Source organism: Trichomycterus rosablanca, chromosome 1 (assembly GCF_030014385.1).
Source record: "Trichomycterus rosablanca isolate fTriRos1 chromosome 1, fTriRos1.hap1, whole genome shotgun sequence".
NCBI lineage: Eukaryota > Metazoa > Chordata > Actinopteri > Siluriformes > Trichomycteridae > Trichomycterus > Trichomycterus rosablanca.
In genome coordinates, this window is record NC_085988.1 from 47,136,355 (window position 1) to 47,208,443 (window position 72,089).

At 40.3% G+C, this 72,089-nt stretch overlaps 1 protein-coding gene across 1 annotated transcript; it reads right to left on the bottom strand.

Moving 5' to 3' along the window:
• Positions 1 to 14,687: 14,687 nt before the first annotated feature.
• Positions 14,688 to 51,387, bottom strand: cspg4 (chondroitin sulfate proteoglycan 4). The gene is made up of 10 exons (XM_063004370.1): positions 51,384 to 51,387; positions 49,315 to 49,478; positions 40,771 to 44,325; positions 38,904 to 39,374; positions 30,478 to 30,654; positions 25,646 to 25,844; positions 19,892 to 20,023; positions 18,957 to 19,117; positions 16,674 to 16,857; positions 14,688 to 16,533 (listed from the first exon to the last, which is right to left on the bottom strand). The coding sequence occupies exons 1-10, from the start codon at positions 51,385 to 51,387 to the stop codon at positions 14,693 to 14,695; spliced, it is 6,888 nt and encodes a 2,295-aa protein (XP_062860440.1). The 3' UTR covers positions 14,688 to 14,692.
• Between the last annotated feature and the right edge of the window lie 20,702 nt (positions 51,388 to 72,089).

Sequence of the window (72,089 nt, forward strand, 5' to 3'; positions counted from 1 at the left end):
TTGGTGCCAGATACCACAGCACACCTTCAGGGGTCTAGTGCAGTCCATGCATTGACGGGTCAGGGCTGTTTTGGCAGCAGAAGTGGAGCCAACACAATAGTGTGCCAACCCAGTGGAATATTTGTATGTCAACAAGGCTGGCTTCAACCTCTCCAACAGGCATCACAGAGGAAGGAACTTCATTAGACAGAGAGAAATAGTGGAGGTCCATGGCCAAAGCGGGGGAACATAACTGTCTGTGCTGCCATCAGTCCTCAAGAAGCCAAGTGACCATTGACCCATACACTACGCACTTCTAGAATTCCCCCACAGGCTGTATGACATTTTCAACCAACCTCTGGAAAGACAGCATAGTGGTGCACACAACACCTCATAGAACGAGATTGCAAAAGTTATTATTATTTAATGGTGAATAAACATACTAAAACACAAAAGCAAGTTTAAACAGCATCTATAAACAGAGATGAGGTGGCCTGTTTACATTTCTACTTCTATTCATGTTACAGACATGCCCATTTGTGCCCTTTATTTGACCCCTACTTTACTGCTTATAGATAAAAGCATGCCAGACTTCTTCACTTCTTCAGTATCTTGGTACCTGACCATGAGCTTGCTGGACACCCCATACCAAAAGCATGGGTATTAATATGTAGGAGCTTCCACCCTGTCTGACCCTTGGCAGTTACAACACTCATTGTTCTTTTTTTCTTTTTTATATTTTTGTTTATGCATTTTCTCCCCCTTTTCTCATGACTTTTAGCGTATCCAATTACCCAATTGCATCATGCTTCCTCTCTACTGATGCCGATCCCCACCCTGATTGAGGAGAGCGAGACTGACACATGCCTCCTCCGACACATGTGCAGTAGCCGACACCCTGATTAGCATTATTCCCTGACTCAATCAATCAGCCAGCAGAGGTCGTAATTGCCTCAGTTATGAGGAGTCCCTATCAGGCTCCCACCCTGTATGAACAACAGCCAGTTGTTGTTCATGTAGGTTCCCAGCCCAGCCGGGTGGCAGAGTCGAGTTTCGAACCGACGAGTTCAAAATGTCAGCTCTGGTACTCTAGCGTGTTTTACCGCTGTGCCACCTGAGCGCCAACACTCACTGTTCTGAGAAGGCTTTTTACAAGATTTTGGACTGTGTTTGTGGGAAATCGTGCCCATTTAGACAAAAGAACATCTGTGAAGTGAGGCATTGATGATGGATAACAGTCCAAATCAGCCCAGAAATGTTTAATGGGATTAAGGTCAGGACTCTGTGCAGGCCAGTGGAGTTCCTCCACACCAAACCTTGCATTTAAGGATCTGTGCCTTAATGCAGTTCATGTATCAACATGACTTCAAACTGTTAAACTCTCAGCACAAGTCACAGTTTTGCAAATCTCTGAGCATATATTGCATCATTTAACACACTTTGGTGACCTAGACACACTGGCCTTCAAATTGCAACACCCTGATTACCAATTAGTCTCACCCATGTTGCACTGAGTTGCTCACTTGGAGGAACACTTCAATTATTTGTCAGAGAATAAGAACACTGGTGTAGTTGCTCCTTCACTTGGTCTGAGTTGCACTCAAATGGAACACGATAAACCAGTTTCAACCTCATCAGCTGTTGATTCAAGACACGATATACCTGTCGTTCTGGTGCGTGATTGATTTGCCAACAACTTACATTTTGTAGTGCGGTACCTTCCACCATGTTACCTATTCCTCAATCAAGTAGAGTAATTCTTTTCAGAGAGGGGGTGGAAAGTGTACAGCACAGACCCCACAGGCATATGGCAGTACACCAGGCAATGAAGAAAGCAGATGAATGCCAGGGGTGAATCCACCATGCCAGGCATTTTCCCCCACTGCTTGGCCAAGGTGAACATTACAGCCGATGTGGATGAGGTCCTCTGGCCTGACCAGTTTTCTCCCACTTTAGCTCATCCAATTTCTGCCCGTCAATCACCCTCTCACTAATGCTGGTCCCTGCTCCTAAATGGGGAGGACGAGGCTGCTCCACGCCCCCTCCGACACGTGCACAGCAATCGAACATCTTATCACCTACACTTGACGAGTGCAGTGCAGTACATCGCTGTGCACGGAGAGCCACACCCTCTACCGCACTCCTTTCCCATCTCCGTGCAGGCGCCACCAACCAGCCAGCAGAGGTTGTAATCGCACTAGTCTGAGAGAGAGTCCCCATCCGGCTTAGTCCTGCCCCTTATCTGAACAACAGGCCAATCGTTGTTCATGTGGTCGCTCAGCCGGCAAGGCAGAGCCGAGATTCGATATGATGTATTTGAGATCTCAGCTCTGGTGAACAGCGTGTGTTTTTACCGCTGCGACACCTGAGCGGCTATAAATGTTTTTAGTTGAGTGTGTAGCCACTGATGCACCGCTGCTTTCACATCATCATCACATGAAAATATTCTTACCCTTAAAGCTTTTTTGAGGGTCCAAAAAGGTGGAAATCAGATGGTGCTGAATCCGAACAATAAGCTTTCACTCAGTCTCTCAGACATGGCCAATTACTACTCCTCCCACCCTCACAGTTTCCAACCAAAATATAAAAGTGCGGAAACTTTTTGGAGATCCCTCAGAAAATAGGTAACATTTGGCATTCCATGGGACCCCTGGTACATCTACAAACATCTCTGACAGGTAAATACTTAAAAAGGAGTTTGGGGGTTTGCCATCCCCACCAGATGTCATTGAACACATCTTGGATGCCATGCAATACACTGTAGAACACAACAATCCTTTACCTCAGAATACAACAGAATTGTGTTCCTGCGTTTTGGCAGGAAGTATGCTGTTTTGTGCATACAGAATATTTCCACAAGCCTGTGGAGTCCATGTTCCATTGTATTTGTATTTCTGCAGTTCTATGCTTCCTTGGGGAGCCTCCAAGTATTAGACTGGCACTTCAGTGTAGTCTGCTGCATTAGTTTACCTTGTAACTACTAGAGAATACATTTTACTGCATGCAACTTTGGATTTATTAAAACTTGGGTAACCTGAGTGACACTTCTTCTGAATAAAGAAGAAAAAACAGTATATTTGTGGCATTTGGTTTAGAAGATTCTACAAATCTAGACTAAACAATATATATTTATGTGGAGTGGTTTACCATCAGACTCTCATCACTATTTTCTTTAAATGAGTACAAGATGGTCTTAGTGATGTTAGAGGTGACGCTGGTGAAAACTGGGACATTTTTGCATCACAATGCGTCACAGAGACCAATGGCCACCAACACTCACATTCGCAGTGGTTTGTCCACATATCGGGTCACAAAGCAGCTGATGCTGTCAGTTTAAGAATAACAGTGCATATCTTTGTGCCCAGTGAACGCCTGTGGGTTATTTGCTGTTTGTCATGGTAAGAGAAAGAACAAGCCATTATTCATTTCATGAAAGAACACAGACTCAGTGTTTGACCCTGATGCTCCCTGATCCTCTCCTGCTCACTGTAGCTGCATGTCTCCACAAGCCATATTGTGAAGGGTGGGCAATGCTCAGCAGCTGTACTGCGGTGGAGTGTCACATGTTCTAGTTCTACTAAACCGTACAAATATTTAACAGATGCTTTTGCTGGCAAGTGTTTTTGGAATGTCCTAATACACTTAAATTCTTTAATACTTTATTAGGGGTATACATGAGACTGCACCTGACATCTGACCAAGAGTTTCAAACTTTTTATACTTCACCATGTCTTACTGATTTAGGTGTGACATTTAAACTTTAGGTTATAGAAACAAATGTTTGCAGATTAGATATCTAAGAATATAAGAGAAGATTTTCATCAAGTAAAAGTGTATTAGAGCTATACACTGATCAGCCATAACATTAAAACCACCTCCTTATTTCTACACTTACTGTCCATTTTATCAGCTCCACTTACCATATAGAAGCACTTTGTAGTTCTACAATTACTGACTGTAGTCTATCTGTTTCTCTACATACTTTTTTAGTCTGCTTTCACCCTGTTCTTCAATGGTCAGAACCCACACAGGACCACCACAGAGTAGGTATAATTTAGGTGGTGAATCATTCTCAGCACTGCAATGACACTGACATGGTGGTGGTGTGTTAGTGTGTGTTGTGCTGGTATGAGTGGATCAGACCCAGCAGTGCTGCTGGAGTTTTTAAATACGGTGTCCACTCACGGTCCACTCTATTAGACACTCCTACCTAGTTGGTTCACCTTGTAGACATAAAGTCAGAGACGATCGCTCATCTATTGCTGCTGTTTGAGTTGGTCATCTTCTAGACCTTCATCAGTGGTCACAGGACGCTGCCCACGGGGTGCTGTTGGCTGGATATTTTTGGTTGGTGGACTATTCTCAGTCCAGCAGTGACAGCAACTCCAGCAGCGCTGCTGTGTCTGATCCACTCATATCAGCACAACACACACTAACACACCACCACCATGTCATTGTCACTGCAGTGCTGAGAATCATCCACCACCCAAATAATACCTGCTCTGTGGTGGTCCTGGGAGAGTCCTGACCATTGAAGAACAACATGAAAGTGGGCTAATAAAGCATGCAGAGAAACAGATGGACTACAGTCAGTAATTGTAGAACTACAAAGTGCTTCAATATGGTAAGTGGAGCTGATAAAACGGACAGTGAGTGTAGAAACAAGGAGGTGGTTTTAATGTTATGGCTGATCAGTGTATATCATTGCACTTTTGTGTTCATGAACTTTGGACCCATATAGTGGCAGACTAAATATTACTGGGCCACCTAGGTTCAAGGTATTATAATAAAACAATTATGTACCAAATGCAGCAAATGCTTGCCAAAATTGGTGCCATTTTTATGTTGTCTGCTTAAAACAGTTATTATTATTAAATGCTGAATATTTCCACATTCTAAAAAAATCACATTGCAATCCCATTACATGATACATTTAAAAAGCTGTGGGCACAGTGAAAATAAAGATTTAAAAGACTTAGGTGAGGCCTAAGTAAAACAAAAAGACAATTAAAAATCACATCACAATTGCACGCATAGCACAGATGTGTAACATGATCCAGCATTGTTTTGTTGTTCTTGAGTCAGTGTACCATGCTATTATGCTGTAAACGAGTAAAACCTTTTGATTATTTCAAACAAAGACATACAAAAGGAAACAGACAAATGAAAATGTAGCTAAGTGTATGCCTATGGCTAGTATAACTACAGAATAACTAATATGTTTACATATTTTGGGCAAATTATGCTTAGCTTTCTTATTATTTATGCATTTTCTCTCATTTTCCCCAATTAAGCATAGTCGACTTGTCTTCTGCTGGTGGGGGATCCCTGAGTATATTGCTGCTCACGCCTCTTTTTCACCTATGCATTCTGCACAGGCGCCTCTCTATCTGCCAATCAGGGTCCTAACACAGCGTTTGAAGACCCCACCCACATAGTCTGGTCATCCCGCCCAGCAGAGACGTGTCTGCTGCAGGCACTGCCAATTATGCACACTAGATGGCGCCTAGCCGATCGGTGGCAACACCAAGTTTCAAACCGAGGAGTTCAGAATCTCTGCACTGGTGTGCTAGTGGAATATCCTGCTGTGCCACCCGGGTGCTATGCTTAGCTTATTTTTAGATTTTATATATATATATATATATATATATATATATTTATTTATTTATTTTTATTTTTTTTCTGGCTGAGTAAGAAAACAAGGAACAAGTAAATTAGTTAGTTTTTGTGTTGGTGAATAGTCAATTATACATGTTTGGTATTTTTATGGTTTTTTTTGCTACTGAGTTTTTTTTAAATAAGAAGCTAATCAAAAAAATAAAACTAAGGGTGCACACCAAACCATACACTATGTGCTAAAAAAAGATGTTAAAAAACATAATAGTATTCATTTTTGGTACAGACCTTAAAGCAGTTCAAGTTTTGTGTACTGTATTGCCTTTTAACAATGCTTTATCTGTCATTCATTACTTAATGGAGTATAAATATGATGTAACATAGATGCCACATTCCCTTTAATAATGTATTCCCCAACATAGAACCAATTAGAAAATCTTGTGAAAGGTGTGTTGACTTTTTTTAATCAAGCAGTGGCTAGTAAAATTTGCTATACAACTGATGTCCATTGTTAGGACAGTAATTAAGAACTTTAAAACAACTGGAGCAGTGTACAGAAATGTTTAAAATACAGAAAAAGCATTTTAGAATTAGGTTATTAAAATTTTTCTGAATGGTGGCACAGTTTATAGAAGTGGCACTGCACAGCCAAATACTGTAGGTCCTGGTTTTGATTTTCACATTTGGTAGTAAATAGTCTGTAAGGTCTGTCTGTGAGGGTTTTCACATATCAGTCTGGCTTCCTTCCAACCAGGAAATTTGGGGAGGACCAAATTTGGGGGTTGAATTGGGTGGTTGGGATTTCTGCTGTTGGAAACAGTGTTGTAACATTACACAAAGGTAGCAGTGGAATATGTTTATTTATAATTTTTACATCAGTAAATCGGGAGGGGACATTTGACCAGTTATACCAATCAGGCATAACATTATGACCACCTTTCAAATATTGTGTTGGTCCCTGTTTTGCCGCCCCATATGCAACAAACTGTGATGCACTGTGTATTTTGACACCTGTCTATCAGAACCAGCATTAACTTCTTCAGCTGTTGGATCAGATCACATGGGCCAGCATTCGCTCCCCATGTGCATCCATAAGCCTTGGTCGGCCACAAACCTGTTCCTTCCTTGGACCTCTTTTGATAGATACTGACCACTGCAGACCGATAACACCCCACAAGAGCTGCAGTTTTGGAGATGCTCTGACCCAGTCGTCTAGCCATCACAATTTGGCCCTTGTCAAACTCACTCAAATCCTTACGCTTGCCCATTTTTCCTGCTTCTAACACATCAACTTTGAGGATAAAATGTTCACTTGCTGCCTAATATATCCCACCCACTAACAGGTGCCATGATGTCAGTGGTCATAATGTTATGCTTGGTCGGTGTATATTGTGATTATGGTCTTGCTTTCAACACCAAAAAAAAACATTAAAATAAAGTGAGGTATTCGGGCTGCTCTAAACTGTCCCTTCTATTTCCACATGACTTAACAACCTGCCCGAGGATTTTCTGCCTTTAGACCAGTGTAAAGACAGACCCATGATGACCAAAAATAACAAAATTATATTTCAGGAACATATGGCAGTGATCTAACAATGACAAATATACATCAATCAATATTATTTATACTTTAAATAAGGGATTATAACCCTTGCTTCTGCTTTCATGAAAGGATGTTGGCTTTACTCCATGACAGGAAGTGAAGTAAGGTTCTTGTCTAAATTGTAAGTCATGTGGAAATCTTTAGCTAAAACCAGTGCAGGTCTTTATTGGATCTATAAATGAAGTATCCAGCGGCTGTAGGTGAAATGAATGCAGCAGAAGAACAGTGAAAGAGGTTGAAGTGTGCAGTGAGAGAAATGCCGTGTGTAGGAAAGAATGAGCACAGCTGTGGTGGCGGCGGCGAGGCTAGTTAAAGCTGACGAATGTAACTTGTTTCATGTCTGAAATATGCTATGTGCATCCTTGCTTCCTCTGCTGGCTACTGGGTGTACTGCACTATTTGGCTTTACTTTTTTACAAATTATGAATCTTTAATAATTGCTTGATTCTGATCAATATAATGTAAACACTAAAGAGAGAAGAGCTCACATCTAGAGTGGTAGGATTTAATCCTGCAAGTACAATGTGACCATACTTATTTGCTGTAATATTTATTATTACATTTCCATTAACGTGTTCCCTCATAGCCACTTGGAAGCATTGGGCACAAAGAAGGTATATACACAGTTGCTTACAACTAGAGATATTTTAATTTATCCTGGTCAGGGTCGCACAGGTCCGGTTTCACTAATAACACAGCTAAAACTGAACCAGGGCCGCTCAGGTGGTGCAGCGGTAAAGTACGCTAGCGCACCAGAGTTGGGGTTTCGAATACATCATATCGAATCTCAGCTCTGCCTTTCCGACAGGGCTGGCGGCAGCATGAACAACGATTGGCTGTTGTTCAGGGTTGGGGTAAAAAGTCGGATCATAGGTCCTCATAACTGGCGCAACTGCGGCCCCTGCTGGCTGACTGATGGCGCCTGCACAGGGCTGAGAAATAATGCTGATGGGGGTGTGGCCCTCCATACACAGTGCCTGTCAGTGTATGAACTCGACTTGTGCAGGTGAAAAATGCAGTCTGTACAGACTGTACGTGCCGGAGGGGGCGTATGTCAGTTGAGAGGCTTCCTCAGTCAGCGGTGAAGGGTCAAATCAGTATAGAGGACGCAACTAGGATATTGGACACAACTAGATTAGGGGAGGAAAAAAAAACGGAACCAGATGTGTTAGTGTAAAAGGCTGTTGTCCCACCCTAAAAGTCCTAGGGGGAATTTAAAGCAATTAAATTGTTTCTTTAAGCATAGAATACATGAAAGTAATAAAACACATTTTTATGAACGCTGTTTTTATGTTTTAGTAATCCCACAGCCCAAATACATGCAGTCAGGTTAATTGGAAATACAAATATTTACCCTCTCACTCACACTTAGAGGGCCATTTAAAGATAACCTAATCTACTTAATCTGTTTTATCCATTTATTAACCTATACAGTGTAAATGGACCATAAACTGGCCATAATAAGTTAATAATTAATACAGTTTCTTAACAGGCCAAATGTACACCGACCAGGCATAACATTATGACCACTGACAGGTGAAGTGAAAAACACTGATTATCTCTTCATCATGGCACCTGTTAGTGGGTGGAATATATTGGGCAGCAAGTGAACATTTTATACTCAAAGTTGATGTGTTAGAAGCAGGAAAAATGGGCAAGCGTAAGGATTTGAGTGAGTTTGACAAGGGCCAGATTGTGATGGCTAGACGACTGTGTCAGAGCATCTCCAAAACTGCAGCTTTTGTGGGGTGTTCCAGGTCTGCAGTGGTCAGTATCTATCAAAAGTGGTCCAAGGAAGGAACAGTGGTAAACCGGCGACAGGGTCATGGGCGGCCAAGGCTCATTGATGCACGTGGGGAGCGAAGGCTGGCCCATGTGGTCCGATCCAACAGACGAGCTACTGTAGCTCATATTGCTGAAGAAGTTAATGCTGGTTCTGATAGAAAGGTGTCAGAATACACAGTGCATCGCAGTTTGTTGCGTATAGGGCAGCAAAAGGGGGACCAACACAATATTAGAAAGGTGGTCATAATGTTATGCATAATCGGTGTATGTATAAAAAAGTTAACATCTAGGTATTCTTTACATTTCAAACTGTTTTTAACTGAAATTTTTTTTTTACAATTAGGCAACGATTTAACGAAGCTTCAGGTGTTCCAATTACCAGGCTGCATTGTACGTATGATTTTTATTTTAACCAACTGACACCTGAAAGATTGAAGGTTTAAACAGGAATTTATATAGTGTAGAATCAAGTTTGTGTGGTAAAGACCAAAGAAAAAGAAACTAATTTTTAAAAGATTATTATTTGTGTTTTATCCACATTTATTTATTTAATAAAAAAATCGATTAGAATGATCAATGAAATGGAATGCTAAGACTTACAGAATACTGTGACTTACATAACATTTATTGGCCCAACAGATTTCAAATGTTGCTAGAACAAATAATCCTTTATTGAATACATTAGGTTTTGCCCTTTTCTGTCCAAATTGAGCAGTGAATAATTCTAACCACATGACTACACATTATACAGACGTTTCATTAAACAGCATAGAATAGGAAAGGTACTAAAATACATTTATAAATTTATTTACAAGCAAAATAGTGATCTGTTTTAAAGAACTCATATGGCGTTACATAATTCAAAGATCTGACGTACCTAAAAGTGGTGGAATTAGTAATATAACATCTTTAATATAACATCTTACATTTTAGACTTCATAGTTCAGAAAGCATATTTCCTTCAAAAGCATTTAACATGACAAAAACAAATCTATGAAGTTATAAAAAATGAATGCAAAAATAAAATTTCCATGATTTACAAACACAACAGTTATAAAAAAAAAAAAGATTTAAATATGACCAGAATACTGCTATCAGAAATTAAGATTACTACTTGTTATGGTCTTATAATACAACCCCTTTTCCAAAAATAGGGACATTTGGTTAAATGCAATAAAAATAATAATCTTTGATTGGTTAATTCTTTTTAAACTGATAAAACTGATCAACTACATTGTATTTTGTAACTATAAACACATTTAGAATTTGATGCCTGCAGGCCGCTCAGGTGGCGCAGCGGTAAAAAGACGTGCTGCAACCAAAGCTGGATTCTGAGTACGTGGTATCGAATCCAGCTTTGCTTCACCGGTTCGAAGCTGAGTGGCTGAATGAGCAACGATTGGCCGGTTGCTCATATGGGGGGGTGGGACAAAGAACCGGATGTGGGTCTCTCTCTGTCAGAATGCGATTGCGTCCTCTGCCGGCTGTTTAGAGGCGCTTGCACAAGAGATGAGGGAGAGTGCCCTTAGGGTGTGTCTCTCCGCATGCAACGCTAGGTGGCGCCACACTCATCAATGTGTGGGTGGCAAAGATGCATCTGGCTGCTGCTCATGTTTCGGAGGGGATATGGGTTAGCTTCGATCTCCTCTGTCAGGGCAGAGAGGAAGCACGATGCAAATTGAACAATTGGATGCGCTAAAGGGGGAGAAAAAGGGGAACTGCCTTGCTGTCCTACTGACTACATAAGCAGCGGCCTCAGTAAAGAGGATTCTAATACGTCAATGACTTATAAGTCAGGTTATTCGAACGCACTACTTAGACAGCGATTCCATCGGGTTTCGCTTACTAAGCTAACACAGTTAGCATCTTGCCATTCAAACCAATGGGATGGGGTGGCACAGCGCTCTAGCATGCCAACTAACATCTTCCTTCATGTACCGAAAACAGTTAAATTCGCTGACAAGCCCGAACTTGCAAATAAAAACACTTGTGCAAGTTTATACAAGTTAAAAATCAATAATAATTAATTTACGTTTGAAAATAACTCTGTTAGTTTCTCCACACCATCAGCCATGTTTTTTTTAATTTTTCTGTGAGAGAAGAGCTGCCGCACTGAATGCTGGGATTGCCTTGGTCACTAAGGACGCTTCCGATGCTCGCTTGTTCTTGAGTCAAAATAACATTGAAATTTTAAGATGCCTAACTAGACAGCTTATTAAGGCATCTAGGATTTTAAACAGCCTCCTTCTCGGGAGCGTGTAGGATGATGTAAAATGCTGTCTGTGTAGAGAGCTCACTAGCTTTTCGAACACACTCAAAGACTCAAGAATCACAGATTCTTCTTTTTACTGCATTTCACACAATGTCCTAACTTTGTTGAAAATGGGGACTGGACATTGAAAAGAAAAAATCCATAAACCTAAAACCTGAGCTTTTTTTTCCCTTATTAAATTAGCTTTATCATCCTTTATAAAACGACAGTTGTCTAGCTATAGAATTACTACACAGGCTCTGAGATTTCTTGCTCTGGCTTTGAGGTGTTGAGTTATATACATATTTGTTAACAATAATTAAAAATGTGTGAAGCTAAAAACAACTACAATCAAACAAAGTTTAATTCTCATTAAGGAATAATTATAACAACTGATATGGGAAACACCCTAAGGTCCAAACATTTTAAAACTGTTATTATATGGTGACAATAATAGCAGTATTTTCTGTCTCTATATTCAGGTAAAAGTATGGAGTTTAAAAAATACTCCTAACATTGCAAAATACATATATAAACAAAGAAATATTAAAATAAATTGTACTTAATTACTCAACGTTAATTTGACTTTTAAAATGCAGAAACCTACAACAACCTACACTATCTTTATTATTTGTATGTAACACATTTAAACAACATTTGAACTTCAATTATTATTATTTTAGATTTTACTATGAAATAACGGATGTGCTTGAGGTTAGTCCATTGGTGTTGTTTAAATGTGTTAAAACAAAAGTGGAACAATTTGTAAAGCAAGAAATCTTTCAAAGTAAATAAAAGAAATACTTTGATAAATACCTCAGGAAACAGTATAAAGGTAAAATTTTATACATTACAGGCTTTCATTTAAATTTTTTTAAATGCATTTTCTCCCCATTTTCCTCCTGATTTAGCACACTCAATTTTGTCTTCCTCTGCTGAGAGATACCTGATTGCATGCAAGGAGAGCACGTTGCTGTACACGCCTCTTCCGACACGTGTATAGTCCTCCTCTTCTCGCCCCTGCACTCTGCACAGGCATCCCTTTTGCCAATTAGTATCTGCTGCCGGCACTGCCAATTATGCCCACCAGATGGCGCCCAGCCGACCGGTGGCAACAGCAAGTTTCGAACCGAGTAGTTCAGAATCTCGGTGCTGGTGTGATAGAGAAATATCCCGCTGCGCCACCTGGGCACTGGTTTTCATTTAATTTTACTGTCATTTTAAAACCATGCCATGATTAAGGAAACAAACACTGTGTCTCAGTCAAGAGATGTAGTTAGCATAGCCACTGCTAGCCAGAAAGTCAGTGCAGTGAATATTACTATATACAAAATTCACTTCTTTTAGCTACGCCAGCAAAGCACTGATCAGCAATATATGCTGCAGACAGATGAAATAGATAAATCATATTCATAGGAAAAATAGAAACATGTTTGACATGCCCTTTGTTACACTACAAGATCAAAAGGAGTCTTAGTAATTGCGGAAAAATACAATATTCTTTTAACCACAAACATATTTAAGACTATTATTGTTATTTTAATGAAAACTCATTTCTATTTTAAAATATAAATATTCTTCAAACATAGTAATGTTCATGTCCACAAAATCTTTATAAAGATTAAAATAAACTTTATATAGTCTAATTCTAATAAATAATCTGCTTTTCTATCATCAAATTGTTTGCATAGTGACAGTACAGAGTTTGGGCCCCTGTCCTGTTCTTGTACAGAACTAGTTTAATTCCCTGGAGACTACTGGGGACCTCTGTTCACTCAGAGCATATTCCCACCTCTCCATGCTTACTGTTCTCCATGATTGTATCTAATTAAAGAGAACCTAATGCTTTACCTAATGAAATACTATAAAGTCAATATGTTAAAAGGAAGCTTCAACATAAGGTATTTACCTTAAAATATTTAATGAACCAATGACATTTTAATGGTTGTATTAAGCTAGAAATAAATATTAAAATCTTTACTGATGATTTATGTACCTCTTATTTTATGCTGCTAAATTAATTCTTGAAGGTTGAACCCTTCCTCTGTATGATACTGACAGTGTGACATCATTGTTCGTAATTGGATAAATAATGTAACTAACTAACTAATATAATGACTGTCAGTACACAGCCTTTTCTGTTATTTGGTAAATTGGTTTAAATTAGAACCATACATTGAAGCACTTTGTAGTTCTACAATTACTGACTGTAGTCCATCTGTTTCTCGGCATACTTTTTTAGCCTGATTTCACCCTGTTCTTCAATGGTCAGGACCCCTACAGGACCACTACAGAGAAGGTATTATTTGGGTGGTGGATCATTCTCAGCACTGCAGTGACAATGTCATGATGAGCAGCAGCAATAGATGAGCGATCGTCTCTGACTTTACATCTACAAGGTGGACCAACTAGGTAGGAGTGTCTAATAGAGTGGACAGTCAGTGGACACGGTATTTAAAAACTCCGTCAGCGGGGCTGTGTCTGATCCACTCATACCAGCACAACACACACTAACACACCACCACCAAGTCATTGTCACTGCAGTGCTGAGAATGATCCACCACCTAAATAATACCTGCTCTGTGGTGGTCCTGTGGGGGACAGATGGACTACAGTCAGTAATTGTAGAACTACAAAGTGCTTCTATATGGTAAGTGAAGCTGATAAAATGAACAGTGAGTGTAGAAACAAGGAGGTGGTTTTAATGTTATGCCTGATCGGTGTATGGTGCACCAAGTAACAATTATTTGGGGGCATTTTCTAATTATTTAAATAAACAGGTAACCATGGAATGAATGCATAATGTAGTCATGCATTAATAAATACATTTATGGAAAAACATGCTTCAGGTAGATGCACTGCATGGTTATATCCACTTGTACCATTAAGGGTACAAATAGACTCACTGCGACCACTCCAAAAACAATACCTAATGAAGATAATATACCTTATTTTAGTATGCCAGTACCCCTTTTCTGCTAACACTGGGGTTACTAAATCACCACAATCCAACTATCATAACAATAGCTTTTAAAATATGATTATTATTATTTACCAAAGTTTTATAGATTTTATGCCAATGCACCCACTGTTGTATTGGTCTTTTGGTGGCCCAGTGCTTAACTAGGGCACTTTATGTTGAATTTTACATCAACTTGTCAACTGTTTGTAATTTTACAACCACACCTACTGTGCATAGTTTGTTACCTTGCTGGAACTCTATACAACAACACAAAGACTTTGAAACTGGTGGAACCGATTGCTCTACTGTACTTAAACTCTGTTTATCAGAGACAAATGCAAAAAAGGTGATATTTACCAAAGTATTTATAATTTTAAGACAGTTAGGAATGACTCAAGGAGGACCCATATACCTTTTAAAAGTCATGTTGGCAAATCTGTGAAAAAACACTAAACGTCAATACAGCATCAAGAAAAGAGTTCTATTTTCCTCCCTTTCATACCCAGTACTGGTTCTTTTTCAGAGCTGGGTTTGTTGTCCGACAGTGCTGCAATAATTCAGGATCTGTGTCTTTGGACGCCATATTTGACATACAAATGTTGCTTGTTGGATCAGTTTTTCTGAAGGTTTCTTGGCTTACCTCTCCATTCTTTGGCTTGCTGCCAGCTGTTTGGACATTGTGCTTTCCTGTCTTGTTGCGACGCACCAGGTAGAATGCAAGCAAACCAGCTAGGACCAGTAAAATGAGGATGATAAAGATAGGAACGAGGATGGCCCATATTGAGTTCCGTCTAGAAACTGGGGATATAGGAGGGTCAGTAGAGGCTGTGGTGGGATCCACGTTATATGGCCAGTCCCCTTCCCTACTCATTTTGACATCAGGCTGGTCTGCTTTACTTTTTTCAGAGCTGCCAACAGAGGGTGGGACTTTGAGGACGGTGACAGGGTAGATTCCTGCAGGATCGTAAGGAGCCATCTGGAAGGTAAGTATGCACTCTGCAGGAGGCACTCCATGTGATTTGAGAAGAAGGCGAGCCTCATCATGATCCTGGTCTTGACCTTTCGCTTTTGGATTTCCAGTGCCATTCAGTAACTCCAGGGCCACACGACCCTCATCCACATCTCTTTGGGTAAAGGATTCAATAGGTTGTCCATCTGTAGGCCCACCTCTCCTTATGAATCTTGCTCCTCTGGGCTGCTGGGTCACACTAAAGGTTGGAAATGTTCTGGTTTTGTTGGCAAGTGGTGTAGCATCTAACAACTTCCTGTCTACCAGAACTGTAGAGCCTAGTGGAAGCATGAGATCCTTGGCCACATTCGCTAGGGGTCTTACTGTAATGTTAAGGCTAGAGGAAACATTAGCTGCTCTACTGCGGGCTACAAAGGAGAAGCTGTCATTTGGAGATGTGGACTTGATAAAGCGTACGCTTACTCTTCCTTCCCTGATCTGTTTCTGGGTGAAGGCAGACGTTTGTTGTCTGTCCACCATCACAGCTGCATACTTAGGACCATTCGTGATCTTATAAAGCACCTCCTCCTCTATAGGCCCCCCTGTGGATGCTTTCAACATGTCTTCTGTGATGGGAGTCTCATCATCTCCTTGTTTTACCTCGATCTCTGCCACCTTAGTCAGCACAAGCTTTTTAGCCAGGATGCCAATGTGCATCATGTGTGGTTTTGATTGGTGCTTTCCATCAGAGATAGTAAATTCCATAAATCCATCAGACAAGCTACCATCACTTACAAACGCCACCCTGCCCATGTTCACATCATCTTGGGTAAACTGGTGGATTTTGTCCCTGGAATCCATGTAGATAAGGTGCCCATTGCCAGGGCTCTTCAGGATAGTGAATCTGACTTCATCAGGTGTGTTGTCCTGGTCTATGGTGTTGAGATACTGCTTGGACAGTACAGTGGTAGAATTCTGCAGAGCCTCCAGCAGCAGGTCCAAACTGACAAGCTCTGGGGGGCTGAAGTCTCTTTGTCTAACTGAAATAAGAAACACCTCCTCTAGCACTATTGCTCCTGCTGTAGCCTGAGATGGATGTCCATGGGGGTTCAGTCTGACGCGGAAGGAGAATCTATCTGAAGGTGCACCCGAGTCATCATGGTAAAACTCCAGTTTCCCTTTATTAATGTCAGTCTGAAGAAAGTAGGGTGCATCCTGTGTAAGGTCTGCACCTTCAAGAGTGAGCCGGCCATGTGCAGGGAACTGCCGTACCTCAAAAACGATGTCCTGTCCAGCCCGTTTATCTTCAGGCAGGCTGGCTAGAAGGTTAGCTGCATCAAGAATAGAGGAGTCGATCACCTTAGACTGCCCCTGCACCACTGACATACCTGCAAAGCAACACGCCAGAAACATCTCATCAGGGTATCATTTTCTATTATTTCTATTATTGATTTTCAGCTAAGATCTAATGCCAGATTTTAAACTGATTGTGCCAAAATGTACATATTTAAAATATTCAAAACAGTACCTTTGTTCTTCCACAACTGTGAAGACACATTACGATGAGCAGCATAGTAGGACACAGTAACAGGAAGAGTGTGGTGAAGTTGTGCTGCTGGGGGTGACGAGAGCTCAAGCTCCACTGAGTCTTTAACTACCCAGAAGGGTTCCAAGGGCATTTGGTGTTCATAATAAACTGCACCAGCATTCAGCTGATAAAAAAAATCAAGAAACGAATGTAGAAACAGATTAAATGCAGCCATTAAAGCACACACACACACACACACACACACACACACACACACATATGGCGTAATATTCTTACTGGTATGCTCAATAAAATACAAGCTTTGTGATTTACTAGACCAATTCACTGATGTTTAACATAATGCATTTATAATGTTAATAAACTAAAAAATATGTGGACACCTGATCATGAGCTAAATATCATGAGGATAATGTTAGTGTAAAAAAGGGAAATAAAACCCACCACTGTTTTTTCTATCAGGCTATATAATTAATTTCTACTTATAGCCAAGGCATGAAACAAAGGCAAAACAACACACCCATACATTAAAAGAAGTGTCAATTAGAATTTACCTCCACAATGTGTACAGAACAATATTATTCTATAAAATTATACCAGTGCTGTAATTTGTAACTGTCATCAAGAAATCTAGTTTAATTAATATATTTATATATACATACATACACACACTGAGCACACATACAGTATGTTGTGTACATTCACTGATTATTTTATAAGCTTCACCTATTATTCAGATTAACTGTGTGGGTATACGATTACTGACTGTAGTCCATATGTTGCTATACCCTATACCCCATTTAACAACCAAAAGACAACCCCACTGACCAGATGCTGCTTGGGTGGTGGACCATTCGAACTTCTAACAGATTTAGGTTATGTTCTGGGATTTTAAGAATGGGCATAGCTAATATGGCACTCCCAGGATGCCCCAGACCACTCTCAGTGCAATTGTTGTGCTTATCATCATGAATACAATTACCTGTTGACATCACCTTTTGAATTCACATCATTTTTTTTTTTACCTCATTACTAGCCCCTAAATAGTCTCAACTTTTTGGATGAAGCTGACTGGACAAAACATGAAATATCTTGGGTTCAAACTGTCTCCAATTTAAAAAGTCAAAGTAAATGTAAGGAACACTGCGTTTTTTCCCCATACTGTCCCAACTTTTTCTGATTTAGGGTTGTAGAGGTCTTTGGAGATAATTCTGATCCGAACTGAACTTTGCCCATAAAACTACATATTAGCTCAGAATAAAACATAACACAACATACATACAAACATACGTAACACAATACATCCCACTTATATAGTTAAAAGTTTAGTTACACACTAAAATGAATAGGACTCATGCATATTATTGGTTTCATGAGTACGCCTTTACAATATTTCCTACATCTGAACAGATTAGGGCCTGATGAAAGCCAAATGGCCTTAAAATGAAACCCTTAAACTGCTTGCAGCTAATAATAGTGTGGAATATAACTGTTTGGTCCAGTAATTAATTTGTATGATTGTATAACAGCCTCCAAGTATGAGACATTTTGACAAGTCCAGATGCAGCCTATGGTGCAAGTATTCTTTGCTGATAATGATTTCTTTTATATTCATCCACTTAAAGTGCTACAATTGTTCTAGAATGCATGCAACACCAGAATATAGTTACCAGATTATTATGTAAGCTTTATGGAAAGAACTTTCTTTACATAGTTCATAAGAACTGGAAGATTTTCTTTTTGAAGAATGGTCAATCATACCAGGATTAGTATACCTGCATTGCAAGAAGGACTTTCTGAAGTCAAACTGTCTGAAGCCAAGAGTTGACCTTACTCCTAACTTGTAAATAGTATTTTTGTTAAGAGTTTTATTTTTATCTCCCTTACCAAAATATTTACATACAGTAATGATCATGATATCTATTTTTATTTTGTGTAATAACATCCTGAGTATGCTAGATCATCGGAGGATGGAGATAGGAGCCAAGAAAGCCTCATGCCTCATCAATTGTCAATATGTGTAAGTGCCATAAGGCTTTTGATATTTCCTTAAATATAATGTTTACATTTTCTGTGATTGATTTCTGGCAGCAATCAAAAAATAAAGGGCTCATTAATCAGAGTCAATTCATCTTAAGCTTACATCTAATAGACACAAGCTCCCAAAACTGTGCAATGCTGCTCCCTTGTGGACAAAGATGGTAAACGAGAGAAATCTTAAAACTAGATTGATTTCAAATACTAACGAATATTTACAGTATTTACCTCAGTTTGTGAAAAGCTGTTGATTTGCTCAAACTGTCCACTCTGGTTGGGCTTGATTAGTCGTCCCAGACGTGGAGGCTTTACAAGCGAGTAGCTGATCTCATCTCCATCCTCACTGGTCACTGCTTGGAGGATATCACCACTGATCACTTGCCTCGATCCTAAGACACATCAGATTCATTTATCTATTTAAATGCATGCCTCCAATTTATATATATTTTCTATGAAATTTGATAAAACATGCACAGCTATGTTCAAAACATCTATACAGATCCATCATTAAAGGTAAATGGGATGCTCACATGGTAGCTTACATGGTATTTTGTATCTTTTTTTTTTATTTTCTATTTCCCCCCACTTTTTCCCCCCAAATTTTTCTCCCCTAATCTAGTCGTGTCTAATTACCCTGATTGCGTCCTCTATACTGATTCGACCCTTCACCGCTGACTGAGGATGCCTCTCAACTGACATACGCCCCCTCCGGCACTTACAGTCAGTACAGACTGCATTTTTCACCTGCACGAGTCGAGTTCATACACTTGACGGTCACTGTGTACGGAGGGCCACACCCCCATCAGCATTATTCCTCAGCCCTGTGCAGGCGCCATCAGTCAGCCAGCGGGGGCCGCAGTTGCACCAGTTATGAGGACCTATGATCCGACTTTTTTACCCTCTAACCCTGAACAACAGCCAATCGTTGTTAATGCTGCCGCCCAGCCCAGTCGGAAAGGCAGAGCTGAGATTCGATACGATGTAGTCAAAACCCCAACTCTGGTGCGCTAGCGTACTTTACCGCTGCGCCACCTGAGCGGCCCTGGTATTTTGTATCTTATGCCAGAGAATATCCCACAGGCACAGAGGTACAGATGGATTTGGTATGAGTTTATGTTTCTATCTATTAGGTATTGAAATTGAGTTTGCCAGAGGAAACCCACCTGGGAAGACCAGTAACTCGCCCTGGGCTTCCACTGAAATTGTTAGCTGTCTCGCTGTGACATTGAAGACGTAGAGAGGAGTGGTGTGATCTCCATCTGTCACTGTGAAGCTGAAACCACCAGATTCAGACCCTGATGACAGAAACCGCTTCATTAGTCAGGCACCATTGGGTAAAACATCCTGCTACTTTCCGTTTGCCCCCCTTTGGGATCTTAATTGGCAGAGAAAAATGGGTTTTATGGTTATATGATTACATCAAACATTTTTTACCATTAACAAAAAAAACTAAAAGTATTTTTCTTTAAAAGAATGGGGTTTAACCTATTTATCAGCTTGGCTGAAACTGGTCACAATAGTGACCAAAAGTGTCTTGCATGAATACATAGAATTATTGCACAAAATGGTCACAAATGACCTATTAACTCTAAGCTGAAAATCCCTGTTTTAGTGTTTTGGTTCCAAACCTTAAAATCATTTAGCAGACACTAAAACAAATTACAATTACGATCAAATACAATGCAAGCAATTAGAGTTTAGTGGTGTAATAGTAACAATTCGGCAGTCGTGGTGCTTGAATCAGCAATCCAATTGCCAATTGAAGCTTCCAATTTATTCAATAATTAACACTGCCACTACACAGACTGTCTCTGTATAGATAGGTAAATCAGGCAGCTTGGACCTTGGACAACATAGTTTTCGTACATTCAAAAAAAAAAAAGTAAAAAAAGAAGTAAATGACATGCAATTCCACAGTTTTACCAGGAGATGACACCTGGCATTGACAATGTAAAAGTGTGTGTAATTTTAAAACAACAGAGGAGGAAAGGTAAGCATGGGCTGCGTCCGAAATCGCATACTTAAACAGTATGCACAAAATTTGAGGCAGTGCGCACTGCTCGGCCAGTACGTTTCAGTACGCAAGTGTGCAGTATGCATGCAACATCAGACATACTACGTCCGCCATCTTACCAACGTCACATGATGCATGACATCACATTGCTACAGTTACAACAATTTTAAAATCAGACTAAATTAATTCAGTCATTCTCTACAAAGTTACTCATAACGTTATTCAGGGTTGTACTAAATCATAACATTTTTAATGTTTGTCTGTCATCTTTCTTCTTTGCTACAAATGCCTTTGCGGCTCCAGTTCAATTATGGGATAGATTATCGGACCGCAAGTGAGCATTGTTTGCATACTCAAAAATGGCTGCTGATGCAGTAGGTCATCCGGGTACTTTTCGCACTACCCGCTCTCGCGTACTGCTTTCACGTACTGTTCAGTATGGAAGTATGCAATTTCAGATGCAGCCTTGGTGACTGGGGAGGGGGCATTTGCAGGCATGTAAACCTAAATACATTAAAAGTAGGAGTTAGGTGATGTGGTCTACAGTTATTCACCTAACAGCCTAAAATGTAAACAGGACACAAGCAGCACAAGTAAGCAATCACTGATAAAAGCTAGCATTGTAACTGGTGACTTTTAAGGATTTAGTTGGCACTGTTGTGCTGTGAAAGCTGTTCTTACATTTTAAAGGGTGGGCCTACCAAGTGAGCAAGTTGATAATAATCAACAAAGTTAGCAGAGGAAACATGTCTCCACTAAACACAACAATTTATATACTTACTGTATGAATAATGACACACAGGGTTGCCAGGTCAAGCAAAAATATCAAAAGCCAAGTCCATCTAAAACCTGCATTTCTGTGATCTGCTGATGGCCATGCACTGAGAATACTGTGGGCCAATGCACACACTTTAATATTTAAATATTAGAATATATATATATATATATATATATATATATACAGTGTATCACAAAAGTGAGTACACCCCTCACATTTCTGCAAATATTTTATTATATCTTTTCATGGGACAACACTATAGAAATAAAACTTGGATATAACTTAGAGTAGTCAGTGTACAGCTTGTATAGCAGTGTAGATTTACTGTCTTCTGAAAATAACTCAACACACAGCCATTAATGTCTAAATAGCTGGCAACATAAGTGAGTACACCCCACAGTGAACATGTCCAAATTGTGCCCAAAGTGTCAATATTTTGTGTGACCACCATTATTATCCAGCACTGCCTTAACCCTCCTGGGCATGGAATTCACCAGAGCTGCACAGGTTGCTACTGGAATCCTCTTCCACTCCTCCATGATGACATCACGGAGCTGGTGGATGTTAGACACCTTGAACTCCTCCACCTTCCACTTGAGGATGCGCCACAGGTGCTCAATTGGGTTTAGTCCATCACCTTTACCTTCAGCTTCCTCAGCAAGGCAGTTGTCATCTTGGAGGCTGTGTTTGGGGTCGTTATCCTGTTGGAAAACTGCCATGAGGCCCAGTTTTCGAAGGGAGGGGATCATGCTGTGTTTCAGAATGTCACAGTACATGTTGGAATTCATGTTTCCCTCAATGAACTGCAGCTCCCCAGTGCCACCAACACTCATGCAGCCCAAGACCATGATGCTACCACCACCATGCTTGACTATAGGCAAGATACAGTTGTCTTGGTACTTCTCACCAGGGCGCCGCCACACATGCTGGACACCATCTGAGCCAAACAAGTTTATCTTGGTCTCGTCAGACCACAGGGCATTCCAGTAATCCATGTTCTTGGACTGCTTGTCTTCAGCAAACTGTTTGCGGGCTTTCTTGTGCGTCAGCTTCCTTCTGGGATGACGACCATGCAGACTGAGTTGATGCAGTGTGCGGCGTATGGTCTGAGCACTGACAGGCTGACCTCCCACGTCTTCAACCTCTGCAGCAATGCTGGCAGCACTCATGTGTCTATTTTTTAAAGCCAACCTCTGGATATGACGCCGAACACGTGGACTCAACTTCTTTGGTCGACCCTGGCGAAGCCTGTTCCGAGTGGAACCTGTCCTGGAAAACCGCTGTATGACCTTGGCCACCATGCTGTAGCTCAGTTTCAGGGTGTTAGCAATCTTCTTATAGCCCAGGCCATCTTTGTGGAGAGCAACAATTCTATTTTTCACATCCTCAGAGAGTTCTTTGCCATGAGGTGCCATGTTGAATATCCAGTGGCCAGTATGAGAGAATTGTACCCAAAACACCAAATTTAACAGCCCTGTTCCCCATTTACACCTGGGACCTTGACACATGACACCAGGGAGGGACAACGACACATTTGGGCACAATTTGGACATGTTCACTGTGGGGTGTACTCACTTATGTTGCCAGCTATTTAGACATTAATGGCTGTGTGTTGAGTTATTTTCAGAAGACAGTAAATCTACACTGCTATACAAGCTGTACACTGACTACTCTAAGTTATATCCAAGTTTCATGTCTATAGTGTTGTCCCATGAAAAGATATAATGAAATATTTGCAGAAATGTGAGGGGTGTACTCACTTTTGTGATACACTGTATATACAGTGTATCACAAAAGTGAGTACACCCCTCACATTTCTGCAGATATTTAAGTATATCTTTTCATGGGACAACACTGACAAAATGAAAATTTGACACAATGAAAAGTAGTCTGTGTGCAGCTTATATAACAGTGTAAATTTATTCTTCCCTCAAAATAACTCAAAATACAGCCATTAATGTCTAAACCACCGGCAACAAAAGTGAGTACACCCCTAAGAGACTACACCCCTAAATGTCCAAATTGAGCACTGCTTGTCATTTTCCCTCCAAAATGTCATGTGATTTGTTAGTGTTACTAGGTCTCAGGTGTGCATAGGGAGCAGGTGTGTTCAATTTAGTAGTACAGCTCTCACACTCTCTCATACTGGTCACTGAAAGTTCCAACATGGCACCTCATGGCAAAGAACTCTCTGAGGATCTTAAAAGACGAATTGTTGCGCTACATGAAGATGGCCAAGGCTACAAGAAGATTGCCAACACCCTGAAACTGAGCTGCAGCACAGTGGCCAAGATCATCCAGCGTTTTAAAAGAGCAGGGTCCACTCAGAACAGACCTCGCGTTGGTCGTCCAAAGAAGCTGAGTGCACTTGCTCAGCGTCACATCCAACTGCTGTCTTTGAAAGATAGGTGCAGGAGTGCTGTCAGCATTGCTGCAGAGATTGAAAAGGTGGGGGGTCAGCCTGTCAGTGCTCAGACCATACGCCGCACACTACATCAAATTGGTCTGCATGGCTGTCACCCCAGAAGGAAGCCTCTTCTGAAGTCTCTACACAAGAAAGCCCGCAAACAGTTTGCTGAAGACATGTCAACAAAGGACATGGATTACTGGAACCATGTCCTATGGTCTGATGAGACCAAGATTAATTTGTTTGGTTCAGATGGTCTCAAGCATGTGTGGTGGCAATCAGGTGAGAAGTACAAAGATAAGTGTGTCATGCCTACAGTCAAGCATGGTGGTGGGAATGCCATGGTCTGGGGCTGCATGAGTGCAGCAGGTGTTAGGGAGTTACATTTCATTGAGGGACACATGAACTCCAATATGTACTGTGAAATACTGAAGCAGAGCATGATCCCCTCCCTCCGGAAACTGGGTCGCAGGGCAGTGTTCCAGCATGATAATGACCCCAAACACACCTCTAAGACGACCATTGCTTTATTGAAGAGGCTGAGGGTAAAGGTGATGGACTGGCCAAGCATGTCTCCAGACCTAAACCCAATAGAACATCTTTGGGGCATCCTCAAGCGGAAGGTGGAGGAGCGCAAAGTCTCGAATATCCGCCAGCTCCGTGATGTCGTCATGGAGTAGTGGAAAAGCATTCCAGTGGCAACCTGTGAAGCTCTGGTAAACTCCATGCCCAGGAGAGTTAAGGCAGTTCTGGGAAATAATGGTGGCCACACAAAATATTGACACTTCAGGAACTTTCACTAAGGGGTGTACTCACTTTTGTTGCCGGTGGTTTAGACATTAATGGCTGTATATTGAGTTATTTTGAGGGAAGAATAAATTTACACTGTTATATAAGCTGCACACAGACTACTTTTCATTGTGTCAAAGTGTCATTTTGTCAGTGTTGTCCCATGAAAAGATATACTTAAATATCTGCAGAAATGTGAGGGGTGTACTCACTTTTGTGATACACTGTATATATATATATATATACAGTATATATATATATAATTTTTTGTTCTCCCTTTTTTCTCCCAACTTTAGCGTATCCAATTACCCAATTGCATTATGCTTCTTCTCTACTGATGCTGATCCTCACCCTGATTGAGGAGAGCAAGACTGACACACGCCCCCTCCGACACGTGTGCAGTAGCCGACTTATCTTTTCACCTGCACCAGGCGAGTTCATATGTGGATCAGCTGTGTGCATTGAGAGCCACACTTTCTCAAGGCATTATTACTGTGACTCTGTGCAGGCGCCATCAATCAGCCAGCAACAGCCAACAGCCAATCGTTGTTCATGTAGGTGCCCAGCCCCAGCCGGACAAGGTATCAATATTCTTATTTACCCCTTTTCTCTGTTGCTAAATGGGAAGTCACATTGACCTTTATTGACCTGTTAATTTATATTTTAATGCTACAAATATTAAACTTTTGTACTGGTTTTGGAAGAATCATTTGAGCCAAAGGTTTAATTGTTTAAATAAAGTGTTACTTTGATCGAAATGCACATCTCTCCTCCTCATGTAACATCGAAAATGATTTGGACTACTCAGTGTTTGGGTGGGGAATGCCTTGCCTTCCTTAAGTTTAAGTGTTTTAGCCACACGCACTGAAGAGGTTCAACAGCTGTGTTACTTTTTTCAAGTAAGCCAGAAAGCTTCTATAATGGAGTACCTTGGTGGATGAAAATGATCTCTCCGTTGTCGATCTGGTCTTGGGTGAAACTTTTAATATTGTCATCAGGAGACTCTTTTAGGGCAAGTATTCCATTCGTGATGCTTTGTATGTTGTATAACAATGTATCTGGTGGGGTGTCCAAATCCTCTGTGTTGAGCGCTTTGTTCATAATTTCTGATTCTTCACCCACTAGAAGCTATAGAAGAAAAAAAGAAGAAAAATTAGTATACAAAATATATTAGCTTTGGTGGATAAAAAATGCTCGAAAAGGGGTCAGATTGTTTGTTGTGAGCTGTGTAGCAGCTCGGCATGTGAAGATAAAGTGCGTTGCAAAAAGGGATTGTTCTCTCAGGCCTCGGTGGGCTCTAATGGACCTGTAATGGCTTCAGAGCTGAATGGAACATTAATTGAAAGAGCCAGAGCAGCTTTCCTGAAAGACTTTCTTAAATAGCAGAAGTCAGTAGGGAGAAGAGTGAGACGTGCATTGAAAGGCTTCTATCGATTTATGCTGCCTTGCTAACCTCTGCTGCCTTCATCTAATGCTTTCCATACAAAACCAGGGAGAGTTAGGTGAGAAAAACGTGGCTGGCAAAGAAATTCAGTTCACAAAGCAGGGACACAGTCAAGCAAGAGCACTGATTCCATAAAAATTAAGGGAAGTAATTTTTACACAACATATGCTTATTAATGTGTGGATTTCTTTTTAAATGGCAAGAGTCAAAGTGCAGTATGTTCACCTTGAAAGGCTCCACTAGTCTGTTAATGGCTGGGTAAGGTGGGATTGGGGAATGGGGGTCAATATAATGTTACATTTAGCTCATTTATTCCCTCTAGTGTCATTAAGGAAATTTGCACTGTATAGTATAAAGCCTAAGGTGAATTGCTTATGCTCACCACTTGATGGCAGCAATATTACATTCTGATATCAAGTCCGTCCTTGCAAAATGTGGAGGAAATTGATAATTCATGGCTAATCAATGGCTAAAGTTGATCACAAACTATGTGGTGGAGTTAATTTTAGCTCAAGGCAGGAGAGCTGTGTTTAAAGAACTTAACAATCCATCAATACATCACATTAGTTAGGACTGATTTCATGTCCCTAAGATTAAAATGATTAAGACTTCACACGTTGATCATGCTCTTAAATCCGAATGTGCTGTGTGGTTCTGTTGTCTTTATAAATATGAAGTAAAAGGGAAATTCTTGTCTTACAATGTCAACCATGAATTCGCTCTTCTGGATATGCAAATTAGTTCCTAACAGATGACCATCAACATTTAGTTTTTTCATCACGTCTATGATTGGATGTGTTAACACCAGCAACCATGGACAATGTGCTTAACAATGTACTGAGTTTCGGATGTCTTGGTTCTTTATGAGTAGGGTTGCCATAAAAACACTCATTTGGCAACCCCAAAACTGTATTGCCACTAATACACAGAGAATTTAGTTTTGTTCATGCAACCTCATTTAGAATATGAGAATATGAGACTAAAACACACTGATTGATGATGCAAGCAGAACGTAATTTTCTCTAAAAATCTTCATTGTATAATCCGATATGGAAAACACATAATATCGCACAGTCTGCCTTCAAATTCAGGCACAGTTCTATTGGCATAATGGCACAGTGGGACATGTAATAATCTTGTAAGATATCAAAATCGCAGCCTTTATGCAGTCATATCAGTTTTTGTTGCTTTTGTTTGTTATAATGGTTAGGACATGGAATTCCTGTGTTTATATACAGTACAAACTGTAGTTTTTTATATTTGAGGTTAATTTGAACTTTAGATTAGAAAGCAGTAATATGAAGAGATGTAGTTAAAGCTGGTATTACTGTTACACAGCACAGCTGCTGAAAGAGGTAAAAAAAAAAAAGAGGGGTCATGTCCTTATTCTACTTGCTCATTATGGATGGTAGAGGGGGCACGGAGGTGCAGATGATTGCTATGTTGATTCCTTTTTTTGAAAAGTCGACACCTCGTGTTCGTTAATTTTCTTCAGGTGGGAGGGTTTCTATATTTACATTTTCAGCATTTAGCAGACGCTTTTATCCAAAGTGACTTGTACCGTGACAGCATATTGTCTGAGCAATTGAGGGTTAGGGGCGTTGCGCAAGGGCCCAACAGTGGCAAACTGGCAGTGGTGAGGCTTGAACCAGCGACCTTTCAATTACTAGTCCAGTACCTTAACCCCTAGACTACAACTGCCCTTCTCTCTCTCTCTCTTATATATATTATATATATATATATATATATATATATATAAATCACATTTTCTTCCTCTTAGACTTGCCAGCTATTTTGTCTGGCAAACCTACTTTTATCTGAAATCTGTTATACTGGGTTCATTTTGGTCCACTTTTCTGTTGCCAAGAGACTTATTTCTTTCTAGGAACTCAACAGGTGTTGCACTGAGAAAGGATTACACTAGAGGTGGCATAATGTTCCATTTCCAGAGTGGAGTGTGCCTGTAAATACACTTTATGTGCAGGCTGTGCCAGTTGGTAAGGTTGTGATGCAGCTTGTGCGTTGTCGTTCCCGAGTTGTTCTGAGGGTTCCCTATATTTTCTCCTTTTTTGAGAACTGGGTTGCCGTGGACAACCAGAGAAGCCTGTCATATTGTGACAACCAATTCTTAGTTCTGCACTATCCCTGTTAAATCCACTTTTCACATTGTGGGCTGTGGACGGTTTTGTGTGTTTCTGTTATTTTAGCCACCTTATTCATTTGTGATTATCTACTTTTTGTTAGTAGCTTTTTTAGATCATAGATTATTATATTGTTCATTTTATATGGTAATATACATGCTATACAACTGCTGCTCACTTCCCATATAAATAAAATAGCAAGATTGACTGCACCCATTTTAAAATACATGGAACTGTAGTTGCTCAAACTGCAATTTTATGCTGTATAGAAATGTGTCTAGATGGTCTAATATAACTCAAGAACCACTAAAACAGGCCTGTCATAAATAAGACGCTGCTGGAATGTAATTAAACAAAGAAAATTGATTGTAGTTGTTTGTTGATTTTTTATCAGAGCATGAAATAGAATGCTTTGGAGGCCAGGTTTAAAATGACAGCATAAAAAAGCCACCCAACAGCCATTCAGATTAGCCCAACAGTCAGGTATACGGTAAATGAAACAAGCCCAATGGTCATTTTTAAATCTCCCCAAAATCTGCTTTTGTACTATGAGAAATGTGTAAAGAATTTAACTGATGCACAACATAATACATCTAGTTGCACAGTTTTTTTTCTATTTTTTATTTAAGCATTTTCTCCCATTTTTCTCCCGATTTAGCGTAGTCAATTTGTCTTCCGCTGCTGGGGGATCCCTGATTGCAGTCGAGGTGGGTATATTTCTGCGATCCACGCTCAGCGCTCTGCACAGGTGCCTCTCTATCTGCCAATCAGTGTCCTTACACAACGTTTGAAGACCTCACTCACGTAGTCTGGCCATCCCACCCTAGCAGAACCGCGTCTGCTGCCGGCACTAGCAAATTATACCCGCTAGATGGTGCCCAGCAGACCGGTGGCAACGCAGAGTTTTAAACCGAGGAGTTCAGAGTCTCGGTGCTGGTGTCCTAGCGGACTATAAGTAATATTATTATCACCTTTTTAAAATTAATATCAAACACAAAGCAAATACTGCACTTCAGAAAGTAAACAGACTCCTTTATTAATTGCTTGTGTTGTGGATTTGATTTGTGGATTTGATTTTAAATGGATATAATTGTTATTTTGCCCATTAATCGACACAATCACCCATAATGACAAACATAAAAACATCTCTTATTCACCCTTTATACAATACTTTGTTTAAGCTTCTTTGACAGCGATTGCAGCTGCAAGTTATCTTGTATTTATCTCTACAAGCTTCGAACAGCTGGATTTTCATCTCATTGAAGATTCTCTCAAGCTTCACCAGATTGGACAGGGAGCATTTGTGAACTGCCATTCTTAGGTCTCTCTCCAGATGTCTGGGCTTTAGCTGGGCCACTTAAGGACATTTAGAAACTTGCCCTGAAGCCACTTTAGTGTTGCCTTAGCTGTACTCACAATAAAGTCTGACTTAAATCCACTGTATATAGACCAACCCTGAGTATTTGTTAATTTTTCCTATAGTGGCAACTGTAGTTCTATGTCCTCTGTTTAAAGTAGATTAAATGATGGGAATAAAGTAAGTTAAAAATTGATTACTGGAGCATTTACATTTTTATGTGGATAATTCTGATTACAGTTTCTATACCCAAGATGTGTCATCTAGGCCATACAGATCACGTTACAATAAGTGTTTTAGAGAATCCGGAAACCATATAATAAACACTGAAAGACTGCTTGACATGCTGGATGTGTGTTTGGAGGGATACTTCCTAATAAATACCAGCTGGAGTTTGACTAAGTAGGATTTGGGGCCTGGAGCCAGTGTCACCACTATGTTATTCATTCTGTGCCAGGTCAGACAAGACTGCAGCTTCCTGCTTTAAATCAACACAGCAGAAAAAGACTAATGCAGTGAACAAAGAGAGACAAAGTGAAAGTATAGAGTCTGTGTTTGTGGAAAAAAGATATATTATTATTTCTCATTTTAAGGGGAAAATAAATGTGAAAGATAATTGGCTGGCTGCTTTTGCCACAGCCAAAAATATGAGTTACCAAGGTGATACCACAGGCAAAAAAAAGGAAATCCAATAGTTTCCAGTTGCAAGAGAGTATATACTTTTTAAGTATTTTCCAACTACTATCTGTTGAAAAGCCTCTAAAGAAAAAAACGTTGTGGTTTTGACAGGGCATGTAAAAGAGACACTTAATGCTGTACCTCCAGGCCGGTGTTGCGTTGCAGCTCTGGCTGATGGTCGTTTATGGGAACCACTGTGATGCCAATGGTAACAGAGAGGCTGCGGCGATTAATATCGAATGCAGTGGCATACAAAGTGAGACTGTCCTCTGTAGACTCGGAGTTGTCGTGACGGTAATAGATCAGGTTTTGCTGAACCTGGGCATGACAGAAAAGGCATAAAATGCAATCATTATCATTAAATCAACTCTCATACATGCACACACATGAATGTAGAGGACTGGCATAAAAATACACAAACCAATATGCACACACATGCTGAGCAAATATATTCAGTCAGTCCAATCAGTCCGCACAAACAGTATGCTCGCAGTATGCCAAAACAAGTAAACAGTATACACTGGAGATATTTTACACATGTATTAATGTGCAATAAACTTTTATTAATAGCAGTGCTTTATATGATACATTACATGGAATATTCTCATAAATCCCTAATAGTGTATAGAACAATATTAGTAAAATATGATAATAGCACACTCATACACGCTCATGTAAACCAAATTCGTTGTAAACATTAAATTATTGCAGTCGTTTAATGCTGGTGAGCCGGTATGCTTTTGCCCCAGGCTGCTACCAACCCAGATCAGCACAAGCAGCCTTGAACACTCACTTCTGTGTGCAGATTTAATGGATTCCAGATGATTGCCACCTCAAAAAGGAAACAGCTCAGTATTTTCTCTGATTGCGAGTGTTTGTCTGGCAAGCTTGACGTTTAGAAGAAGCTTTTCTACTTGTTTTGATATTCAGTTCTTTCCTTTTTACTTGATAGCAAGAACTTAAAGCCCAAAATGCCAATAGTAATGTCATAACTCAACATTTACCCAAAAAGTTTATTGAAAATAACACAAACATTTAATGACAAGTTAGTGTGTGTGTGTGTGTGGTGGGGGTGTTGTGGGCTGATAGGTGTAGTAAACAGTATTAAATGGAGGTATTCAGCAGATTACTAAAATAAATGTTATGTACATAAAGTTTTGATGTTGCAACTACCCATTGCAAAAAAGTGTTTAAAATAAATTAAATCAAAGTAATTAAATGCTTTCAAATTTGTCGATCAATGGGACTGCGGTGCAGAAAGTAGATAGTTTCAGCTACCTTGGAGTCAACATCTCAAAAGACCTGTCATGGTCTTGCCACACCACCTCCCTGGCAAAAAAAGGCCCGTCAGTGCCTATATCACCTTAGACGCTTAAGGGACTTCAAACTGCCCTCCAAGGTACTGCGCAACTTCTACACCTGCCCCATTCCTCACAGGAAACATCACAGCCTGGTTTGGAAACAGCACCAAGCAGGATAGGCAGGCTTTCCAGAGGGTGGTGCGTTCCGATGAGTGCATCATCTGAGCTACCAGACCTACAGTCCATCTAGACCAAAAGGTGCTCCAGCCATCCCAATAATGGACTCTTTTCTCTGTTGCGGTCAGGTAAACGATTTCCCTTATTAAAGGCCAAAACAGAGAGGATGAGAAGGAGCTTCTTCCCGCAAGCTATTTGGGCCCTCAACCAGAATAGCGAGTAGGAGCACCCACTTCCAACACAAATACAGACTTGTGGACACATACAGTATATATGTATACACTGATCAGCTATACCATTAAAACCACCTCCTTGTTTCTACACACATTGTCCATTTTATTGGCTTCACTTACTATATAGAAGCACTTTGTAGTTCTACAATAACTGACTGTAGTCCATCTGTTTCTCCGCATGCTTTGTTAGCCCCCTTTCACCCTGTTCTTCAATGGTCAGGACTCTCCCAGGACCACTACAGAGCAGGTATTATTTGGGTGGTGGGTCATTCTCAGCACTGCAGTGACACTGATATGGTGGTGGTGTGTTAGTGTGTGTTGTGCTGGTATGAGTGGATAAGACACAGCAATGCTGATGGAGTTTTTAAACACCTCACTGTCACTGCTGTACTGAGAACAGTCCACCAACCTAAAATATCCAGCCAACAGCGCCCCGTGCGCAGCATCCTGTGACCACTAATGAAGGTCTAGAAGATGACCAACTCAAACAGCAGCAATAGATGAGCAATCGTCTCTGACTTTACATCTACGAGGTGGACCAACTAGGTAGGAGTGCCTAATAGAGTGGACATTAAGTGGACACGATATTTAAAAACTCCAGCAGCGCTGCTGTGTCTGATCCATTCATACCAGCGCAATACACACTAACAGACCACCACCATGTCAGTGTCTCTGCAGTGCTGAGAATGATCCACCACCCAAATAATACCTACTCTGTGGTGGTCCTGACCATTGAAGAACAGGGTGAAAGCAGGTTAAAAAAGCATGCAGAGTAACAGATGGACTACAGTCAGTAACTGTAGAACTTCAAAGTGCTTCTATATGGTAAGTGGAGCTGATAAAATGGACAGTGAGTGTAGACACAAGGAGGTGGTTTTAATGTTATGGCTGATCGGCTGATATATATGTGACAAATAAAACTTTGAGACTTGTTACATTGTTACCATTTGGGAATGGCTCTTTCCTGTTCCAGCAGAACTGAGTCCTTAAAGACATGGTTGGATTAGTGGTTGATGGACACCACTGACCTGCACAGATCCCTGACTTTGTTGAGGATGTCATTGTGTCTATATAAGCAGGACCCAAATTTAATTAGATCTCTTACACTTTACCCACTAATTAAACATGGACCTTCCAGATAATGCCACTACATTGATTGCTGGAGGATGTGTAAGAGGATTTTACAGACACAGTGATCTGACACAGTTCAGTGCTCTGAACAGCTCTTTCTGATCTTAAAACACATTTACACATTAAGTTACTTTTTCTGCTATACTGCATCAGTAACATTTTTGTAGTAAAAGCATTTTAGTGTTTGTATGTTGTAAGTGGTGGTGGTAGAGGGTGACTTGTATAAGCCATCAGAGCTGGCCATATTTAAACACCCTGCCATACACTTGTGCTTTTAAATTTCAGGGACTTATAATTATATTTTTGCTGAGTAACAAACTTGTAACACTGTTGCAGCTCTTGTGTGTTTGTTTTCTGGATCCACACATTATACAGCAGTAAAAAAGAACCACTAGGCCCACATGGACGAATGGAGAAATTCCCAGAGATGTCTGATAATAGGCCTCAGTCATTTAGGGACCATTATTCTCTGGTTTCATCTCTTCGCTGAGCCAGTCTGCATTTTTTTCCTACAATATGGAACTCATTTAGAGCAGGCTGCATTCTGTAGTCTATACCTCCCAGCATAAGAGGGAAAAAAGTAAACACTACAAAGAGTATTTTTTGCAGTTACATCAGAATAATGTCTAGTAATAATGTCTAACATCAAATATTGGCTCATTTATTCATGTGACTTAGTAAGGTGTGGGCATAGATTCAACAAGTCCAAATTATATGATCTGGTGATCATACTATAAGATGTACATGATTTTAATATTAATTGATCAACTCTCACACCCTTTGGATATAGGGATTGTCATCCTATAAGAGATCAGTACCACCAGGAATGTAATCACATAGACGGTCAGATTTATTTTGTATTGATTTGCAATTACTCTTTCATCTTAAAGCACAAATGAACTTAAACCCTGCCAACAACATTCCCCCAACAGCACAACAGTTTGTTTAGTACAAAATGTTCACCCCACTACTATTCATCACTGTCTTGTCTGGTCTAGCAAAGGCACCTTAACAATTAATCAAAACTAAGCCTGGATCAAAGGTTTCCCTTATTTAGACTAATTTCTCGAGCTACACTGATTTCTGTTGAGAAAGGTGTCTTTGACGATCTGATGGTGCACAGAGAGAGCTGTGTGTGAATGCTTAATTGTAGGATTATATGGGCTAGTTTATTTTGGCTTGGGGCAGTAGGGCCGCTCTGTCAGAGTTTCCACTGGTACACGAACAGAAAAGGAGCTGAGGCCAAACCCCAAACTGAAGCGTTAAGAACAGGGTCTACCCTTCTACTACTCAGCACTTAGAGCTTTTCCACCCGAAACTGGTCATATTTCTCTCACTCTTTCCACTAGCGGCCCTTTCTACCACTGCGGTAAGTATCACACAGTAAGCAGCACAGGCGCAGTCTATTCTAATAGGAATCAAAAAGACTTCAGTTTCCAATGAACAGAGACAAGAGTCAAACATAAAGGGACATAAATGAGAAATTGATTCTTTTTTGTCCCCGAAAGACAAAGAACATAGCCTCCCTGCAGTACAAACAACCAGTGTGATCAAAGTTTGGCTCAATGACTATTATTCTGTGAATGGCTTGTAATTAAGAATGTAATAAATGCCATTTTATGCCTGAGTGTTTTCAAATTATAGAACTAATCCTGAAAGAAAACGTACAGATATCAGTGGAACTGAGTAACACACAGCTTTCACTCTGTGTCTTTTTAATAAAACCAGCAAAATTACAATTTTCCCTACCCTTGTGATTAGAATCAGCAAAACCTTTCGAGTAATCAAAACTGAAGAGACACCAATAAGACAGCTCAAAAAGCCAAACATTGAATTTTTACCCATTTTTGCTTGTTACGAGATTTCAGCTGCTCAACAGGCCGAGACAGATCTGGACTGCAGTAGTTGTATAGTTGTATATAGTCTATAGTTGTAGCACATTCAGAATGAGGCCTGCTGAAATAATTATTGACCTTCCAGGAAAAGACATCGACCTGATGGCAGCATGTGTCTCTCTAAAATTCCAATATATGCCTCTGCCTCAATGGTACGTTCACACATATGCAAGTTACCCATGCCATGAGCACTGATAAATACCCATACCATGACAGCTGTTTTGCTAAAATAGTGAAATAGTGCACATAGTTTCCCCTACACTAACTGATTTTTCTCCAGATTCCCTGAATCATTTCACAATATTATGAACAGTAAATGGTGAAGACTAATAAATTGCTTGCAATCTAGCATTGAGAAATGTACTTTTTACTTTTTGAACAAATTGGCAACTGATTGGTAATGCTCTTCCAACCTTTGGTGGATCCAACTTTTATACACAATCATGATTCCCTCACCTGTTACCAATTCACCTGCTCCTTGTGAAATGATGTAACTTGAATATTCTATTAACTTTTCCCAGCTTTTTTGAAGTGTGTTGCAGGCAGCAAGTTTTAAATGTTTCTAATTACAAAATACAGTGATCACTAAAAGCACTGCAAGTCTTTTCTTTCTACTATTGTCAGTAAAATAAAGAATCTGGAGACTTAAAAAATCACAGATTCCACTTTGAACTTCCACTTATGAAATGGGGTTTAAAATACATAATATACCTAAGTATAAAAAAGCAGCTGTAAAAAGTGTTACCCACAAATTGTGGTCTAAACTTCATTTGAAACATAATGCAATACTCAAACACATTTTGCCTAAACTAATAATAAACAAACACATTTCAGTATTTTCTGCATCTTTACAATAGACATAAGTTAATTATTTACAGTTCAGGTTGGAAAGCCATGAATGAACCTTTGCAATAAGGATTACTTCTCTTAAGATTTTTCAATTTAAAAAATCAAAGATTTTACAGATCATAAGATGCTAGAAGGTTATATAAGGTATACAGTAGTGTTCAAAATAATAGCAGTCCAACACCATTAACCTGATAAATCACTGTTTTTAGTAGAAATGCTATTTCTACATAGCAAAAAATTGACTTGAAAGTGTAGTAGAGTAATGAAAACAAAACAAACCCAACAATTAGGACATGCATGCCGCTCATTCTGAGTAATCGAAGCATTGATTGAAAGGGGGTTGTTCAAAATAATAGCAGTGAGGAGTTCAATTGGTGAAGTCATTCATTCTGCAGAAGAATGGGTGTCAATTTTGGCCCTTATTTAATGTAGGAGGGTGGCAAATGTTGCACAGGTTGGTCATAGCACATTTCCTTTTGAAATACTGGGGAAAATGAGTTGTTCCAGACATTGTTCTGATGAACAGCATACTTTGATTAAAAAGTTGATTGTAGAGAGAAAAAACATACAGAGAAGTGCAGCAAATTATAGCCTGCTCAGCTAAAATGATCTCAAATACCTTGAAGTGACAACCAAAACCTGAAAGATACGGAAGGAAGAGTGGAACTACTGTTCAATTGGATCCAAGATTAGCCAAAATAGCAAATACTCAGTCAATGATCACCTCCAGAAAGATCAAGGAACATCTGAAGTTACCAGTGAGTACAGAAGATGATTAAGTGAAGCCAATTAACCAGCAAGAACTCCTTGCAAAGTCCCGTTGTTAAGAAAAAGACGTTTCCTGAATGGGTTAACATTTGCCAAGGAACACATTGACTGGTCCAAAGAGAAATGGCTCAACATTTTGTGGACTGGTGAAAGCAAAATTGTTCTTTTTGGGTCTAGTGGCCGTAGACAGTATGTCAGACGACCCCCAAGCACTGAATTCAAGCCAAAGTACACTGTGAAGACAGTAAAGCATGGTGGTACAAAATGATGATATGGGGATGTTTTTCATACCATGGTGTTACGTCTATTTATCACATACGAGGGATCATGGATCAGTTTAAATATATCAGAATACTTGAGCAGATCATGTTGCCCTATGTCGAAGAAGAAATGTCCTTAAAATGGGTGTTTCAACATGACAGTGACCCAAAAGATCTTGGTTACAGACAAACAAGATTGAGGTAATAGAGTGGCCAGCCCAATCCCCTGACCTCAATCTCATAGAGAACTTGTGGGCTGATATCTGAAACGTGTTTTTTTGAGGCTAAACCCAAAATTGCAGAAGAACTGTGGAATGTAGTCTAATCATCCTGGACTGGAATACCTGTTCAGAGGTGCCAGAAGTTGATCGACTCCATGCAACACAGATCTCGGAAACAATTGTTCTGCCACTAAATATTAGTTCAGTAATTTAAAGTAAAGTGAAACCTCAAACATTTTTTCATGTTATAGATACATTTTTTGAGTTTTTAAAGAAAAATGCTGGCACTGCTATTATTTTGAACAGCCTAATATTCATTTTTCTTAATTTTCTGTAAAGGATTGACACAAACTGACTAAATCTTGTTAATGTTTTGATTTATAATTAAAAGTGTAGTATTTTCAGTGCATTTGCATTTATGGAAATAAAAGTTATTATAATGATTTTGTGCTTTATTCGCTTTTTTAAAATCACTGCTATTTTTTTGAACACCACTGTATAAGGTGCCCTGTTTCATAGAAACACAGAGGGTCTGTTTTTTTCAGAAATAAATACTTGAATGCCATTCCCTGATGACATTATATCAAAACAAATGTAATGCTCGATTTTAAGAAAACTACTAAAACTAAATAAATAAATAAAAATAAATAAAATAAATTAATAAATGAATAAAAAAATAAAACATCTGTCACTCAGGGACCTTACAGAGCATATGAAGATCCCACCCTACACATAGTCTGGCCCCCACCCTGCAGATACGGTGGCCAATTAGTATCTGCTGCAGGCACTGCCAATTATGCCTGCCAGATGGCGCCCAGCCGACTGGTGGCAACGCCGAGTTTCGAACTGATAAAACATATATTTTTAGCAAAAATGCACAATGTGGTGTCATGTCAATTCCACTTATCCAGAGCAACTAACTGAGGTGCTTACCGCAATCATTACATTTCCTTACTGTTGTACCAACACGATTATGATTTGGGGTTGCTTTGCTGCCCTGGATATATTGCAATCATTGAGGAAACAATAAATTTGAAACTATATGAAGTTATTTCTTTATAAACATTCCCCCTAAGTATTTTACCTCTACTACTGCAGAACTCCGTTTATGACTTAGGAGGGTCATAATTAACACACACCCCCTCTGGGTGTGTAGCTAGCTGCTTCGTTTTACCTGCACCAGGCGGGTTCATACGGAGATCTATGTTGAGGACAGTGAGTCAGGCACCAATCTTTATTATCCCGTCTTGGAGCAGGTGCCATCGACCAGCCAATTATTGTCTGTGTAGGCACCTGGATGGCCAATAGCAGAGCTGAGATTCGAATGTTTCGCATGTTTCAGCGCTGTGCTACATGAGCGCCCATAAAAAATGTTTTGAAGGCTGTCGGTAATGATTTATTCCCTAAGACTTAATCAAAATATTATTTGTCTAAACTGACTGTTTGGCTGTTGTGCAAGTCTAATCAGTAGCTGTAAAATATGTTCTACATCTTATTTAATGGAAGAATTCACATAATTTTTAAAGAATGGACTGCAAATAATCAATCATGGCATTCAATAAAGAAGTGACAGGTACAACAGTTTATGTTCAGGCAGATGTGTTTGTCTACTGCTATAACCTGGATGTGTAACCTCTAAAGTAAATACATTGTGCATGGGTTTCAAAACACCAGCTGCCTTTAGTGTTAAAGAATCTCAAGTGTCTGACCACAGAAATATGAATGTACTTACTTGATCCCAGGTGAAAGTGTACAGCTCCTCCTCATTACTGTCCCGACATCTTACATCTCCATGCTCAGGTGTCCCCTCAACGAAGAATTCAATATTAATAGACCTATAGTAAGGGTGTGTGATGTTGAGCACCTCTTCAGAAAGTGTTACAGTTTCTCCTTCGTTCACTGTGAGGTTGACCACCTGGACAGGTATAAGCTCAGGCAAGATGTCCACCTGGACATGAAGGTCCTCCACCGTGGTAAAACCATTACTAATATCAACAGTAAACGTGTCTCGACCTTCTGTTGAACCTGACAAATACAAAACTGTGCCCATATTTATGTCATTTTGTGTGAAAGAGTTGATTAAATCCAGTTGAGGAGCCATTTGGCTTTCTGAGTCATTGGTTAGCTTGACCACATGACCAAGAAGTGGAGATTTTTTAATGGTAAACACCATCTCGGTAGGCAGGATGTCTGCCTGCTCCACCTGAAAAAAGGAGAAAGATAGGTTTTTTAATAAACACATTTTACACAATAAGACATCAGTGACTAAGAAGAAGGTACTGGCATTATGATAGCAGGGTAGATACTGTAGTTTAAGTATAAACCAAGACCCATTATTAAATGCAATTATTAATTATTGAATTGAATTATTTTAATAAAAAAAAAAAAAACACTATATGGCTAGACGTATCTATTCACCCCATCTAATTATTGATTTCTGGCTACCACATATAAAAATATATGATACAAAAAGAAACTATATACTATAAACTACTTTTCCCCTATGCACAAAGTGAGGTTGATAAAGACATGGTATGACAGGTGGTTATGAAGAATCTCGAGTTGCCTGAACAGAGCCCTGCACAGACACAATTCAAAATGTTGTGAAAAGCCTTCCTAGAACAATGAAATAAGGCAATTCCATATTAATACTCATTTAGGAATGAGTTGTCCAACAAGCACATATTCAAGTGTCCACATACTTTTGACCATATTGTTTAAGAATAGAAATTGGAAAAGAAAATAAGAAATGAAAGAAAAATCCTTTTTGGAGTGTTTCTTGCACTGATGGTGTTTTGCTTAAAGCTAACACTGCACTCTAATGTAATTACTAAGTGTGCACAATGTGGGTGGTAAACCACATGCCATGTTTAAATGTAGCAAAAAATGAGAAACCATGTCTGGAGTACTTTCTCTAAAACAATATTATTCAGCAGAAAGATTCATTCATTCATTGTCTGTTTGACCACAGCTTTATCCAATTCACTGGGCAAAATGAAGGAAACACCCTGGACACATCGCCAGTCCATCACAGGGTGGGCAAACACACCCACAGCGCAATTTAGTACCTCCAGCGAACTGACATACGCCCCCTCTGACATGTGTGCAGTAGCCCACTGCACGAGGCGAGTTCATATGCAGATCAGTTTTGTGTACGGAGAGACACACCCTGATCAACACATTATTCCTCGACTCTGTGCAGATGCCATCAACCAGCCAGCAGAGGTTGTAATTGCATCAGTTATGAGGTTTCTATTCGGCTCACTCCCTGGATGAACAACAGCCAAACGTTGTTCATACAGTCGGATGGCAGAGCTGAGATTCGATACTACGTATTCGAAATCCCAGCTCTGGTGTGCTAGCGTATTTTACCGCTGTGCCACCTGAGCGGCCCCAATATATATATTTTTTAAATAATATTAATCAACACTGATTTATGTGTTATTTGGCACTGATGATTTTGCTTTACATAATGCTAAGGTAATTAAAATATCCCCTGATTGCCACTATTAAACATTACATAGCACAAATAAGAAGCATTTTCAAAATAAGCAAAAATAAACTGAACCCAGATTTTATAACCTCCCCCCTCATCTTACCTTCAGATAATCCTGGTCAATGACAGTATGCTCTCCTTTGTATGCAATGATCACTTCATTGACAGTGACTTGAGGTTCTGACAGGTATCCTCTCTTGAAGAACTTAATTCTGAAAGTGCCTTCCTTCGATAATCCATTTGCTTGCACAGTGAAAACAAAAAAGTCTTTGGAACGGAGGCTTTGTTCATCATGCTCATAGGAGACCACACCTTTCTTGAGGTCCTCTTGAGTAAACTGAGCGGCTTCAATACCACTGACTATAATCCTACCATCACTAGGAGGTGTTTTTAACTTATACACAATTTCATCAGCACTTCGAATGTCTATGTTGGATTCTGTGCCCAGAAGACTGGTGTCAATAGTCTTTGTACTGCCATGATCCATGACAACGATGGAGTTATTGACCACATGCAAGTATGGTTCGCTGGCCTGTACCTGGAGCAGCGCTGTGGTCTTGTGCAACCCATCTGATACCTGAAGCTGGAACCGTTCACGATCAGCACCACGATGGACAAACAGAACTTTTCCATCTCTCAGGTCTGCCTGCGTGAACCGGTACAGGGGTTGTGAAGGGTCTGCAGAGGAGACAATGCTACCTGAAAGAATTCCCACTCGATTATAGACCAGCTGGGTGTCGTTAAAGTCGGAGTCATCATCCCTGAATAGGATATCATCAGTGGTCAGCAAACGCTGACCATTTCTGACCACATTAAAGGGTTTATCAATTACTCTTTGAGGTTCATGATCGTTTCTGGATTGAATTGCTATGTTAAATGTTGCTTTGATGACTTCCTGGCCCTTAGTCGGTAAATTAGTGCTATCTTTCTGCTCTTTAAATACAAGAAAGGTGAATTGGTCGTAACTGATGTTTGAGCCATCGTGTTTATAGATAAGCCTGTTTAAACGTAGATCCTCATTACTGAAGACATGAATGGCACCCTCAAATCTTGGCACACCAGGAGGGGAGTCCCTAATGAGATGTCCATATTTAGGGGCTTCAGTAATCCTGTACACAAAGTTTGTCGATTGTGCAGTCTGCACCCAGAGATACTCTTTATTCAGGACGCTTTCATGACCATCCAGTACCACCAGTCTCTCATTGGTCAAGACAGGGGCACTGGAGTTTGCTTTTATAATTATTGGGTAAGTATATACTCTAGAGTACTGATCGTCTGCAAATACTTTAAACTGAATGTAATCTTTAGCATCAAAAGCCTTGTAGACGGTGGGCCTGTAACTGACAAATCCCATGTCAATATCATGTTGGGTAACGTTATCTCCATCTGAAAGAACCATATCTCTGAACATCAAGTAACCCAGCGTTGGACGCTTCCAAATGATGTATGTGATAAAATCTGAGTCAATATTCTTTCCTTTAACCACAGCTTTCAGCTCTGATTGCTTGATAACTTTTGGCTCTCCGTTGACAATTTCAACAGGAACAATGTTTGACATTCGCACTTGAGCAGGCATGATTATGATATTGAAGACATTGTCCGTGAGAGTGAACTCTCCCAGCTGAGCATTAAAATGAATATACTCAGTCTGTGTTTCTTCTAGATCGTCTTCAATCGTTGTAACGTACCTCAGTCTGTTTTGCTCCAGGTCGGACTGATGAAAACGTGACACTTTCTCTGGTAAACTGTCAGCTCCGATAATTTGCAGTTCTCCAAATCTAAGAGGCTGAGTAACATTAAATATAATATCTCCATTTTTTGGAGTCGCAGACACCCACAGGTTCTGGATCCCAATCGAAAAGTTGCTGCCTTGAGTGAGGAGTAGTCCAGTGTTGGTCACCAGGCTCATCTGTGGCTGTGTGATTGCTAGTCTGAAAGAAGTCGACTGACTGAGCAGATCTCCATCTGAAACCTTTAGTGTGAGTTCAGACACTGAGCCTCCTTCATGGACGTAGTAAATGAGACCATCCTTAAGCTGTCTACAGGTAAACTCTTGCAGGCTCATGCCAGGATGCTCGGTATTTTCTAAATAACCGTTAGGGTCCGGATTGGAAGTGACTGTAACAATCAACTTGTCACATCGATTATCAGAATCAACTATCTTGATAAGGTTGGGGCTTAATTGAGTACGTCCATTTGCTGTGACTGAAATGTTTCCACCACTGAGCTGTGGGATGTCATTGACAGGGAGGATTTCAACTGGGAGAACGTATTGATGGGAAGTTTTTAAACACTCTGGAAGATTGGGGCCATATGCAACCACGTCGAGTTGGATTTCATCATTATATTTTTCATTGTTGTCATGAAGATACTTAATCTTTTTATTTATCACATCAAGCAGGGTAAACTTCTTAGTGCGCCTAGTATTGATGTTCATGTCTACAACACCATACCAAGGATCACTCAAAAGGGTGAATATAATTTGAGATTGTCTTATATCTGCAGCATTCAGATTGAATGTTGGGTTTAGATTTTTTACATCAATAAAAGCTTCCCCACCCTCAGGAACCAGAAGAGGAGTGATGTCTAAAAGCTTGGAAACATTTCGAAAGATCTCCGGCATGTCATCAGTTGGGACACAGTGTCTCTCATCAGGTGTAACAGCCACATATCTGATCCGCACTGGGGGTGTAGTTGTTGTCTCAGAATCGTAATAGGTAGAATAATCATCATAATCTCCATCACATTTAACTTTAACATCTTTAGTTATCAAAGCGTCCTGAAGACTTCTGTCTTTTTGGTTCACCTTGATCTCCCCTAGACAGCCAACAAAAGACTCAGATGAGAACTCCTTTTCCATAGGGGTCAGAAAGTCATCCTGAAATACATCTTTCATATTTCCCTGAATGCCTCCTATGTACAGATTCCCAACTAGGTCCAGTTTATCGAATCCATTCAGATTGACTGAGACTGATTCACTGTCCACAGTAATTTCAAAGGTTTGGGGAGTGATCTGCATTTTTATTCTATGCCATTGATCATCGTCCAGCTTTACTTCCATGTTGTTCAGAACTATCATGCCACTGCCCAGCTCTACTACACCTTTAAGGTGACCTCCTGTCATGCCCAACCCAATGAAATCAGACTGGTGACCTGGATGAAAGAGAAGTAAGGCATCTTCAATAGTAGTTTTCATTAGCATTTCCATATTGCGAGAGTCAGTATTTGTTCTGGTCCAGGTTGGAAAGGAGATAAAGGAGTCTGAACTGATAAAGCTGATGGTCTCGCCTTCTCCTGCTTCAAACTCACTGCTGCACTCTTCCCTGGTTTCATGGCACACAGTTGTTACAGAGGACAAAATGTCAAACTGATGTGACTCTAACTTGACATCGCTCATACAGCCACGCAGGTACTGAACAGCAGTGCTGAGGTAATCAACTTCCAAGTCTCCTACACCTCCAAGAAATACACCAATATCAATGTTAAGGTCCTCTTTCTCTGCTTGCAAGTCAGTGGATGTTGTGAAAATGCTGTCAATGGTCATCTTGAGCTGGTTTTCATTAAGGGTGAGCAATACATGGTGATCCAGAAGATTATTCAGTTGAACACCTCTGGATGAGGACAGCTCCACTTCACCGGATCCCATGTCCATTCTTACCTGTAAAATACATTTACAAAGTCATTCATGAAGTGGTTTAAATGGTTTATCTGCCTTATATCTTATTAATCTACTAAAGCAATTTAGCCTACCCTGAACACCTTGACATATATATATTTATATAAATTTTTGTTAAATAATATTAAGCATAGTTAATTCATTAATAGACATACACTATATGGTCAAGAAAGCCAAATTGCAAGTTGTTTTTACTCACATATACAGTATATATACAGTGGGGGAAATAAGTATTTGATCCCCTGCTGATTTTGTAAGTTTACCCCCTTACAAAGACTTGAACAGTCTATAATTTTTATGGAAGGTTTATTTTAACAGAGAGAGACAGAATATCAACAAAAAATCCAGAAAAAAAACATTAAATAAAAGTTATAAATTAATTTGTATTTAATTAAGGGAAATAAGTATTTGATCCCCTACCAACCAGCAAGAATTCTGACCCCCACAGACCAGTTATGTGCACAAAAGGCACACAAATTAGTCCTGTCCCTGTATAAAAGACTCCTGTCACAGAATCAGTTTCTTCCGTTCAAATCTCTCGACCACCATGGGCAAGACCAAAGAGCTATCAAAGGACGTCAGGGACAAGATTGTAGACCTGCACAAGGCTGGAATGGGCTACAAGACCATCAGCAAGAAGCTTGGTGAGAAAGAGACCACTGTTGGTGCGATCATTCGAAAATAGAAGAAATACAAGATCACAGTCAATCACCCTCACTCTGGAGCTCCATGCAAGATCTCACCTTGTGGGGTAAGAATTATTCTGAGAAAGGTGAGGTCAGCCCAGATTTACACGGGAGGAGCTTGTCAATGATCTCAAGGGAGCTGGGAGCAGAGAAATGCTGGATATGACCCCAAGAACACCATCCCCACTGGGCATTTCTTTGCCTCCAAACACGGCAAGTGGAGTTGATGCCAAAGAGCTCAATTTTGGTCTCATCTGACCATATCACATTCTCCCAAGCTTTCTCTGAATCATCCAGGTGTTCATTGGCAAACTTCAGACGGGCCTGTACATGAGCCTTCTTGAGCAAAGGGACTTTGCGGGCACTGCAGGATCTCAATCCATTACGGCGAAGTGTGTTACTAATGGTTTTCTTGGTGACTGTGCTCCCAGCTCTCTTGAGATCATTGACAAGCTCCTCCCGTGTAATTCTGGACTGACCTCACCTTTCTCAGAATCATTCTTACCCCACAAGGTGAGATCTTGCATGGAGCTCCAGAGTGAGGGTGATTGACTGTGATCTTGTATTTCTTCCATTTTCGAATTATCGCACCAACAGTGGTCTCTTTCTCACCAAGCTTCTTGCTGATGGTCTTGTAGCCCATTCCAGCCTTGTGCAGGTCTACAATCTTGTCCCTGACGTCCTTTGATAGCTCTTTGGTCTTGCCCATGGTGGTCGAGAGATTTGAACGGAAGAAACTGATTCTGTGACAGGAGTCTTTTATACAGGGACAGGACTAATTTGTGTGCCTCATGGGCACATAACCGGTCTGTGGGGGTCAGAATTCTTGCTGGTTGGTAGGGGATCAAATACTTATTTCCCTTAATTAAATACAAATTAATTTATAACTTTTATTTAATGTTTTTTTTCTGGATTTTTTGTTGATATTCTGTCTCTCTCTGTTAAAATAAACCTTCCATAAAAATTATAGACTGTTCAAGTCTTTGTAAGGGGGTAAACTTACAAAATCAGCAGGGGATCAAATACTTATTTCCCCCACTGTATACACCGATCAGCCATAACATTAAAACTCTTGTTACTACACACACTGTCCATTTTATCAGCTCCACTTACCATATAGAAGCACTTTGTAGTTCTACAATTACTGACTGTAGTCCATCTGTTTCTCTGCATGTTTTGTTAGCCTCCTTTCATGCTGTTCTTCAATGGTCAGGACTCTCCCAGGACCACTACAGCGCAGGTATTACTTGGGTGGTGGATCATTCTCGGCATTGTAGTGACACTGACATGGTGGTGGTGTGTTAGTGTGTGTTGTGCTGGTATGAGTGGATCAGACACAGCAGTGCTGTTGGAGTTTTTAAACACCTCACTGTCACTGCTGGACTGAGAATAGTCCACCAACCATAGATAAAAATATCCAGCCAATAGCACCCCGTGGGCAGCGTCCTGTGACCACTGATGAAGGTCTTGAAGATAACCAACTCAAATAGCAGCAATAGAATGTAACTTTACATCTACAAGGTGGACCAACTAGGTAGGAGTGTCTAATGAAATGAACAGTGAGTGGACACGGTATTTAAAAACTCCAGCAGTGCTGCTGTGTCTGATCCACTCATACCAGCACTACACACACTAACACATGATCCACCATCTAAATAATACCTGCTCTTTGGTGGTCCTGACCATTGAAGAACAGAGTAAAAGGAGGTTAAAGGAGGTTAAGTATGTAGAGAAACAGATGGACTACAGTCAGTAATTGTAGAACTACAAAGTGCTTCTATATGGTAAGTGGAGCTGATAAAATGGACAGTGAGTGTAGAAACAAGGAGGTGGTTTTAATGTTATAGCTGATTTATATATATACAGTCGAGTCACATTGTTATGACCACTTCCAACTTTCGCCGGTGGCAGCATGTGGCTCATGAAGGGAATCACATTTCCCAAGCTGGCTTGGTGGGTATTTAAGGTGTGCGATAGGTTGTCTGCACACATATCCTTTGTTGCTGTCATGGGTACAAGAAGCGATTAATCAGAGTTGCAAAATGGGATGATTGTTGGCTCTCGGACCAAGGGTGGCAGTATTTCTGAAACTGTGCAGTCTGTGAACTGTTGCATGCTGCTGTGATGAAAGTGTATCGTAAGTGGACAAATGGCACCATTTTGAATAAACTGCGGAGCACTGCGTGCCATTGATGTGAGAGGTGAATGTCGGCTACAAAGTTGCGTGAGGGCGAACCGACATGCTACAGTGAACCAGCTCACTGCCAAAATGAACCAGGGGGCTACCAGACGTGTGTATAAAACAACAGTTCAGCAAACCATACTGCGTATGGGTCTCTGAAGCAGACGGATGGTCACTGCACCCTTTGCTAATGAAGTTGCATTGGCAGAAAAGGCTTTAATTTTCATGGCAGTATCGCAATTGGACATCTGATGATTTGCAAAGGGTTGCCTCCGATGAGTCACATTTTCTGCTTTATCGAACCACAAGCTGGTGGTGGCAGCGTTATGGTCTGGGGAATGTTTTCGTGGCACTCTCTATGCCCATGCATCCATGTGGAAGACACTCTCAACCGATTTGGGTATGAATCGGATCTTCCAGCAAGACAATGCCACATGTGACATGACTAGAAATGTTCGACATTAGTTGGTAGAGCATGACCAAGACTTCCAAATACTACCCAGGCCCCCAAATTTCCCAGACTTAAACCCAATTGAGCATCTGTGAGACCACCTAGATTGTCATGTTTGCTCTATGGATCCTCCCGCACGCACCCTCCAGCAGCTGTGAGATGCACTGCAGTCAGCATGGCTCCAGATACCTGTGACATCCTGCCAGGACTTTATTAAGTCACTCCCAGCCCGTCTAGCTGCTGTCCATGCTGCACACGGTGGTTACTCTGGATATTTGCTAGTAGTCTTAATAATGTGAGTCAACTGTGTAAATATATCAATATTAATAGATAATCAAACAAATTCTAGCTTTGATGAAAATTTGCATTTTATGTCTAAAGGTAACAACAGTTCAAATATAGATTTTAATACAAATTCTAAATTTAAGGGCAATAAGAAAAAATAAATAAAAGATTCCAGGCCTAAAGTTTTTAAGGACACATTTTTTACACAACACATTCCGTAGCGCTGACTAAAAATTCCAAAACGCAAGTTTATAATAACATTATAAACAAATGATTTTGGTTGTATCCGCAGTGTGGTGCTACACCTAATGTTGTGCTGTTTTTGCTTGTCCTGTTTAAAAGTATTTAAATACTAAACCTTTTAACATTTGACATCTTGGCAATGACAATGCAAACTGCGTAAGCAGAAGACGTTTTCAATGTTGAGAATTCTTACTGATAATAAATAATAGTTGTCTATCAATTTACAGGAAATAAAGAATGATTATGAGACTTTAGGGGGAAGGAGGGGAACCCCTGGAATGTTGCACTGGCTCCTTCTTCTGTTTGTGCTGGGCAACAAAACCCTCCCCCTTACATTTATTCATTTATTAAAACAAAAACATAAAGAGCTATAAAGGAAATGGGGAAGAGCTGAAAGGGGAATGATGGGTAAATATACACTGATCAGCCACAACATTAAAACCACCTCCTTGTTTCTACACTCACTGACCATTTTATCAGCTCCACTTACCATATAGAAGCACTTTGTAGATCTACAATTACTGACTGTTGTCCATCTACAGTATATCTCTACATACTTTTTTAACCTGCTTTCACCTGGATTTTTAATGGTCAGGATCCCCACAGGACCACCACAGAGCAGGTATTATAGCACTGCAGTGACACTGACATGGTGGTGGTGTTTTAGTGTTTGTTGTGCTGGTAAGACACAGCCGTGTCCACTCACTGTCCACTCTATTAGACACTCCTACCTAATTGGTCCACCTTGTATATGTACAGTCAGAGACGATCGCTCATCTATTGCTGCTGTTTGAGTTGGTCATCTTCTAGACGTTCATCAGTGGTCACAGGACGCTGCCCATGGGGCGCTGTTGGCTGGATATTTTTGGTTGGTGGACTATTCTTAGTCCAGCAGTGACAGTGGGGTGTTTAAAAACTTCATCAGCATTGCTGTGTCTGATCGTGGAGCTGATTAAATGGACAGTGAGTGTAGAAACAAGGAGGTGGTTTTAATGTTATGGCTGATTGGTGTATGGTCAGTCAGTTAGTGGTTGGAAGAAGTTTCTTCCAGTTATTTTAAGTTATTTCTCATTTAAATAATTCATTTGATGTATGTTGTCGTCTCCTGCATTTGTGTTTCTTACCAATAACCTGCCATTGGACAGCTCTAGAGACATGTAGTCTGTGTTTCCAGCAGCTAGGAGAAGCAGCCCACTGCGTCTGCTTGTTTTAAACTGGAGTGACAGTTGAAAACTTGACAGATCCTGGACTGCATTTATTTGACAGTAACTATCCCCGAAATATGAATCTGTAAACAGAAAAAACAGAGAAAGCATAATCAATATGACTGTTAAAACATTCATATAGTTCCATTTTAAATCTAGTAAATGAAGAGCTGCTAACTCATTAGGAACCTGGACAGACATAAAACACAAGAGTTGCATACTGATTAAATTTTCTACAGATGCTGCTGCAGGGAAAAATTGAAGAGGTTGTGGAAAATTCTAAGAGGATTCACGAGGGTATCTGAGAGCCTGAAGTGCTACAGATTTTCCCAGGCTTTAAGTGTGTGATGAAAGCCTCAGCCACCTGCCTAGCACAGTTCTCATCAGAAAAAGCCCTCTGTCCTTCTTTCCACAAATATAACACACACAGGAAATAGATTGTTTCCTATTGCTTTTACTCTGAACTATACAGGGCAAAGGTGCAAAATCTTATAAGCATGGATTTCCAAAGCATAAGCCAAGCAATGAAGAAAAAATAGGCATTTCACAACCACCCACAAAGTCTTCAGAGTAAAAATAACTTTCTAGAAAGTCCCTTAGGGCACTTTTGATGCACAGATAAACCTGATGTCATACAGATGCTCTTTACAAAGATGATTTGTAGGCCTGTAAACAAACAATGTATTTGACTAACGCATGACCACTAATTATTCCTTTGTTGGAAATTTCATCATAGGTCTGTAGCACCTCCAAATGTTCTATAAGAATAGAATACCTTTATTTGTCATACACACCAATCAACCACAACATTAAAACCACCTCCTTGTTTCTACACTCACTGTCCATTTTATCAGCTCCACTTACCATATAGAAGCACCTTGTAGTTCTACAATTACTGACTGTAGTCCATCCGTTTCTCTGCATGCTTTGTTACCCCTCTTTCATGCTGTTCTTCAACTGTCAGGACTCTCCCAGGACCACCACAGAGTAGGTATTATTTGGGTGGTGGATCATTCTCAGCACTGCAGTGACAGTAACATGGTGGTGGTGTGTTAGTGTGTGTTGTGCTGGTATGAGTGGATCAGACACAGCAGCGCTGATGGAGTTTTTAAACACCTCACTGTCACTGCTGGACTGAGAATAAGTCCACCAACCAAAAACATCCAGCCAACAGCGCCCCATGGGCAGCGTCTTGTGACCACTGATAAAGGTCTAGAAGATGACCAACTCAAACAGCAGCAATAGATGAGCGATCGTCTCTGACTTTACATCTACAAGGTGGATCAACTAGGTAGGAGTGTCTAATAGAGTGGACAGTAAGTGGACACGGTATTTAAAAACTCCAGCAGTGCTGCTGTATCTGATCCACTCATACCAGCACAACACACACTAACACATTACCACCATGTCATTGTCACTGCAGTGCTGAGAATGATCCACCACCTAAATAATACCTGCTCTGTGGGGGTCCTGACTATTGAAGAACAGCATGAAAGGGGGCTAACAAAGCATGCAGAGAAACAGATGGACTACAGTCAGTAATTGTAGAACTACAAAGTGCTTCTATACAGTAAGTGGAGCTGATAAAATGGACAGTGAGTGTAGAAATAAGGAGGTGGTTTTAATGTTATGGCTGATCGGTGTATCTGCTTATATTCAGAGCATGAAACACTTAGGAGAATTGCCATTTAAAATGGTGAAATTGGGTAAAAAAAGGAAAGACCTATTCACTGAAAGTCAGATATTAAATGCTATATTATGACTGATATTTCATCAATCATGACATTTAGACCTAAGGTTTTGCATTCACTAGTGTGCACCATTAATTATAATGGCATAATCTGATTCATGGAAGTGCTCAGAAAAGGTATGCTAAAATTTATGCAGCTGCCAATAAAAGAGAAAGCCCAAGGTAAAAAAAGAATGGAGTGAAAGGGCAAAACAAGCAATAGATTATTATGTTAACTGAGATTTATCTTTATTATTACCCATGGTCTACCCATGGAGGAGCTATGAAATAGGAGAATGAGCGAAGCCAAACAATTCTGCCTGCTGTTTCATAGCTGTTTCAGTGCCAGTGGCATCCAGAACCAGTATGTGATCTCCCCTTTTCTCTGTCTATCAGATTGCCATGTACAATACGTTTCACATATACAGTTATGCTAAAAGAACCAGCATGGTGCAGAACAACAGGGACTTTGGGAGCTAAGTTTGAGACATGTTTTCCTATTATCTGTCTTGGCTTCCTCCAGGTATTTTGATTTCCTTCGACCTTTTAGAAACATTCAGAAAATGGATTGGCTGTTCTGAAATGGCCTCTAGTTGTGAGTAAGTAGGTAAATGAGTGGGTGTGTGATGCTCTGCAAAAAATTGGAGCATGGCCTGCCTTGTACACAGTGTTTTTAGCTGGTGTCTGATCTACTGTGACCCTGGGCAGGGTAAAGTGGCTACTGAAGTGATATATTCAGCATTTTCTGCTATAACAAAGACAGACATGATTGTACAATAAACTCTATTTTGAACACGACTTTATGCATCTTTTATTTTGATCAGATGCAGTTACTATTCTGCTTATAACATCTAAAAAGACACTGATGTGTATGTTTTTGGCTGTAATTAAACCAGATAGCTATAATGACAAATATGTTCCATTTGTATTTAAACATATAATTTAAACAAAACTATTCTGTTAACCATATTCATTTCTATTCACTGCTGCTCTCAGTGACCTAACACATGTCAGAGATGGGGACTCGCGTCACACACAGCAACTCGACTCGGACTCGTTTCAAATGACTCGGACTCGACTCTTGACTCGCAAAAAATGACTTGTGGACAACAAAAGTCAGCAACATTAGTTACGTGTGACAATTATATATACAGTGTATCACAAAAGTGAGTACACCCCTCACATTTCTGCAAATATTTTATTATATCTTTTCATGGGACAACACTATAGAAATAAAACTTGGATATAACTTAGAGTAGTCAGTGTACAACTTGTATAGCAGTGTAGATTTACTGTCTTCTGAAAATAACTCAACACACAGCCATTAATGTCTAAATAGCTGGCAACATAAGTGAGTACACCCCACAGTGAACATGTCCAAATTGTGCCCAAAGTGTCAATATTTTGTGTGACCACCATTATTATCCAGCACTGCCTTAACCCTCCTGGGCATGGAATTCACCAGAGCTGCACAGGTTGCTACTGGAATCCTCTTCCACTCCTCCATGATGACATCACGGAGCTGGTGGATGTTAGACACCTTGAACTCCTCCACCTTCCACTTGAGGATGCGCCACAGGTGCTTAATTGGGTTTAGTCCATCACCTTTACCTTCAGCTTCCTCAGCAAGGCAGTTGTCATCTTGGAGGTTGTGTTTGGGGTCGTTATCCTGTTGGAAAACTGCCATGAGGCCCAGTTTTCGAAGGGAGGGGATCATGCTCTGTTTCAGAATGTCACAGTACATGTTGGAATTCATGTTTCCCTCAATGAACTGCAGCTCCCCAGTGCCAGCAACACTCATGCAGCCCAAGACCATGATGCTACCACCACCATGCTTGACTGTAGGCAAGATACAGTTGTCTTGGTACTTCTCACCAGGGCGCCGCCACACATGCTGGACACCATCTGAGCCAAACAAGTTTATCTTGGTCTCGTCAGACCACAGGGCATTCCAGTAATCCATGTTCTTGGACTGCTTGTTTTCAGCAAACTGTTTGCTGGCTTTCTTGTGCGTCAGCTTCCTTCTGGGATGACGACCATGCAGACCGAGTTGATGCAGTGTGCGGCGTATGGTCTGAGCACTGACAGGCTGACCTCCCATGTCTTCAACCTCTGCAGCAATGCTGGCAGCACTCATGTGTCTATTTTTTAAAGCCAACATCTGGATATGACGCCGAACACGTGGACTCAACTTCTTTGGTCGACCCTGGCGAAGCCTGTTCCGAGTGGAACCTGTCCTGGAAAACCGCTGTATGACCTTGGCCACCATGCTGTAGCTCAGTTTCAGGGTGTTAGCAATCTTCTTATAGCCCAGGCCATCTTTGTGGAGAGCAACAATTCTATTTCTCACATCCTCAGAGAGTTCTTTGCCATGAGGTGCCATGTTGAATATCCAGTGGCCAGTATGAGAGAATTGTACCCAAAACACCAAATTTAACAGCCCTGCTCCCCATTTACACCTGGAACCTTGACACATGATACCAGGGAGGGACAACGACACATTTGGGCACAATTTGGACATGTTCACTGTGGGGTGTACTCACTTATGTTGCCAGGTATTTAGACATTAATGGCTGTGTGTTGAGTTATTTTCAGAAGACAGTAAATCTACACTGCTATACAAGCTGTACACTGACTACTCTAAGTTATATCCAAGTTTCATGTCTATAGTGTTGTCCCATGAAAAGATATAATGAAATATTTGCAGAAAAGTGAGGGGTGTACTCACCTTTGTGATACACTGTATATATACTGTATATATATATGATCTGACATAATTCTGATCGTGTCATTTTCTGCTCTCCAATAATGCCCCGGCCGTCTTAACCCGCAACACACGCAATGGATAAATGTTCCAGCCAGCTTCCGGGGTAGTGATGAAGTGTCTCACATAAAATGGTTGTATACCCTATGTAATGCACTTCACTGGAACAACTGGGGTGAATGGAACACTCCTACAGAATTGGCGCTAATGATTGAAAGAACCTATTTCTGAACCAATCAGACCTTCTGATTTTAAATTTTAGTAAGAAATGCTGTTATTTGCATGTATTTAGTTTGCAGCGTCACACAGATGATGTGTCAATGAAAAGCTTGATTGGCTTTCTAATGAGTTCGTGTTTTACTTCACAACTGGGAAAAGTTTGGAGGTTTTTAATTATAAGCACATTTACAAAATAACGGATTATATTCCTAATGGGACACACGGTTATAAATTTAATAGCATCTGGAACAACATAAGCTATATAAGGTAAGCAGTGGTTATGGATTTTTTGCTGTGTTTTGGATTTTGGCCGCTGTGCCGTGGGCAAGTTGTAGCCTAGCGGTTAAGGTACTGGACTAGTAATCAGAAGGTTGCTGTTTCAAGCCCCACCACTGCCAGGTTGCTGCTGTTGGGCCCTTGAGCAAGGCCCTTAACCCTCAATTGCTCAGACTGTATACTGTAACTGTACTGTAAGTCGCTTTGGATAAAAGCGTCTGCTAAAATGCCTAAAATGTAAATGTAAAATGCCGTAATTTGCATCGAAAACAAAATGTCAGTTTAAGCTTTTAACTGGTACCTAGGAAAGTAAAGGCACTAAGTAAAACGGCAAAATACAGTCGCTAATCTGTTGTTGTTTTTTATCTGAACTTACATATTATTTGTTTATTTCTACGCTACATTTCCAATATATGTTTTGTGTAGATTATATTGACTCGACTCGGACTCTAGCCTAAAGACTCGTGACTCGACTCGGACTCGTATTTTGTGACTTGTGACCATCTCTGACACGTACAAATGGAGCAACATCTACAGCTACTGAAAGCAGCCAAACATTTGGAGCTCTTCTGGGACTCATAGTCTGGTGATTAGAACAAGACAAAATCCATGAAGAATTAGAATGTATTTCAAAGTCTGCACTTTTCATTCAGGCTGAAACACTCAGGTTACAAAATGAATGGCTTACACACATTTCTAACCTAGTTGCTAAAGCATTTAGTTTAGATTTGTTTCATGTGCTTTGGGAAAGTGAATTTTCCATTCAGTTTTTTTTTTATCAACAATGAAATGTAGATGGGATAGTTGTGCTTGAAGAATTCAAACCAGTCAGGCATTTGTACCTGGTAAATGTATGATCATTTGAATCCATAAACATGTCATTATGCATACTGGTAGGAATGCCTGATTGGTTTAAAAGTAAGATCAAGCTCATTTGTTCAACCTGCATCTGATTCTAGCTAGAATAAAAAAGGGAAAATCAAGTTGTGCAATGCTTAGGCAACAAAACACTATCAGACATCACAGATAAACGCACAGATAAAGTTGATGTCATACAGATGCTCATAAATATTTTTTTACAAAGATTTTACAATGATTTGTTTAGGCCTGTAAACAAACATAATGTATTTAACTAACACATGACCACATATCCCAACTAGTTCGGAAGCTAAGGGTCAGAGCGCAGAGTCAGCCACTGTACAGCGCCCCTGGAGCTGAGAGGGTTAAGGTTCTCACTCAAGGACCCAACAGTGGCTGCATGGCAAAGCTGGGATCTGAACTCTCAACCTTTCAATTGACAGCCCAAAGCTCTACCCACTAGCCTACCACTGTCCCAATATAAGAATGGTGCTTAAAATGCAAGGAAGCCTATAAATGAATTTGTATTGAAAAGAATGTATGTGGTCTATAGCATCCATAACAACCATAAAAAGGCAAAATCTGCTGATATGATTCAGAGCATGAAACACTTAGGTGAATTACCATTTAAATTGTGAAATCGGGTTAAAAAAGAAAATACCTATTCACTGGAAGTCAGGTATTAAATGCATCTTTTTGCAAAAAGTGTATGGTTAGATGTAATTCATGAACCATACAAAAATCATGAACATTGACAAAAACCTAAAACAAACAAACAAACCAACCAACAAAATCTAAAAAACGTGTTGCATAGATTATTGAAATCCCAGGATTGATTTGACGTAAACTGATCAGCCATAACATTATGACCACCTCCTTGTTTCTACACTCACTGTCCATTTTATCAGCTCCACCTACCATATAGAAGCACTTTGTAGTTCTACAATTACTGACTGTAGTCCATCTGTTTCTCTGCATGCTTTGTTAGCCTGCACAGGACCACCAACAGAGTAAAAATTATTTAGGTGGTGGATCATTCTCAGCACTGCAGTGACAATGACATGGTGGTGATGTGTTAGTGTGTGTTGTGCTGGTGTGAGTGGATCAGACACAGCAGCGCTGCTGGAGTTTTTAAATACCCTGTCCACTCACTGTCCACTCCTTTAGACACTCCTACCTAGTTGGTCCACCTTGTAGATGTAAAGTCAGAGACGATCGCTCATCTATTGCTGCTGTTTGAGTTGGTCATCTTCTAGACCTTCATCAGTGGTCACAGGACGCTGCCCACGAGGCACTGTTGGCTGGATATTTTTGGTTGGTGGACTATTCTCAGTCCAGCAGGGACAGTTAGGTGTTTAAAAACTCCATCAGCGCTGCTGTGTCTGATCCACTCATACCAGCACAACACACACTAACACACCACCACCATGTCAGTGTCACTGCAGCGCTGAGAATGATCCACCACCTAAATAATACCTGCTCTGTGGTGGTCCTGGGAGAGTCCTGACCATTGAAGAACATCATGAAAGAGGGGTAACAAAGCATGTAGAGAAACAGATGGACTACAGTCAGTAATTTTAGAACTACAAAGTGCTTCTATATGGAAAGTGGAGCTGATAAAATGGACAGTGAGTGTAGAAACAAGGAGGTGGTTTTAATGTTATGGCTGATCGGTGTACAGTGTATGACTTCAGCTGTACAAGGAAAATGGTGATAGAAAAGAACTACTGTTTTCATACATAACAGTCAAAATGATCCTGTGACAGAAGGTACAGAATGTTCTGGCCAACATAAATCAGCTTTAAGCAAGAAATAAAATAATAAGTTACACCTTAATGAATTCTGACCTTATAATGGAGAAAGATGTTCACTTATTTCATGGCAATTATTACTCATAAAACATTCCTAGTGCATGTATCATTAAGTGGTGACTAATATAGGGCTTTTTAATAGGATCAATTAAGAATTAGGTACAAGTTTATAGTCTGAGTCAGGCTGTATTAGTGTGTTGAAGTTATTTAAGGCCCATGATTACTTTAGTGTGCAGTTTCTTCATGGAGAGGACCCAGAAATATTCAGCTCTGGTGTGTCATAAAGTCCAGAGCACTATTTTGGCCCCATGTATGGGGCTTAGTTTGGAGCTGACCGGGACTCTGTTCTGTGTCTGGGCCAGCAGGCATCAATTTAAACTGCAAAGCTAGCTAAGCTTATCTTAACATTTATGTCCCTTTAGTGAGTTTGAAAGAAAAATTTTAATATGTGGCACACAGTATGCAAAACTTTACATTCAAGGGATCTTCAAAAAGTTTCCGCACTTTTATATTTTGGTTGGAAACGGTGAGAGAGGGAGGAATATTTGGTCGTGACTGACAGACTGAGTGAGAGCTTATAGTTCGGATTTAGCGCCCTTTGATTTCTACCTTTTTAAACCACTCAAAGAAGCTTTAAGGGGAAGAAGATTTTCATGTGATGAAGTGAAAGCAGCGGTGCATCAGTGGTTACACATGTTCAACCAAAAACATGGCATTAAAAAGTTGGTACGACACTGGGGAAGTACATCAGAAGGTGACTATGTAGAAAAGTGATGTAATTTGTTTTTTTAATTCTTTATAAATAGAGTTTAAAAAGTGCAGAGATCCCTTGTATTTTATACATAATCATTTAAGTATTTTTATACCTCAAAATCAACTTCTGAATTCTGGCAAAATTTGCAGATGATGTACTACCTATCCAGGTAACGCTGGGGTTAAGGCCATTACGGGATTATGACAAACCCCAGATAGAACACCAGTTCATCACAGGGCATCACTCACTCATCCACTTATTCACACTTGTAGACATCAGTCCAAGATCTTTGGAAGGAGTAAGGTTACCAAAGCATGGGGTTAATACTCATACTGACATGGGGAAAACAAAACGCATCCACAAAGGTAGAATCTAATGCTAAGCATTGTACCTGGGACCCCTGGACTGTGAAGTTATATCTTCAAGAGAATATCATAAAATAAGAAATAGCTTATAGACAACAACAGGAGATGAGGATTTAACTTGTTGTCAGTATCTCTTGTGCCTCTCTGCCACTTAGATTTATGTTACATTTATTTAAACAGCATGCTTTTACTTGTCTAACTCATTTCAGTATCCAAGTTTGACTTTTGTAACCCTGATTTTATATTAAGGATTAATGAGGAAATCAGATGAATTATTATATTCATTCACTCAGTCATGGTTGAATCAGTCATATTAACAGGTCAGAGTGCGCTAGGTCCAGTGACAATCACAGAAACACTGGGCACAGGACACGTATAAATCCTAAAAAGGTGCCAGTCCATTGCATGGCATCACACACTCCCTTGCTATTGCTATTTCACTTACTCGCTCACTCACTACAGCCCTCATTATGTTTTAGCATGCTTTTGAATGTGCAAGGAACCTGGTTCAACTGGAGAAAACCCATGTGGACATGAGGAGAGCATGCCACAGTCCCTAAAGACACTAAATGGAAGCAAGGATTAAACCCAGATTCCTGGAGCACCACATCAGCCACTATGCCTCATAAATACAAAATCAGAGTAGTTACTGTGGGTATACACTGATCAGCCATAATATTAAAACCACCTCCATGTTTCTACACACACTCACTTATCATATAGAAGCACTTTGTAGTTCTACAATTACTGACTGTAGTCCATCAGTTTCTCTGCATGTTTGTTAGCCCCCTTCCATGCTGTTCTCAAATGGTCAGGACTCTCCCAGGTGTGTTAGTATGTGTTGTGCTGGTATGAGTAGATCAGACACAGCAGTGCTGGTGGACTGAGAATAGTCCACCAACCAAAAAAAAATAAATAAATCCAGCCAACAGCACCCCATGGGCAGCGTCCTGTGACCACTGATGAAGGTCTAGAAGATGACCAACTCAAACAGCGGCAATAGATGCGTGATCGTCTCTGACTTTACATCTACAAGGTGGACCAACTAGGTAGGAGTGTCTAATAGAGTGGACAGTGAGTGGACACAGTATTTAAAAACTCCAGCAGCGCTGCTGTGTCTGATCAACTCATACCAGCACAACACACACTAAAACACCACCACCATGTCAGTGTCACTGCAGTGCTGAGAATGATCCACGACCTAAATAATACCTACTGTGTAGTGGTCCTGTTGGGGGTACTGACCATTGAAGAACAGCATGAAAGGGGGCTAACAAAGCATGCAGAGAAACAGATGGACTACAGTCAGTAATTGTAGAACTACAAAGTGCTTCTAGGAGGTGGTTTTAATGTTATGGCTGATCAGTGTATATGATAAATAATGAACAGTAATTCATAGGTGGGAGTCTGATGGTGGAATAAGTTCTTTATGTTTGCTATTTCTTCAGAGGTCCAATCTGGAACAGTGGAGGAAGGGTAAAATGAAGGGGTGAGAGGTGAAGGTGCTAAGGGGGCCTCCATCTGGAAGGAAAATTACCTAAACCTATTCAAACTTTTTACCCCTTCTCCTGCTTAGCATGTAAAACAATCCAACCCTTACAGAACTTAATTGAATAATAAGGCCAGCTTTGGACCAGCACTGGTCTATTCTTGCTTTGGGATTTGCTTTGCAGTAGCTCACTGTAAAATAATAATGGGGAACATATGGATTGTGTAACGGGGTGGATGCTAAACAGAGATTTGGCAGTCCACCCACGTTAACAGTCGTGCCCGGCTGTGCGGCCTAATTTGGCTGACAGAGGGGGGCACAGAGTTACAGTGTGACTTTCATTTCATCATGAGTCTGATTCGCTCCAGGTGGGAGGTTTTCTATTTATATTGCAGATTTTCCTATTCTCTTTGTCAGTGCATTAGCCGTCCTACGCTCTCATGCTGGGGAGCATCTGCCCATTCTTCCTATTACAGAATTTATTGACCAAAACTGAGAATCTGGCAGATTTCAGCCAAGGCTATTTTTCTTAACCCGCAGTTTTCCTGCAATGGAATGGGTGCTTGCCACTTACTCTTTCTCCTTTCCACCTGTAGATTCCATGGCAGCGAAGGCGCATTGTTACACACCTCCCTCCCCAATTTGGCTATGGGGATAGGCGGCTTCTAGAAAGAAGAACATTTTGTCCAAACTTTTTTGGCTATTTTTGGAACTTCAGGAGCTTTTTCTTAAGGAGGGGGCTCTGTAACAGTGTGGATGCTTAATGGAGATTTGGCAGGCCACCAACGTTAAACCACCCTGCTGTGCAGCCTAATTTGGCTGGCAAAAGGGGGGCACAGAGTCACAGTGTGAATTGTCATTTTCTCAGTGAGAGTCGCCTTTGACTCATGAGCGCTGTTGCGCTTCAGGTGGAATAGTTTTCTATAAATATTATGACTTCTTTCTGTCTTCTTTGTCAATGAGTTGGCTAGCACACATATTTTCTCTTGAAGCCGTGATTCTGGCTTGCTTGTTGGCTCCGGTTTTTGCTGATGCAGAATGTTAGGAATACATTGGGAAAGAGGAATGCGCTAGTTGTTCTGTGACGTCAATACACTTGGTGCAGGAAGCGCGAGTAGTGTGAACAGGGTGTCCAGCTGTCCAGGGGCGGCACTGAGCGGCACAGAAAGTTCCCTTGCTGTCCTAATTCCAAAAACTTGGTTTGTTGTGGGCAGGCAGATCAGCCTGTCATAACACAACATTTAGTTTTTAATCTGCACTACCCCTTTACAGTCCACTTTTCTCCATAGTGGATTGCGTTTCATTATTCCATTGTTACTTTCTATTTACTGATTGGTCACTTTATTATTTGAAATTCTATCTATTTAGTTTGTAGCTGGGCGGCACGGTGGCTCGGTGGGTAGCGCTGTCACCTCACAACAAGAAGGTCCTTGGTTCGATCCCCAGGCGGGGCGTTCTGGGTCCTTTCTGTGCGGAGTTTGGATGTTCTCCCTGTGTCTGCGTGGGTTTCCTCCCACAGTCCAAAAACATGCATTCAGGTTAATTGAAGACACTGAATTGCCCTATAGGTGAATGGGTGTGTGTATGTGTGTCTGCCCTGCGATGGACTGGCGCCCCGCCAAGGGTGTTACTGTGTGCCTTGCGCCCATTGAAAAGCTGGGATAGGCTCCAGCACCCCCTGCGACCCTAATTGGATAAGCTGTTAGGAAAGTGAGTGAGTTAGTGAGTAATCTGTAACTTTTTAGCATATGGATTCTGTTTTCCGTCTATAAAATGTGTGGTGAAAGTGGGCGTGTCCGCCTGTTCTTCCCATTACAGATTGTGTCAAAGAGCCCTTTGTTACATTCAATACTTGGAAAATTACTGGCGAACCTTGAATCTCATGTCACACATGCAGTCTTTATAATGTGGGCGCCACAGGAAACATGGGAATCAATTGCTGTTCCTATGCCTTAAGTGGATTTGCATTAAGTGGGTGAATTGACTACTTTAAATGACCCTCAAATTAGTTAATTTGTCAGTGTGTATTGACTTGGATTGCAATGAAATAGCACCTAATTTAGGGTGTATTTTCTTTCTAGTGCTGAGTGTTTAGGGTGGTTGCAGATAGACAAGGTCTCAACTATGCTGGACTTCTACCGTGACAAGGATGAAGTGGTTAGTAAAAGTAAATGTATAAATAAACTAAAAATAAGCCTTAATATTGTAATTTGCAGACTTTCATCCATCTAAGCATTTACTGTGAAAGACTTGGTAAGTTTTACACATGTAATTTACAACCAACTGCACCTATAGTAATGGACTTAACATTTCAAATGCATGAATTTGTTGATCCATGTCTTGTGTCTGTATTTTTAGATTAAGTAATCTTTAGAATAATCTGAATTTGATGCCAGAACATGTGTGCAGCTGCCGTTTCACTGCTTCAAAAGCGGCCAGTTTCTTGGCAACAGAAGTAGTATAGTCAGCAAAAATTAAGAGATTTTTGTTCTGGTACCGTAAAGGTGTTGAGCGGGAGACTTCACTGGCTCGGCATAGAATCTCATTTCGGATGTGGAAAAAGTGCACCCTAATCACAAAAGGACGAGGTGTGTCATTGACTTTAGGTTTTAAATGCAAAATGCGATGCGCTCTGTTTAGTAATGACACCTCGTCTAGGCCTAGAAGATCCGTTAATAGCTGAGCAACAAAGTTAGTCGGGCGTTGGCCTTCCATACCTTGTCTGGTAATCCAACTAGACAAATGTTATTTCTCCTAGATCTTCCTTCTAAATCCTTAATACACTTATTTGGGATTTCAAAGCGTTAACCATGGCCTCAATTTCGGTTAGCTTGCCGCTATGGTTTGAGCATGCATGCTCCAGGTCCTTAATAGTTTGTTCATGCGCGTTAATCTTGAGTTTTAGAGGCTCAATTGCACTCCTCAGTTTGTTTCGAACCGAAGCAACCTCTTCGCGGAGATCCGATGCCAGAGAGTCAACCCTTCCACAAATGTCATGTTTTAATGCCTCCAGCATATCCCGAAGTTGACCCAGATTCGGAATGTCCGTAACATTAGCGGCGTTATCCCCCGTTGCGTCCGGTGAAGCAGCTTCAGTGGATTGAAGATATACTTTATTTGTTATATATACATATACAGGTGAATAGTACAATGAAATTATTTCTTCGCATATCCCAGCTTGTTTGGAACCTGGGGTCAGAGGGTCAGCAGACAGGGTTAAGGGCCTTGCTCAAGGACCCAACAATGGCTGCATAGCAGAGCCTGGATTTGAACCGCCAATCTTCTGGTTGATAGCCCAACACTCTACCCACTTGGCTACCACTGTCCCTGCAAGACTTTGTTGCGGCCTTTGCGAATCACGTCTGCTTTCTGTTTAGAGCTTGACATTGCTAAACTGCCCCACAATATGCAAAATATGTTACCTTAATAATATTCGTCGAATAAAAGAATAAAAAACTGCATTAATAAATCGAATTTTATTAATACTACACGGAGTGACCGGGAAAAGCGCCCTACATCCTCGGGACCTCGAGCACCCCCCGCGTCTGTATTTTTAGACAAATTTTAGTGGAGGAGTAAAGGCTGTTAATGCTGAAAAAGGAGGGAAGGCTACTCGTGGTTTTGTAAACATTATTTGGGTGTATTTGGGTGGCATTAATAATTGGCAAAGCAATTCTCAATTGTTAAATATTTGGCTACCTAAAACACTTAAGAACTTTTTTTTTTCCCTTTTTCTCCCACTTTTAGAGCATCCAATTTCTGCCCGTCAATCATCCTCTCACTAAATCTGGTCCCTGCTCCTGATTGGGGAGGACGAGGCTGCTCCACGCCCCCTCCGACACATGCACAGCAATCGAACATCTTATCACCTACACTTGACGAGTGCAGTGCAGTACAGCGCTGTGTACAGAGAGCCACATCCTCTACCGCACTCCTTTCCCATCTCCGTGCAGGTGCCACCAACCAGCCAGCAGAGGTCGTAATCGCACTAGTCTGAGAGAGAGTCCCCATCAGGCTTAATCCCGCCCCTATCTGAACAACAGGCCAATCGTTGTTCATGTGGCCACCTAGCCTCAGCCGGCAGGCAGAGCTGAGATTCGATACAATGTATTCGTGATCTCAGCTCTGGTGAACAGTGTGTGTTTTTACCACTGCGCCACCTGAGCAGCACACTTAAGAACTTTTGACATCATGTTACATTAGTATACTTCCAATGGTGGTGTTAATATTTTGAACATCATTAGCATGTGGATGTGATTTGGAAAGCAGCTTGTAGGTGGCAACAACACCTTTCTCCTAGTCTCAATGTGTTGCTAAATGTCATGGCTTTTCTTGTGAAGTGTGAAAACATGAGCAATTTTGAGCAATCTCAGGATTTCCGCTCTGGGGTTCCATCACATGAAGCACCTACCTAGTAAAATGCATGTATAAAGTGATTTAAGTTATATAGTATGCAGTTTTTTTAGAGTATCCTATTCCTACATTGTATATCCATAATACACTGAACTGTTTGTTTAGGTTTGTGTAAACTTAGGTCCCGCTGAGCAGTCTAACATTAATCACTCTACCATTAGAGACTGCTGACATTCAGCATACTTGCCTGGCTGTATGATCTCATACAGCATATGAACACTGGTTTGAAGGGCCATACTGTGTAAAAGAACGCAGGCAAGCTGGCTGTATGACCATTCAGCACAAAGGCTGCATTGTGCGCCATGGAGGTAGTGTTTTGCCTGCCAAATACACAGGGCGGTACCCCTGACTTCACCTTAATTATAAACAAACAGGCAGAAGAAGTAAGTGTTTATTTATTGTGAATTAATGTAAGAGTAATGAGGCAGCAATGCCACAATCCAGCACTGTTATCAGTCTCGAGATCCTAGGGGGAAAGTAGCAGAGGCCAGTTGTTTAAGCTTCGTGTACTTAACCTGTGTATACACATGTTGGTATTCAGCAGGGAACTCATCCGTGTTTTTTCAACTTGGATTCTGACCCCAGTGACTCCTAGTATGTGTGACCACATGTTCACCCTTCGTAATTTAAGGACACTGACAATCCTGGAGAGAATAGGTAAACAGGCAAAGCAATGCTGGAAACATCTGGATCCAAAAAGTTATGACTAGACTAGACCAGGGGTCAGCATTTTACTGGTCAGCCCTATCAAACAACATTATTATTTTATGATAAGGCAGGAATTTTTGCAACATAGAGCAAAAGCTTAAAAAGAAGCATAATTTATCCTTCTTTTTGTAGTTCTATTATCATTAACTGCTTTATTCTAATCAGGGTCGATGAGGTTTGAGACACAATAAGGGAATAATCAAAGAAACTACACCGATCAGCCATAACATCAAAACCACCTCCTTGTTTCTACACTCACTGTCCATTTTATCAGCTCCATTTACCATATGGAAGCACTTTGTAGTTCTACAATTACTGACTGTAGTCCATCTGTTTCTCTACATACTTTGTTTGCCCCTTTTCATGCTGTTCTTCAATGGTCAGAACCCCCACAGGTATTATTTAGGTGGTGGATGATTCTCAGCACTGCAGTGACACTGACATGGTGTGTGTTGTGCTGGTATGAGTGGATAAGACAGCAGTGCTGCTGGAGTTTTTAAATACCGTGTCCACTCACTGTCCACTCTATTAGACACTTCTACTTAGTTGGTCCACCTTGTAGATGTAAAGTCAGAGACGATCTCTCATCTATTGCTGCTGTTTGAGTTGGTCATCTTCTAGACCTTCATCGTGGTTACAGGACGCTGCCCACGGGGCACTGTTGGTGGGATATTTTTGGTTGGTGGACTATTCTCAGTCCAGCAGTGACAGTGAGGTGTTTAAAAACTCCATCAGTGCTGCTGTGTCTGGTCCACTCATACCAGCACAACACACACTAACACACCACCACCATGTCAGTGTCACTGCAGTGCTGAGAATGATCCACCACCCAAATAATACCTGCTCTGTGGGGGTCCTGACCATTGAAGAACAGCATGAAAGGGGGCTAACAAAGCATGCAGAGAAACAGATGGACTACAGTCAGTAATTGTAGAGCTACAAAGTGCTTCTATATGGTAAGTGGAGCTGATAAATTGGACAGTGAGTGTAGAAACAAGGAGGTGGTTTTAATATCATTGCTGATCAGTGTATATTGCCAATATATCACAGGGCATTTGCATTTTTCACATTAATATTTTTTGCTTTTATACAAAGCAACTTACAGTTGTGACTAAATACATTTTAAGCAACTGAGGGTGAAGAATTGAACAGTGGGAACTTGCCAGTAGTGGTGTTTGACCAGTACATTTCAGTACATTACACACAGAGCTGCCACTATCCATATTTCCTTACTCACTTATACCTAGAAGCAATTCAGTTCTGTGATTCCACTTTCTTCATGTTTTTATGAGTTGGGAGGAAACCAGAGTACCAAGAGAAAATTCAAGCTGACACAGGAAGAACATGCCACTAACTGGCACTCACTCTTAATTACAGTGCAAATAACAAGGTAACAAATCAAAGGCTACATTTAGGATATGGTAAAAACTCCACATGCTGGTTTTCTATAAACCCCATTTCCGGAAAAGTTGGGATGTTTAATAAAAGGCAATAAAACAACACACTTCAACACACTCAAAAATGTTGGGACAAAATAGGATGTTAAATACGAGTAAAGTTAAAGTGTTTTAAACATTCCACAATAAGCAGGTGAATTGGGTACATGTGAGGGAATCGTGATTGGGTAAAACAAGGAGGATCCACCAAAGCCTCCCTCTTTCCAAGCAACGATGAGTCGTTTACCAGTTTGTACCAATCTTCAAGAATTGAGAGAATTGTTAATAAATAAAAAATAACATTTAATGCAAGTTTGCAAATAATTAAGGGTTTCACCATCTACTGTAGAAAATATTGTAAAAACATTAAGGGAATCCAGAAAAATCTCAGTCTGTGTAGGGCAAGGCCGGAAACCACTGCTGAAAGTGTGTAACCTTCGAACCCTCACCCAACGTTGCATTAAATATGGTCATGCTACTGTGCTAAGTATAACTACTGTCATCCAATAATCCACAACAAGAGCGAAGAGTCAAGTGCAGGTTTATTAGACAAAACTCCATTGCACCATTGCAAAAAATCTTAACCTAATCAGAGAAACAAGAATACAACCACTCAGAATTTCATGGCATGGCCAATACAAGACTTCGCAAAGACATTTAACAAAACAAGGGTCTTGTATACACAAAATGGCCACTGATTAGAAACAGGTGGAAACACAAGGCCTAGAATTCAGGTGAAAGTGACCTCTGTGTGTGCGGAGGGGGGCCAGCAGGCTTGAAAGAACTTTGTAAAACTGTTGTTATTTAACACAGTCTGCTGCTGCATCAAGAAATGCAACCTGAAATTTATTACACCAAGATAAAGCCATACATTTATTCTATACATTAACACCAACAAGTTCTCTGGGCCAGAGCTCATCTCAGATGGACCATCAGACAGTGGAAACATGTTCTGTGGTCAGATTCAGAGTCTATATTTCAGCTTGTTTTCAGGAAAATGGACATAGACTTCTCCATGCTAAAGATGAAAACGACTGTTATCAATAGAAGGTGTAAAAGCCAATATTTGCCATAACATGGGAGTGCATCAGTGCCCTTATTGGGATTTAAGAGAGACATATGATGACATCAAGGCAATGTCTTTTCCCAGGAAGTCTATAGTTATTTCAACAAGTCAATGCCTGCAGTCCAGATCTGTCTTGTACTGAAAGTGCATTGTGCACCATAAGGAGTCAGACAACTGAGACGACAGACTGTTGAGCAGATGAAGTTTTGTTTCAAACATAAATAGAGAAAAATTGCACTTGCAAAACTGCACTAATTAGTGTCCTCAGTTCCCAAATGATCAAAAAATCTTATTAATAGGAAAGCTGATGAAACACAGTGCTAAACATGTCTCTGATCAAACTTTTTTGAGTGTTACAAGCATCAAATTCTACATATGTTTATACACTGATCAGGAATAACATTATGACCACCTTCCTAATATTGCGTTGGTCCTCCTTTTGCTGCCAAAACAGCCTTGACCCATTGAGGCATGGACTCCACTAGACTCCTGAAGGTGTGCTGTGGTATCTGGCACCAAGATGTTGCGAGGTGGGGCCTCCATGGATCAGACTTGTTTGTCCAGCACATCCCACAGATGCTCGATTGAATTGAAATCTGGGGAATTTGGAGGCGAAGTCAACACCTCAAACTCATTGTTGAACCATTCCTGAACCATCTTTACTTTGTGGCAGGGTGCATTATCCTGCTGAAAGAGGCCACAGCCATCAGGGAATACCATTTCCATGAAAGGGTGTACATGGTCTACCACAATGCTTAGGTAGGTGGTACGTGTCAAAGTAACATCTACATGGATGGCAGGACCCAAGGTTTCCCAGCAGAACATTGCCCAAAGCATCACACTACCTCTACTGGCTTGACTTCTTCCCATAGTGCATCCTGGTGCCATGTGTTCAACAGGTAAGCGACACACACGCACCCGGCCATCCACGTGATGTAAAAGAAAACGTGATTCATCAGACCAGTCCACCTTCTTTCATTGCTCCGTCTTCCAGTTCCGATGCTCACGTGCCCATTTTTGGCGCTTTTGGCGGTGAACAGAGGTCAGCATGGGCACCCTGACTGCTCTGCGGCTATTCAGAACCATACGCAACAAACAGAATCAGTGTTATTCACTTCGTCTGTCAGTGGTCATAATGTTATGCCTGTTTGGTGTATATACAACTCACTCACTTACTCCAAATTATTGGTCTTGTAGTCTAATCACATATTCTTATCCAGTATATTCTGTTGATGTGAAAATAAAGTATACACCTAAACAAGTAAATAAAACACAACATTTATTGTTGCATCAGTGCTTTACATCAGTGTCTCAGTGCCCTTTTATCTAATGCAGACTACTATTTGCAAAAAATGTGTTATGTTGTAGTTCACTCGCACAGTTATTACCAAAAATGTATTATTTAGTGACCGTATTTTGTCAGCCACCTTGGCTGCTACAAAAAGGCAGATAAAAAGGTTTGAAAGACACTAAATTGTTGTTTAAAAGGTTTTGAAAAAGGTTTACTGCTTGCATTAAAACTGTTTTACCTGAAGCAGCAACATTTATCTTTATATTTTAGATGTTGGGGGAACCAACCTTGGAATACATTTACTGCAAGTACTGTGAAATTATGCAATGATCAGACGGACAATGTGCCAGAGGGCGAAACCTGTTAAAAACGAATATGGGCTAAACTATTCACTCTGTCTTGTTCTTGTTCTTGTAATTTTTCCAAGGAATCAACTTAGGTTTCGGGGTATTTTGATTGGAATTTCTGTGGCTGGAAAATGCATATCCTATTAATGTTGGTGCTAGGTTTTTGTGCATTTGGGAATAATGCCAGCTATGCTATCTGCACTAAATACAGTCTGCCCGAGAGCAGCTGGTTTGCACAATCACTATGTGAACAATCAGTAAAAAGCATAATACTGGTCAGTGGTGGCTTTGTGCTAAGCTGATCAAGCAGAGTCTCTGATAATTGTCACATTTATCACATTTTCAACAGTGTGTGAAGCACTTCTGTGAGCAACATAGTGCCCTAACAGATGAGGGATTACAAAGAACAGGAGAAATTAACATCTGGTCTGGTTTGGTTTGCTATTAATATCTTCTTTTTTTGGATAGTGGCCTAGTATTCTTTTTTTAGACCTAAAGTGTGCAGTCCTGTGACCAGTAGATGCATGTCTGTACGGAAATCCAGTATTAGCAGATGAAGTAGTTATTGAAGTAGTATATTTTACATTACAACACAGTCATTTAAACTGAGGGTACTTGTTTTTTAATTACTTAAGTAAACTTGTTAAAGTACTTTCAATTAGAAATTAAAAATATAAGCAACAAATTTAATCTTCTATTGGCTATCATGTAATGTCACCTACACAAGCATATTTTGCATATATCCTAGTATCAAGTCAAGGTATTAAAATACACTGTAATGAATCAAATCAGTATGGGCTTTTATCACTACCTACCATAATAAGTTAGAACTTAGATTTATATTCTAACCTTGACCTTTTATATCCTATAATCAGAAGGTTGTTGGTTCTAACCACACCACTGCCACTGTTGGGTCCCTGAGCAAGGCCCTCAACCCTCAATTGCTTTAATTGTAAGTCGCTTTGGATAAAAGTGTCTGCTAAATGCTGTAAATGTATTCTCATTTATTGCCTTAGTCTAGTCAGGTCTGGTGGCACTTGGAAACATGGGAATTGCACCCTAAACAGGGTGCCAAATATTGCAGGGTGACACAGTTTCACATTTAATTTTTTTTACAATCAATCAAGTCAACCAAAGTAACTTGTGGAAACTCAAGCAGTCCCAATGAGAAGAGACGAAACTTCATACAGACAGTGAGCACAGGCAAGGATCAAACTCCATTGGTTTGCATCACCCACTGTACTAGCTTTCTAAGAAAGTGCTGTTTTTAATAAGATAGCATTAAAGCCTGAGAAGGTGGGCTTGCTATGCAGTGGTGACTGGGTCATTTGTATTGCAGTTATCTGATTTAATCTATCCACACACCATACTCTTTGTTCACAAGCACAAACATCTCATGTGTGTACCTATTACACACAGCTGCTGTGTTTCTGTGCTTTGATTACATACCCATATGCAAATGTAATACATGTACATACATAAAATGTGCATATATAAAATATATGCCCTTATTTGTGCAAACTATATATGAAACCTATTAGAAATGGGAACAATTTCATTTATTGACAGTATATGTGTGGTCCATAGAAATATATATGCTCATGTATGTGTAATAAATTTTTTGACATATACGTAACGTATGTCAACAACAATAAGTTACTCAAATATATGAAATAACCCCACCCCTAAGTCCAGTCTTTCCCACCCACGCCTACTAGTGTGTCAAGCCAACCGGTAGCAGAGCTGAGATTCAAACCCGGGAGCTCAGAATCTCGGCACTTGTGTGCTAGTGGATTATCACGCTGCACCACCTGAGCAGCCTTAACGTGATCTTTTAATACTACAAAAGTCAACTTCTTTTCAACTCCAAACAAGGTGTTGGTGCTTGTGTTGCAGGCTTTTTGCCCAAATTTGAACTGAACAAATATAAGTTGTGCCAACTCATTCAATATTGTTCTAAAGTCTAGAAAAATCGAGCAGATTTAGAAAAGCTTGAGTTTAGTTTACAAAACAAATTATACCTTCAATGAAATAAAACATTTAGAAGCATTAAGTGTGTTTTATTGGGTACATTTTAAAATATAGTTTTAAGTATATATTGCTTTGAGTCAGAATCAGTTTTTACCAACAGCGTTGTTGCAAGGTCTGAGGGTTTACTCTGAAATAGGCTGTTTATATATACAGTATATATTCTCAATGTATGTGGATATTACACAACATTGAAATATAAAAACATATACATAAAAATAAGAACAATCATATGTTGGCATACAGCCTTTTTATATATGTTATGTTAATAAAATTGCATATATAAATACAATATATATGCTAACATGGATGGGCATGGATACTACATATAATAACATATAACAATTAATCCTATAGATATATTTAATATATGCACATACACACATTTTATTATGGGAATTTTATATATGTTATAAACTTATGTCTACATATATTACATATATCCAGAGGATACATGTATGTTATAATAATATATCACCTTACAGGTAACAACCATTATTGATATGGGGGCATATACAGTATGTCATATATTACATTTCCGTGTGGGTAGTCCTGCACTACTTTGTGGCGATTGTATTATGTGTTGTGGGATCTAATCTGATCCAATACAATATAGCGGTAACAATATTTGAGTACATTCTTAATATTATTTAAAATGATCAGCTTTTCCTAATTTATTTGTTAAATAATAGACATTTTTGGTCTACACACCTCTCAAACAGGAGCCACAGTAGTCTTTAAGCTTCTGTGTATTTAATTGTAATGAGATATTGTTCACTAATTCCTTCCAGCTGAAATCACAGAATGACCCTGTCTAGGCCCCCTTTAGCATTCTTTTACTCTTAAGAGGACATAAATAGTTTTCCAGCAGCAACATCAGCAGATATTTCCAGAAGCCCACAGTCAGAAGTTCCAGTCTCTGTAAAGGAGCCCACCCATAGCAGCCGCTAGCTACATATGCTACTGTTTCCACAAAGCTACTGTTTCTGCACCACACCCAATTCTCTTCTACTCTCGCTGCCGCTCATTAGAAAACCATTGGAACCCTACCATCACTTGGCTATTTACACCGCTGAACATAAACACCCATTTAAGAAAAACCTGAGCTATTCAGCTAAAGTTTTACCTATATAACACTAT

Excerpts from the sequence above, each read along its gene's own strand:
- cspg4 (XM_063004370.1), bottom strand. Across the intron at positions 44,326-49,314 it reads TGTCCAATGGCAGGTTATTG|GTAAGAATGGACATGGGATC; the intron begins GTAAGAAACACA and ends TGTATTTTACAG. Across the intron at positions 20,024-25,645 it reads GATCATTTTCATCCACCAAG|GGTCTGAATCTGGTGGTTTC; the intron begins GTACTCCATTAT and ends TTCTGTCATCAG.